The 57786-nt window shown below is 47.4% G+C and overlaps 3 protein-coding genes across 3 annotated transcripts; 2 read left to right on the top strand and 1 right to left on the bottom strand.

Annotated features, from left to right (window-relative positions):
• The first annotated feature begins 1100 nt into the window (after nucleotides 1-1100).
• On the top strand, nucleotides 1101-12215 carry SLC51B (solute carrier family 51 subunit beta). The gene is made up of 3 exons (XM_056865707.1): nucleotides 1101-1248; nucleotides 7714-7804; nucleotides 12005-12215. Exons 1-3 carry the CDS (start codon nucleotides 1101-1103, stop codon nucleotides 12213-12215), a joined length of 450 nt encoding a protein of 149 aa, XP_056721685.1.
• A 5146-nt stretch (nucleotides 12216-17361) lies between these two features.
• Nucleotides 17362-35040, bottom strand: RASL12 (RAS like family 12). The gene is made up of 5 exons (XM_056865706.1): nucleotides 34923-35040; nucleotides 31464-31520; nucleotides 24264-24337; nucleotides 18849-19039; nucleotides 17362-17746 (listed from the first exon to the last, which is right to left on the bottom strand). The coding sequence occupies exons 1-5, from the start codon at nucleotides 35038-35040 to the stop codon at nucleotides 17362-17364; spliced, it is 825 nt and encodes a 274-aa protein (XP_056721684.1).
• A 20778-nt stretch (nucleotides 35041-55818) lies between these two features.
• On the top strand, nucleotides 55819-57180 carry KBTBD13 (kelch repeat and BTB domain containing 13). The gene has a single exon (XM_056865701.1). It carries the CDS (start codon nucleotides 55819-55821, stop codon nucleotides 57178-57180), a length of 1362 nt encoding a protein of 453 aa, XP_056721679.1.
• The last annotated feature ends 606 nt before the right edge of the window (nucleotides 57181-57786 follow it).

The raw sequence follows: 57786 nt of genomic DNA, 5'->3' as shown, positions 1-57786 counted from the left end.
GTGGCTGGCCGCATTCCAGAAATGCATTCTGAAACAGAAACTCAGGCACGCTGGCAAAAGGCCTCCATCCAGATCGCTAGGACCGCCTGGGCGGGTGGCCATGAAATGTGAACTTTAAATTGTTAAGAGACTGAAAGCTGGGAAAGTGATTAAGAAGGTTGCTGACCGAGAGGGTGCAAGAGTCATGGCTTTCATCACAGAAGGCCCATCCCCCATGCCTGTTTGTCACAAATGATTACAGTTGTCAACTTCCACATGGTGACTGGAGATCTCCCACTATTACAACTGAACTCCAGGCAACAGAGATTGGTTCACCTGGAGAAAATGACTGCCCTTGTACAAATCTGTGGTGAGACCACACTTGGAATACTGTGTACAGTTCCAGTAACCACACTTAAAAAAGGGATATTGCAGAGCTTGAGAAGGTGCAGAAAAGAGTAACCAAAGTGATCAGGGGACTAGAGCAACTGCCCTATGAGGAGTGGTTAAAACATTTTGCTCTAGTCCTCTGATCACTTTGGTTGCTCTTTTCTGCACCTTCTCAAGTTTAGGTTGTTTATAAGCTTTTGTTTGCACTCCACTGTTATATCCACTGTATTGTAATACACTATTGATATTTTTGCATATAGAGCTGAGTACTGTTTCCTTTCCAACTGAGTACCTGGAGGTTGGCAACCCTACAGCCTCCAGGTGGTGGCTGGAGATCTCCCTCTGTTACAGCTGATCTCCAGGCGACAGAGATCAGTTCTCCTGGAGAAAATGGCCACTTTGGCAATTGGACTCTATGGCACTGAAGTCCTGCCCCTTTGCAAACCCCACCCCTCCACAGACTCCACCTCCAAAATCCCCAGGTATTTCCAAACCCAGAGCTGGCAATCCTAACTCTATGGCATTATACCCCATTGAAGTCCCTCCCCTCCCTAAAACCCACCCTCCTCAGGCTCCACCCCCAAAATCTCCAGGTATTTTCCAACCTGGAGCTGGCAACTCTAACTACCGGCCCCCGTCGATTTTATTTATTTGTTTCCTTTATCTATAGGCCACCTTTCTCACAGAAACTCTAGGCAGGCCTTGTCTCTGTGCTGCCTGCCAGTCCGACCATGGATGGAAACAAACATGAGCTTTCTGCCGTGGCCCTGACCACCTCGGGACCCCACGATATCTCAGCAGGGAGCTCTCACCCTGAAATGGACATGATAACGCCAGAGCAGCTGCAGGAGATGATATGGTTTTTCCGTACAGAAGACCGTAAGTTCTCATGCAACCGTGCTTGACATAGGGATGCCAGCGTCCAGGTGGGGCCTGGGGATCTCCTGGAATTACAAGCGACCTCTAGACCAGGGCTTCTTAAACTTTTTCCACTCGCGACCACTTTTTGGCCGAGAAATTTTTATGCAACCCCGGGCATATAGGTAGGGTTGCCAGGTCCCTCTTCTCCTCCGGTGGGAGGATTTTGTGTTTAAGCGCGCGTCTGCGCGCCAATGCACATGCAGCACTTCCAGTTTAGAACCGGAAGGGCCGCCTTGCAAAGGGCCTTTACCTCTTAGTTTGAGTGGTAAAGCGGCCTTCACCATTCAAACTAAGAGGTAAAGGCCCCTCATGAGGCGGAACTTCCGGTTCTAAACCGGAAGTGCCACGCGCGGTATGCATGCATGTTGGCCCACCGACCCTCAGGTGGTCAGTGGGCAGAGGGGGCAATTGCCGTGGGTTTGCCCACCACCAACGGGCACCTGGCAACCCTATATATAGGTATATAAAATAGGTATACAAATCAAACATTTACTGATAATAAATCAATTTTTTCGTGATCCCCACATTCAGTTACATGACCCCATATGGGGTCACGACTCACAGTTTAAGAAACTTTCCTCTAGACAACACAGATCTGTTCCCCTGGAGAAAATGGCCACTGTGGAGGGAGGAAGATACGGCATTACACTTTGCTGAGTACACCACTAACTTACACCACAGGCAGTGTTTTAAACTGATGGTGCAAAATGATGCCGACAAGCTAGCCTGCATGACTACTCCAAAACAGATGACACCCAGGCTGTCCCCATAGCAGGTACCAACATTTGGGATTGGGTGTTTAAATGTGAAGCTGCATCAGACAGGCAATCAATCTCCCAGTCCAAATTCTCACCATGGTTTAAACAGTTTAAAAGGGACCATGTCAGAGCTTCATACCTGGTCGGTATCCCCTTCCATAACCTCAGAATAGCTTTTACCTCCCTCCTGTTTCAAACCATGCCAACGGCTTGGACAGCTGGACGTTACTCCCGAACACCACGGGCCTCTCGCCTATGTATTTGTGGAGCTGCAGTTCCAGAGGACCTAACTCATTACACCTTATTCTGTCCTCTTTACACAGAGCCCAGATCTAAATTTCTCGGAGCATTCCTAAAGGGCCTAAATCATTTTGCAGATCCAGAGAAATTGCTCTTTCTCCTGTCAGACGCCAATCCTGATGTTTCCTACAAAGTTTCACTATTTGCTTTAGCAGCCAAGAAAATCCAAGCTAAAGCTATTTTTTAATCAGGGAACTTAACAAACTTAATTACTAGCTTCTTGGGGGTCAGACTGTTTTAAAGTTATTTCAATGTTATTTCAATGATTTGTATGATAAATTGTGATGGCCTTTGACCACAAACAATAAAGTTTATCACTGCTCTCACTAGACTTTGCTGAGGTCCCTAACCTCCCCAGGTTCCATCTCCAAATCTCCAGGGATTTCCTAACCTGGAGCTAGCAGCTGTGACCCCCGTCCCCCTTGGTGGCCAGAGAGGACCTGGCAACCCTAACGGGTCAAAATTCAGTGGCAGAGCTGGAAACAAGCATCCACTTGATTAAGTATTTCTTAAGTATTAAGTTTCCGAGTGAAATGAAATCAACCGTCAACAACCTTTTAGGAACGGTGGGCAGGCCCAAAGGTTGCTAGGTCCCTCTTCGCCACCAGTGGGAGGTTTTTGGGGCAGAGCCTGAGGAGGGCAGGGTTTGGGGAGGGGAGGGACTTCAATGCCATAGAGTCCAATTGCCAAAGGGGCCATTTTCTTCAGGTGAACTGTTCTGTATCGGCAGGAGATCAGTTGTAATAGTGTGCCTAGAAAAAACGTTACCCCAGGTAGATCTGATCAAGGATAACGCACTGAAGATCAGGAAGTACTTTTACAGCTTACTATTTAATGGTACCAAGTTTAAATATACAAGCTGGGATCAAAATCTCTCCAGCTGAAACCCAAAGAGTCAGACTGCAGAAAGAATCACCTTGCTGTTTAGAATTGCTCAGGCTTTATAGACTTCTAACAATAAGGATACTTTTCTGTTTTTCCCATGGCATCATTCTTGGCTATTAAAATCAACAAGCAGTTCTACAATAAGCAAGTTCTTTTGCTGCTGGGATGTGAAGGTCCCTTTCACTAGCTAACGCGCTAGCAAAGTACAGGAAACCGGCTGTGTTTGGCATGTTGCAAATTAAGGAATGTATGTGAGTGCTTTTGTGCAGACTGAGTGAAAAGCAAGAAAGAGAGAGGAAGGGGGGGCCATTGCTGACACACATTTATCTACACGGGTGTCATGTCTAAAAAGGGGGATTCCTGCACCTGTTTATGTACACAGGGGCAGTTTATAGTCCCACAGGTAAAATACCTTTATTTGGGGCACTTCAATAGCTGGAGATCTCCAGCTAGTACCTTGGAGGTTGGCAACTCTAGCTGGCCCCTGAAAGGGCAGTTCAGGCATAGATCATCCCATACAGCTCCTGGCTAGGGTTGCCAACCTCCCGGTGATAGCTGGAGATCTCCCACTCTTATGACTGATCAGTTCACCTGGAGAATATGGAGCAGATCAGATCAAGTTCATTGTATAAGGCCATAGGCCGTTACAATCGAAAGCAATATAACAGCAAGTTAAAACCTGGAGAATATGTAGGCTTTCCAGGTCCCCCCTCTCCTCCGGCAGGAGGTTTTCTGGGCAGAGGTGAGATCGTGGGCGTGGCCACACCAGCGAGTGGTAAATGGCCCCTTGCGATGCGGCACTTCCAGGTGTAAACCAGAAGTGATGTGGCTCCGTGTGCAGGCGTGTGTGTACACGTTGCCCGCTGACCCTCAGCTGGTCGGTGGGCAGCCAGGTGGATTGGCGGGGGTTTGCCCGCCACCACCTGGCACTTGGCAACCCTAAGAATATGGCTGCTCTGGAAGGTGGACTCTATGGCATTATACCCCCATTGAAGTCCTTCCCCTCCCCCAACCCCTGCCCTCCTCAGGCTCCACCCCCAAAATCTCCAGATATTTCCCAACCCGGAGCTGGCAACCCTATTCCTAGCCCATGAGACATAATACATCACTTCTAGCTAATGACACTTCTGGACCATACCTGTATCGTCCTCCTTGCGGCTGCTAGCTTGGATCAGGGTCAAAGAGCTGTGGCAGCTTTTTTCAAACCCCTCCCCCCCCATCATAGGCCACTTTCCTGATTGAAATTGTGTTCTCTTCCCAGATTTGCTATTAGTTGTGGGAGGGGAAAAAGTCAGGTATACCATGGGCATCTCTTTTTCCCTCCTACCACAAGGGCTCCACGCTTTAATGTGGCAGCAACCTCTTGTCCTTTAACTAGGTTTGCCAACCTCCAGGTGGTGGCTGGAGATGTCCCGCTATTACAACTGATCTCCAGGTGATATAAATCAGTTCCCCTGGAGAAAAGGGCCGCTTTGTCAATTGGACTCTAGGGCATGGAAGTCCCTCCCCTCCCTAAACTCCACCCTCCTCAGGCTCCGCCCCCAAAATCTCCAGGTATTTTCCAACCCAGAGCTGGCAACCCAACCTTTAACAGACCTTGTCCTTTAATCATGAGGTGAAACTTTCCTCCATCGCAGATCCCAGGTGGTGGCTGGCGATTTCCTGCTATTACAACTGATAAAGAGTGCAAAGCATCTAAGAAAAATTCGTTTCCCTAATGAGGCAGGTGAGGCGTAGTTCAGATGGGACATTGATGCCTTGTCTTTTAAAACTCAGGACCCAGTATAAAAATCTAATCAAGCAAAAGAAAACAGAACGTGCTAAATCCTTGTGGAAGGAGTTGGAGCAAGCAGTCAAAGAAAAAAATGATCAGCATTTTTGGGAACTGGTCTCAAATAGTACAAGGAATTTTCCCAGTCAGATCGATTCGCATATTTCAGGGAGAGAATGGTTTCTATATTTTAGCAAGGTCTTTGGCGCTCAAATACTGCCCTCCGCTGCGGACAGTCACCACCAACAAAATATCCTTTTAGGCCTTTCGGGCCTCCCGGAATGGGCTCCGGTTTCGGAGTCTGAAATTAGGGGCTTAATTGCCTCATTAGCTTCCAGAAGATCCCCTGGGGAAGACCTAATACCCCCAGACTTATATAAAGCTTTCTCCAACTGGTGGTCCCCAGTCTTGGCTAGAGTCTTTTCACAGATTAACAAAACAGGATCTATCCCCTCTGGGTGGAAAGCAAGCATTGTTGTCCCTATATACAAAAAAGGTGATAAAAGGGCTCCACAAAATTATAGGCCAATAAGCTTACTCAATATAGCGGCCAAGTTATATAGTAAATACCTTTTGCGAAAACTAGAAGACTGGGTGGCAGAGAAACATATAATATATCCTGTACAGGCGGGATTTAGAAAAGGTTCCAGAACTATTGATCAAAGCCAAATTCTTTATCAACTGGCCCATTCTGGAGTAAACGGTCCTACGAAAGCCCTATATGCTGCCTTTGTTGATTTGGCCGCCGCCTTTGACTCCATTAACAGATCCCGTCTTTGGTTAAAGCTAGAGGACATGAACATTGATAAGCGGCTGCTATTTTTGATAAGGGAGCTACTCACTGATACATTTGCCCAAATCAGGGTGGGAATCTCTGGTTCCCTAACCAATAAAATCCAACTTGTAAGGGTGTGAAACAGGGGTGTGTGTTGTCCCCTTTACTGTTTAACTTGTATATAAACAACGTTGTGCAGAGTCTATCAGGCCCTCAATTTGTTCCACCCACATTGGGACACAAAAAATTTCAGTGTTGTTATATGCAGACAATATGGTCCTAATCTCCTTGACCAAAATAGGTCTGAGAAGGTCATTACACCAATTGGGATTGTTCTGTAAGGAAGAGGACCTTAACATCAATTTTGGGAAAACAAAAGTAATGGTTTTTAGGAAAAGACCCAAAACATCTTCTTGGAACATTCTGGGCAATCCAATAGCTCAATGTAGCAAATTTAAATATCTTGGTGTGACATTTAAATTGGAAGGACCATTTGGCCACAGTGAAATCCTCAGCATTAAGGATAGTGGGGTCTATTCTGAGCTTTTATTACTCAAAAGGAGGGCATCTAATCGATCCAGCTTTGAAACTGTTCGAAGGTAAGGTCATCCCTCATCTCCTTTATGGAATGGAAGTGTGGGGGTGGAATGAGGATAACTTATCAAGCCTTGAAGTAATCCAAAACCAATTTCTAAGGCGCATTTTAGTTCTTCCTAGAAGGTCTCCAGCAGCCCCGATGAGAGCGGAAGTGGGACTGCCTTCTCTTAGGGCCCGGGCTCATTTAGCTGTTTTAAAATCTTGGAAGAGAACAAATTTACTTGGACCTAATTCATTATGTCATCAATCCTTTAGGTTATTGCTGTCCAAAGATTCAAAGCACCAAGTATTTTTGAATAGTATTCTCTCAAGATATACCATCCCGGATGATCTTCTAGAAGTCTCAACTGATAACCACCAGCTTAGAGATTGGGTATACAAGGCTGATGCATTGATAGATCGTTTGACAATCTAAAAATCTAAAGCAGCGCCATGGTATAAACTAATTAAAACGATCACTTTAGATCCCTCTACCTAGTTAATATCGTAAATGATAATATTAGAGCATCTTTTACTTCATTGCGCTTCCAATCCATGCCAATGGCATTACTGGCTGGTAGATATTCTCGACTACCAAGGGAACAATGTGTCTGCATTTGTGGATCCTCAAAACTGGAAGACCTAGCTCAATATAACCTATTTTGCCCCCTATATGATAGTCCTAGGGCCAAATTTTTAGCAGGAATATTATCTGTTATCATGGCACATTCAGATGAGGATAAAATCAAATTTCTGCTGTCTGATATTGATGCCCATGTAACACACATGGTTTCTTTGTTTGCCTTAGTAGCAAAGAAAATAAGATCTAAGGTATCTGAAGAAGTTACTAAGTTTAATACAGCGAGGGAGTACAATCTGGTATTTGTTATAATATTTTAATTGTTGATCTGTTTTATTTATATTGCTATTTTACCATGTTTTAGCCAATTGTTTGTATGTTCTTATTATTGTTTGTTGTATTACTACGTTTTAGTTATTTGTGACAACCAACGACCATATACAATAAATTCTCTTGGGATCTCCAGGAGACAGAGATCAGTTCACCTGGAGAAAATGGCCGCTTTGGAAGGCGGACTGTATGGCGTTATACCCCATTGAAGCCCCTCCCCTCCCCAAACCCCGCCCTCCTCAGGCTCCATCCCCAAAATCTCCGGGTATTTCCCAACGGGGAGTTGGCAACCCTACCCCCACTGCATTCTGGGAAGACAAAAAGGTAGCAACCCTGGGCGAGGGGGGCGGAAGAGAATGCTGTTAGCGGGAAAGGAAGCCCTGATTGAGCTTATAACTCATCTTGCTGTTCAAACTGCCCTCTCTCTTTCTCTTTCTCTCTCTCCTAGCTTCCATGTGGAATTACTGCATTCTAGCCCTGTCGTTTGCGGTTCTTCTCCTAGGCATTGTACTCGTGGCAATCAATACCATGGCAAACAGGTAAAAGGGAAGTTCGGACTTTATCGCCACGGTGGAGGATCTGCCCAGCAAGAGGATGTTTGGCAGGATGCTCAAATACATTCACAAAGCTTTTTTTTCTTTTTAAAAAGGTGCTAAACAGAGCACCCGACTCCCCTTCAGGCATGCTCAGGGTGTCTGCAGCACATCTATTCTATGCAGTGGCGGACCTACATTTTTGGGGCCCTGAAGCTTGAACTGTTATTCAACTGATATACAGCCCTTCGCAATCAACAACAATAGGGCAACATCCAACAAGGTCCAAAGGGCCTTGCTGCCCATGCAAGGACCTCAAGGCCCAAATGGCAGAGAGCAGGGTGGTGTAGGGTTGCCAACCTCCAGGTGGCGGCTGGAGATCTCCTACTATTACAACTGATGTACAACCGATAGAGATCAGTTCACCTGGAGAAAAAGGCAGCTTTGGCCATTGTACTCTATGGCATTGAAGTCCCTGCCCTCCCCAAACACCGCCTTCCTCAGGCTCCACCCTGAAAACCTCCTGCCGGTGGTAAAAAGAGACCTGGCAACCCTAGGGTAGTGGGGTGGAGTCCTTGAAAATGGCCCATACAGTGAGCCCCTTCCCACCAGCAATGAGGTAACCGCTGTTATCTTCTTCAATGGGGTTCTATGGCAGATCACCACAATTTTTAAAAAAATTAACTACTACATCTCAGATTTTGATTAAAATTGCTGTACGGGGTTATCTCACATGTCTGTCACTGGTGTGAATGTGGACAAAGTATTCCCTTTAAAAAATGCAATATTGGCGAGCAACTCGCATTTGATTTTATGAACTACATTACCAAAATTACTATTGCAGTAAACAATAACATACTGTACATACAGTAATATTAACAACAACAACAACAATAATAAAATAATAATATGGTAATAATATACATACATACATACAAACACACACATATAAATTCAGGGTAATATTGTAATGATTGATCAATGAAATATAAAATATACTCAAAGGCCAAAGCATTGACTAATACATAAAAAAGGAATACAATTACAGCCATAAAGTTGTTGTTTTTTGGCCCTGGCCTCAGCCTGATGGAATGCTCTTCCAAGTAACATCAGGGCCCTGCGGGACCTTCAGAAGTTCTGCAGGGTCTATAAAACAGAGCTATTCCACCAGGCCTACAACTGAGGACAACCACAGGTTGTTACTGGCCTCCCTTCCCTCCCCCTCGGGGCTTCTGATATGAGGATTTGGCAGCTTGGCCAGGCCTCCAATGGCCCTTTAATTATATGAGTACTATCTTGTTAATTGTATTAATTGTATTGATAGGATTACCTGGAGAAAATGCCAGCTTTGGCAATTGGACTCTATGGCATTGAAGTCCCTCCCTCCCCAAACCCTGCCCTTCTCAGTCTCCGCCCCCAAAACCTCTCGCTGGTCATGAAGAGGGACCTATGAATAAATCAACTTAATCAAAATGATAATCCTACTAAAATAAATGACTATAATAAATAAAATCCTACCAAAGAAAATGACTGAAGAATGGCAGAAGATCTGTAATAGATTTATTTGGCAGAATTAAAAAAACAGATTTAGAAATATCAATCTATATGAACCTAAAAGCAAAGGAGGGATAGGAATGCCAAATTTACTAGTATATTATCAGGTAGCTAGGGTAAAGTGGTTAAAATCATGGGTAGTAAACGATGGAAACGAATCTTATATTAAAATTGAACAAGAGTTTGTTAAATTTCCGCTAAATAGATGGCCATGGGTAAAAAAAAATTGATAGGAATTTTTTTTATAACAAAGACAATAACTGTATTAATACCATTCTAAAACAGTGGGATGTATTAAGAGAGAAACTAGCCCCAGATATTTTCCCACTGTCGTCCTTCCTTTGGAACATCTTAGCCGAGAATCCAGAATTCCAACTTCCTTGTAGAATAAAGACAGATAAACAGAATGATTATCATTATTGGATTAAAAATAATAATAATTTAGAACCTCTAGAAAAAATTTTGGAGAAAAAAGAAGTTAATATTACATTTATAGAATATTTACAAATGAAAAAGTATTGGAATAATTTAAAAGAAAAAGAATTAACTGAAATTAGAGAAAAATCAGAGTTTGGGAAACTAATGCTCCAAGATAAATTTTCAACTTAAAAAATATATGCAATTTTATTAAAAGATAATTTAAATTTAACATTGGGTTATAGCAGGGGTGGGGAACGTCAGGCCCGGGGGGCGTATAAGTCCCACGAAATCATTTGGTCTGGCCCTATATGGGTCCTGGCAGATCTCTAGCTCAGAAGGATGCTGCCCTGTCTGAATCTCTTGGGCGCACTGGGGACGGCAGAGCTCAAAAACGAGTCACTCTACGTGGCAGACACTCGGAGCTATCTCCAGTCATGCCTCTTAGCTAAATGTTTGACCAAATGTAGCAGTCTAATTTTTAAGTCGATAATTTTGTATGGCCTGCAAATGATGTTAGAAATATCCAAATGGCCCTTGGCAGAAAAAAGGTTCCCCACCCCTGGGTTATCGGGACAAATGGAACATTTACTTAAATAAACCACTGAGTGATCAAGAATGGGAATATATTTTTTCAAAGGGATTAGATTCCTCTGTCAGCTTGCAAATAAGAGAAAATCTAATTAAGATGGTATATATGTGATATTTAACTCCAATTAAAATAAGTAAAATCTACAAATCAGTGAACAATAGTGGTTGGTACTGCGATAAAAAACAAGCAGACTTCATACATATGTGGTGGAAGTGTGAGATGTTTTGCAGCTATAACGTTCTGGACTGAAATAGTGAAATACTTATCTGTTGGAATGGAGATTGACATTCCGTGTAAACCTGAGATACTCTTGTTAAATTTAGTTCCAAACCTAACTAAAGATAAACGATGTATGGGGTTACACATAATAACTGCTGCTAGAATGACTTTTGCCAGACACTGGAAACAAAAAACGACTCCAAAGATAGAGGAATGGTTGGTTGAAGAAATATATGCTTTAATTAAGTTAAGAACGCATCAGAAAAATGGTGATACAATGAGTCTAGATGAGCTATGGTTACGAGTTGTAAATAAAATGGAAAATCTTATAATTAAGGGTGAGAAAGGACGATGTACAGTGATGACAGTCTAGTTAGGGGTCTAAATAAAATGGAAAATCTTATAATTAAGGGTGAGAAAGGACAATGTACAGTGATGATAGTCTAGTTAGAGGTCTATAAAATTATGCATGGTTTGGAGAGAGTGGACAGGGAGACGTTTTTCTCCCTCTCCCATAATACTAGAACACGGGGTCATCTGCTAAAGCCGGAGGGTGAGAGATTCAAAACAGATAAAAGGAAGTATTTTTTCACACAACGCATAGTTAAATTGTGGAACTCCCTGCCCCAGGATGTGGTGATGGCTGCCAGCTTGGAGTGTTTTAAGAGGGGAGTGGACATATTCATGGAGGAGAGTGGTATTCATGGCTGTTAGTTAGAATGGATGCTGGTCATGCTGCATACCTGTTCTCTCTAGTATCAGAGGAGCATGCCTATTATTTTGGGTGCGGTGGAACACATGCAGGATGGTGCTGCCGCAATCGTCTTGTTAGTGGCTTCCTAGAGGCACCTGGTTGGCCACTGTGTGAACAGACTGCTGGACTTGATGGGCCTTGGTCTGATCCAGCAGGGCCTTTCTTATGTTCTTATGTTCTTAGTTATTTTACAGAGGACTAAATTGTGTATTAAGTGTGGTAGTATGAATGAGGATATTCGAATAAATTGTAATATAGAAATTCTGTTAAATTTTTAAGTTTACACATATTTTAAATTATGAAAATTGTTGTATGTTTTTGTTGTCTATTTTATTGAATAAATATTTAAATAAATAAAATTTAAAAAACACAATTGATTTTGTTGAGAAATCCACTCATTAAAAAAAAAAAGTTGTTTCAGGGGGCCCCTCCGGGATTAGGAGCCCTGAAGCTTAAGCTTCATTAGTTTCACAGTAGACGACTGGGGAAGGCAATGGCAAACCACCCCATAAACATTGCCTAGGAAATGTCGGGATGTGACTTCACCCCATGGGTCAGTAATGACCTGGTGCTTGCACAAGGGGCTACCTGTATCTTTAACATGTAGAAGACATTCAGATAACCCAGTCCCAAACCATACTTATGCCGTTTGTTTATTCTTTCCCATCAGGAATCGGAAGGCCACACTGTCCCACAGTGAAGAGTACAAAGCCGCCCAGCCCGACGGGACAGAAATCAAGCAAGCGTTTGTGTCCCTGAAGGAAGACGCTGCCGCAGAGGGTTTGCTTCCAGGAGTCTACAATGCGGGGGAGGTGACAGTCCAGTGGAAGGACGGGAACGTCACAACTCTGTACCCAGGCGTGGCTGAAGAGGATGTATAACAACGGCCGGGATTTTGCTCCAAAAGAGTGAAACCCGCTCAGGGTTCCAGAAGACTTGTCTGCGTCTTTTGGCGAGGTGACCAAGCAGACCAAAGGTCATAGCCAGGAACTAAATCAGGAGAGGGAGGGTTGGGATTTGGCTTCTGAGTGGGGGGGTGGGGTGGGGGTGGCATACAAGTATCCCTCATGTTACATATGGTGCACAGCGCTGAATCCATTCCTTATGTTCCAACATGGTGTATATTGATCATTTATTTATTTTACTGACTTACTGTATGATTACTTTACTGACTTACTTTATTCTCCCCGATGGGGACCCAAACCGGCTTACATTGCTCTCCTCTGTTTTATCCTCACAACAATCCTGTGAGGTAGGGTTAGGCTTGTTGGCAGATAAATTACCACAGCAAAGATGCACAAACTGATTAAAGTCCTTCCCTTCTCCATACCCTGCCCTCCTCTGGCTCCACCCCCAAAATCTCTAGGTAATTCCCAACTCTGAGCTGGCAACCCTAGGTAGTTTAGTCCAAGAATTTGGGACTGGGCCAGGGTCACCCAGCCAGGGGGGATTCGGACGTGCCTTCCCTGGATCCTACTCCAATAGGGTTGCCAACCTCCAGTGGTGGCAGCTCGGAGGCTCATAAATAATAAAACATAACTTGCAAACTAGGTTTGTTAGACATTCATTTCATGCTAACACACCAAAAAAACAGTGCATGCGTACAATGGACAAATGACAAAGTGCAATGCTATATACAGTGAAGCACAACAACATCTATGAACAATACAACAGAGGCAGGAAGCCTCCGAATACAGAAATATCCCCCCACAATTGTGCCAATGGCAAAAATGCTATATTTGAAAAACCTCAATGAGGGGTGGGGGATAGAGTCCAAGCGCGCCCGAAGGCAGGGTCCAGTTAGTAGCAGCAGGAGTATGTGTGGCTAGTCATGGGTCCACGTTTCGAGTGAGTAGCTTCTTCAGCTCAATATGATATCCAGACGTCCTGGTACACTTAAAAACGAATTGTGAGCAGTGTTGCCGGTAAGGAGCGTCACGCTAGGAAACGCGTCAAGAGAGCGTATTGCAGGACCCATAGACTAGCCACACGTGGACCCATGACTAGCCACACGTACTCCTGCTGCTAATTGGACCCTGCCTTCGGGCGTGCTTGGACTCTATCCCTCACCCCTCATTGAGGTTTATCAAACATAGCATTTTTGCCATTGGCACAATTGTGGGGTGATATTTCTGTATGCGGAGGCTTCCTGCCTCTGTTGTAGTGTTCATAGATGTTGTTCTGCTTCACTGTATATTGCATTGCACTTTGTCATTTGTCTATTGTATGTATGCACTGTTTTTTTGGTGTGTTAGCATGAAATGAATGTCTAACAAACCTAGTTTGCAAGTTATGTTTTATTATTTATGAGCCTCCGTGCTGCCATTCTCTTAAGTTTCTTAATTCTGGCACAGGTTTTGTTCTTACTTGTAAGTAACCTCCAGGTGGTGGCTGGAGATGTCCCACCATTACAACAGATCTCCAGGTGGCAGAGATCAGTTCACCTGGAGAAAATGGCTGATTTGGAAGTGGACTGTATGGCACTGAAGTCCCTCCCCTCTCCAAACCCCACCCTCATCAGGCTCCACCCCCAAAAATCTCCAGGAATTTCCCAACCTGGAGCTGGCAACCCAATACGCCAACATTCTAACCACTGAGTCAAACGGCAGAAACAGGAATGGTTGGTGATGAATGCACACAGCTGCAATGCTGTGTGCTGAGTTTAGGATCCTACTAGAGTTGCCAGCTCCAGGTTGGGAAATACCTGGAGATATTTTGGGTGGAGCCTGAGGAGGGTGGGGTTTGGGGAGGGGAGGGACTTCAATGCCATAGAGTCCAATCGTCAAAGGGGCAATTTTCTCCAGGTGATCTCCAGGTAGTACCTGGAGGTTGGCAACCTAGATCCTACAGATGAATAAATGTTGCCCAAACCAGGGAAGGAAAATTGCTCTGGTGCCAATGAGCAAAACGAAACAGAAGATCCCACGCTTGGCTTTCCCCAAGTTTCCTTTATTAACATATTTTCCACAATAGTTGGCAGAAACTGTAAGGTGATATCTAAATGTCATTAAAAAAAATACAAGTAGCATATCTTGAGATAGAAATTAAAGCTTTTACCCTTCCCCCTTTGACACAAAAGAAGGGGGGAAACAATTCTGTGAGTTTGTTTTCTCTTAACTCTTTATAATCCGGAAAATAATCCGAGACGAGCACAGGACAAAATAAACCTGGAAACAGCATCAAAAGAAGAAAAAGTAAATGCCCTTGTGCTTTTCATCCTTCCATGAATGGACAGAATCTGGGGCCAGACAGTCTCCCTAGACACAACCTTATATGACCCCCCCCCAAATGAATCTTGGGAGTTGTAGTTTGTTGGGGCAGGTACTGACACTACAGCCTCTCAGAGAGGTTCCCTTATTATCTGTAAGTGGAGAGTCTCCCCCTGTCCCGTACCTTATAACTGCAAGGGGTAGACTGGCTTTTTTATAGGGTTGCCAACCTCCAGTTGGTAGCTGGAGATCTCCTGGGATTACAACTGATCTCCAGGCGAAAGAGATCAGTTTTAATCCTGATGCTTGCCCCCAATGAATTGTTCAACCATCATTCTAAAGGGCCCATTGACAGGGTTGCCAGATCCCCCTTTGCCACTGGTGGGAGGTTTCTGGGAGGTTTTTGGGGGTGGAGCCTGAAGAGGGTGGGATTTGAGGAGGGGAGGGACTTCAATTAGGGTTGCCAACCTCCAGGTACTAGCTGGAGATCTGCTATTACAACTGATCTTCAGCTGATAGAGATCAGTTCACCTGGAGAAAATGGCTGCTTTGGCAATTGGACTCTATGGCATTGAAGTCCCTCCCCTCCCCAAACCCCGCCCTCCTCAGGATCCGCCCCCAAAACCTCCTGCTGGTGGTGAAGAGGGACCTGGCAACCCTAACGTCAATGCCATAAAGTCCAATTGCCAAAGCAGCCATTTTCTCCAGGTGAACTGATCTCTATCGGCTGGATATCAGTTGTAATAGCAGGAGATCTCCAGCTAGTATCTGGAGGTTGGCAACCCTACACATCGAAGGCTAGATTGTGCTCAAAGAGCACAAAGTGGAAGTGCACAAAAACGGTCATGCATTCTTCATCCACCAGGAGGCTCTGTGTTCCTTCAGCACGGGAACGCTTGAGGTACCACAATTTCTTGTCTCTGTCGTTGTGGTCTCATCAAACCAAAAAGCAAGGAACTTTTGTTTCATTGGCATGCACCATGTGTCCATGCTCACTGGTACATTTGCTCATCCTCCACATTTTCCCTTCTGCTTCCTCTTTCCTTGCCAAAAGAAGACACATTCCTAATGATTAAAAAACATGAGTCGCTGACGTAGAAAAATTACACATTGCTTTTGCATAAAGTAATTCTTATGGTAGAATGTGGGTGTCTTGGGGGCAGAGTTGGGAATACAAATCGGCTCAGAGACAAGACTCGGGCCTGCCCAACCTTGTATCTTCTTGCGTCCTCTGTGGTGCAGCTGACGTTCTCAAGACGCAGGGACCCACATTTTCGCATCTCCCAGAAAGGATCATTGACAGTTTTTCCAAGCACGCACAAAACATTTAGGCAGACATCCTACTGAACAAGTTGGCATCTGATATAACATTTATCCCAAAAAGTAAATTTACATGTAGAACCCATACGTGGCTAGATCGTATGAAATAGTCAGCACCGAATACAGGATTTGGAGTAGGGTTGCCAACCTCCAGGTAATAGTTGGAGATCTGCTTTGACAACTGATCTCCAGCTGATAGAAATCAGTCCCGCTTGAGAAAATGGCCACTTTGGCAATTGGACTCTATGGCATTGAAGTCCCTCCCCTCCCCTCCTCAGGCTGGAGAACCAGTGTGGTGTAGTGGTTAAGAGCGGTGGCTTGGAGCGGTGAACTCATATCTGGAGGACTGGGTTCCTCACTCCTCCACATGAGCGGCGGAGGCTAATCTGGTGACCTGGGTTGGTTTCCCCTCTCCTACACATGAAGCCAGCTGGGTGACCTTGGGCTAGTCACAGTTCTCTCTGAACTCTCTCTGCTCCGCCTACCTCACAGGGTGTCTGTTGTGAGGAAGGGAAGGGAAGGTGATTGTAAGCCGGTTCGATTCTGCCTTAAGTGGTAGAGAAAGTCGGCATATAAAACCAACTCTTCTTCTTCTCCCCGCCAAAAATCTCCCACCAGTGGGGAAAAGGGACCTGGCAACCCTAAGATACCTGCAATAGCGGTGGAACAGAAGTTCCGCCCAAATCTCATTCTGCTGGCAAAGAGATGGTTCCAGCCTCCATCCCTTGTTGGACCCCCAACCTGCAGCAACACACACAGTCACAATGAACAAAAACAACCGGGTTTAGCTTTCCCCACATGCAGATGGCTCCAGGGTAAAAAATGTACCAATCCCAATGCCAGCTGAAATGCAGGAAAATACGGGTCGGCCCAGTGGTAAGGTGGCCTGAGTTCAATTCCCACCTCAGGTCACTGGGTGACCTTGGGCCAGCGACTGTCTCTTTCTCAGCCTCATCTACCTCACAGGGTGGTTCTGGGGGTTAAATTAGGGTTGCCATCCTCTGGGTTCTAGCTGGAGATCTCCTGCTATTACAACTGATCTCCAGTCGATAGAGGTAAGTTCACCTAGAGAAAATGGCTGCTTTGACAATTGGACTCTCTGGCATTAAAGTCCCTCCCCTCCCTAAACCCCGCCCTCCTCAGTCTCCACCCCGAAAAACCCCTGCCGATGGCGAAGAGGGTCCTGGCAACCCTAGGTTAAATGGAGGGCGAGGAGAGAACCATGAATGCTGCCCTGAATACTTTGGTGGATGGCCAGGATCAAAATGTGGCAGGTAGATAGAAATCACTGGTTTGGCCTGGAGGGTTTCTGGGGGCCTTTCATCGAAGGTTCGCCCACAGTCCAGACCACTGTTTCTCCCAGCGTGCTTTGCTGCAGGGCCAAGGCCGTGCGGCCTGCGGAATGTTGGTCCTCAAAATGGCGGCCCAATTGTTCCCAGGGTTCAGCGCAGTCCACTGGCAGGGGCTCGTTTCCTCTTTGCCGCTTTGTGGGCCCTCCTCAAAATATCTTAAAGCCCTTCAGCAAAGTCAACGTGGGCGCCTTCCTCTTGCTCTGAGCCCGCGAGGATTTCACCGTGACCAGCTTGGCTTGGGCCACCGAAGGGATTTCCTTGTAGTTGACCGTGGACAGCGTGTTGAAGGTGCAGCTGGCCAAGCCATGTTTGGAGGCCACGGCGGCCGGCGGGAGGAGGTGGAGGGGGGACTTCTCCTCGATGATGAACAGAGGGTGGATGGCCATGTGCCTCTCCATCTCCCGCCTCACTTCCCGAACGGCCTCGTGGAACACGTGCTGCACGGATTCGAAATCCAGGCAGGCCGAGACTTCGTAGAATAAGCAGCCATATTTGGCAGCGAGAGACACCCCCTCGGCCTTGGTGATCTGCCTGGAAAGGAGAGCCAGAAAGGTTGATTTCCCCCCTGTTACTACCTTCATCTATAAACAGGCCTCGCTCAATTGGGTTCCCAACATAGCCTCGGCAAATGACGGGAGGTTTGGGGAGGGCGGTGCCTGGAAAGTGAAGAGCTTAGGGAGGATGTGACATCACTTCTAGGAGATGCTTGAGGCTTAGGGTTGCCAACCTCCAGGTACTAGCTGGAGATCTCCCACTATTACAACTAATCTCCAGCTGATAGAGATCCATTCGCCTGGAGAAAATGGCCGCTTTGGCAACTGGACTCTATGGCATTGAAGTCCCTCCCCAAACCCCACCCTCCTCAGGCTCTGCCCAAAAAACCTTCTGCCAGAGGCGAAAAGGGACCTAGCAACCTTAACGAGGCTGCCTCCCCTAGTCTCTGTGATATTTATCATAGAGACTAGGGGGAATTCCTAGAGTGGTGCGAACTGGAGGCTATTTTTTTTTCTTCTGCTCCTCAATTCCCCAGGGGTGGGGAACTGGGGCTGGGGGCAGTTAATTCCCTATCCAAAGTGGGTAGATAGATCCATGGAGTGTTTGCATCCCCAATGTGATTCAACGTCCATTAGATAAGTGCAGGCTTGGCATTGGTACTTCTGAAAATGGTTTATTCGCATCCCACTCAAAAACCCTTCCTCTGGCTTCACTAGGGTTGCCAGGTCCCCACTGGCAAATGGTGGGGGATGGAGGGTTGGGGGGGATTTACCAGCTGCAGAGGGAGGCCAGTGCCAGCGTCACTTCTGGAAGTTAAATTATCACATTGCTGACATCTTGGGAGATGTTCAGGTGTTTGGGCAAAAACTCTATGGTAGAAGCCGTTTTTACCATGGAGTTTTTGTCCAAATACAAGAGTGTTTCCCACAACAGCAGTGACGTGATGAGATAGTGGAAGAGAAAGAGATCCGGCTTGCAAGACAGTTGCCAGGTATAGACCTCGGGCAGAGTCTTGTGCCCTGAAGAGCTGCCCAGGAGGGCGAATTCTGTGGCTTCTACCCTCACTAAGGATGCAGCGGGGGCTGAATTTCAGATTTGAACACGCTAGCCTATGCCTTGCCTGCAGCCTTCTCCTTACCTGTACTGTTCCATGTCCAGCTTGTTTCCCACGAGGAGAACAGGGGGTTCATGCTGGGTGTTCTTCGAGTGGAGCGTGAGGATATCCAGGTACTGCTGGCAGCCCTCGAAGCTCTTTCGGTTGTTGATGCTGTAGACCACCAGGTAGCCGTGGGCCCAGTTCAGGTATCGTTCGCAGCTGACTGGCACATCCTAGCAGGGAAGCGCATCATCACTAACGGTTACTGGAATCTCAATAGGCCAAGTTATAGGCAAATTGTCACCCTGAGCAAAGTTCATTCAACCCTTCCTGGGTCTGCACTTTCGGCTGGCCTGGACCAGCCAAGAGATAAAAAATAAAGCCAAGACTGATGGTTAGAAGAAGAAGAAGAAGAGAAGAAGAAGAAGAAGAGTTGGTTTTTATATGCCGACTTTCTCTACCACTTAAGGAAGAATCAAACCGGCTTACAATCACCTTCCCTTCCCCTCCCCACACACCCTGTGAGGTAGGTGGGGCTGAGAGAGTGTGACTAGCCCAAGGTCACCCAGTTGGCTTCATGCGTAGGAGTGGGGAAACAAATCCAGTTCACCAGATTAGCCTCCACCGCTCATGTGGAGGAATGGGGGATCAAACCCGGTTCTCCAGATCAAAGTCCACCTCTCCAAACCACCGTTCTTAACCACTACACCTCGCTGACTCTCTGGTTAGGGTTGCCAGGTCCTACCTGGCCATTGTTAGGAGCTTCTTACTGAAGCAGCACTGGATAATGTCACTAACAGGTTTACCAGGTTTACCCTGGAAGTGCTGGCATCATGCTGGTGCTCTAGCAATTGCTAGCAATGCAGGGTAAACCTGGATGTTACTGTGCTGCATGTGTGCGCGCAGATCGCTCCCCCTGTTCTTCCTTCCTCCCATCGACCAGCTGAGGGGCGGTGGGCAGCACGGTGGATTGGTGGGCAATTAGCCGCCATCACTGGGCTTTTGGCAACCCTACTGATGGTGCAGGCCAAACTGGCCTAGAAGAAAATTGCTTCCTAACCCCAAAGTCCCCCAGTAAGATGGCATTAAAGCAGAGGATGCACAAACTTGGGTTGTTGGCATGCTCTAGAGCAGTGGTTCCCAAACTTTTTGGGCCGCCACCCCCTTGGTTCCACAAACTCAACCCCAGTGCACCCTACCCTAGCCAACAACACAGTTGAAAGGGCCCACCTCTAGCGCCCCCCTGCTGCCCCCTTGCCTCTTAGTCCCCCCCTAGGTAATCCCACTGCCCCCCATGGGGTGGTACTGCCCACTTTGGGAACCACTGCTCTAGAGCGTGCCTCCCTCCACGGGAGGAAAATCCCCATTAGAAACCAACCCATGACACCCAAATGCAAGTATGCCAGTTAACTGGGAGTTAGTTTCCCTTCCACAATCCAGGATTCCACAGTCAAACAGCCAGCATGGTGTAGTGGTTAAGAGTGGTGGTTTGGAGCGGTGGACTCTGATCTGGAGAACCAGGTTTGATTCCCCACTCCTCCACATGAGCGGCGGTGGTTAATCTGGTTAACCGAGTTGATATCCCCACTCCTCCACATGCAGCCAGCTGGGTGACCCTGGGCTAGTCACAGCTCTCTTAGAGCTATCTCAGCCCCACCTACCTCACAAGGTGTCTGTTGTGGGGAGGGGAAGGGAAGGTGATTGTAAACCAGGTTGATTCTTCCTTAAGTGGTATAGAAAGTTAGCATATAGAAACCAACTTTTCTTCTTCTTCTTCTTCTTCTTCTTAACCTGGATTAAGCTCTGGTTTAGAATCTATGGGTGCTTTCACACATGCCAAATAATGCACTTTCAATCCAGTTTCAATGCACTTTTCAGCTGGATTTTACTGTGTGAAATGGCAAAGTCCACTTGCAAACGATCGTTAAAGTGCATTGAAAGTGGATTGAAAGTGCATTATTTAGGATGTGTGAAAGTGCCCTAGGGGTGCGTGGGTGGGGTGGGGAGGACTAACAGCTAGGGTAGCCAGCCTCCTGGTGGTGGCTGGAGATCTCCCACTTTTTCAACTAATCTCTAGGCGAAAGAGAATCAGTTCACCCGGAAAAAATAGCTGCTTTGGAAGGAGGACTCTATGGTCATTTATGCAGGGGAAATTTGCTTTTGGTTTGCTGCACAGTTTTCTGCTCCGAATTCTCAAACAATACATGCCTGAGGGATTCTCACTCCCCCTGTAATGCCTGTAATCATTATTATTATTTGAATGTATGCTTTTATGTTCGGTCTGCATTTTTGCACTTATAGAAATGCTAAGCCCAGAATATAAGGGCTGGTTTAGAACACTATGTATTCATATGCACATACATGGAGGCTTTGGGAAGGTGGCACCCGGGAGCCATGGGCCAGTAAATCAGACTGTCTGTGCTTGATACAGCCTTCCACTAATACACAGCTCAAAGTTACCTTCTGCTTAAGGAATGTGTTTTGTACTTCCAAGATCACAAGACCTAGCATCTGCTTAGAGACAGCTTCGACCAATCGCTATACACTATGTTAATGAAAGTAAAGTAAGCAACCAATATGTAGTTAGTCTACATAATTGGAACATCCCTAACCAGAAGTTATAATTGGGGTGGCAATCCTTTGTTTAGGGTGTGTGAGCTGTCCTGCACCTTAGGGCAGCCCTCACCCGGTATGTATTATTAAGCTTAATAAACAAACTGCCTTGAAATATCAACCTCTTCCTGTGTTATGGTCATTGGGACTTAATACTATAACGCAGGCTCTTCACCCCCTCCCAATTCCAGGAGAAACTTGTGACTAATTAGGCATCCCCAATGAATCAGGGAGCTTCTGAGTCCCTCCCTCTGAGAACGAAGCCTTGTTGCACTTGGAGGGGGCAGGTCAGCTCTCAAAGGGACTGCATGTGCTTTTGCTGGGTATTCCTCCCCACCTTTCTTCAACAGCTCCCTACCAGGAGCTGCCTTCCAACCTTTGCAGCCTTCTTCAGTGTCTTCCTGCACATTTCATGAAGGTTTAACTCCCTCTTTTGTGCTTTGCTTTGAGGGAAGGGGTTGGATGGGAGGGCGAAGCCAAAATGGGTGTGGGGACAGAAACCCAAAGTTAAAAGCTATGCATGGAAACAGGGGAAATTGCGTTGCTCTTGCCTCGAAGCAGTAGTTAAATTTGTCCTAAAACATGAACCTATAATTGTGGGGGAAGAACGAGGCCACAACGAAGTCTTGTCTGAAGGTCAGTAAAATCATGAATAATGCAAAGGAAGCCTCGAAGCAGTCCAGCAGGGACTGCAAAGTAAATACCCCTGCATAAATGCTTATGGCATTATACCCCATTGAAGCCCCTCCCCAAACCCTAGCCTTCTCAGGCTCCGCCCCCCAAATCCCCAGGTGTTTCCAGAACCAGAGCTGGCAACCTTAGGCAGTGAATCCACACATCTGCATCCACAGCTAAGTGGACTTAGTTTCTAACCAGGATTTTTTTGCATGAGAAGGGAGGGGGAAGAAGCAAGACTTGCACATGAACCCAGCGGGAGGATAGATTTGTGCACATTTTGGTTGCGTGTCAGTTAGTTGTGATGTCTGAGTGCACCCCCTGTTGTCAGGGAGGGCAAAAAATATCTGTCTCTTTCCCCAAACCACTCACAATGCTATAAACTTCCACGGATCCTTTTTCAAAAAGGAATCCTAACCTTGAGAGCCCCTCCTCGTAGGGAGGGGGCTGCAAAGCCTAGCTATTAGCAGCCTGCCCTCCCTCTGACATTCCCCTTTTGTCTATTGTTTCAACACCCCCACCTCCCCAGCCACTGGACGCATTTTGCACTTGGCAGCGCATGAACAGGTCATTGTTCCCGAGGATGCTCACAGTCAGGACTGCCCTGGGTAATGGAGCTCCAGGCTATGCCAGGCCAGCAAATTCGGCTCCTCGGGTCAGGTGGGTTTGCAGGCCGACTTCAGCATTTGCTCATTAGGTGTGTGACTCAGCTTTTCACAGAATAATTAAAAGCAGCTGTGCCCTTGGCTTTAAAAGAAACCCGACTCTGTTTACCTGCCGGTTGCCAGCAAAAAAAGTTCGAGGTATTTTAGTGCTGCAAACCAGCTACACATGAACACATGAAGCTGCCTTCTACTGAATCAGACCCTCGTTCCATCAAAATCAGTATTGTCTACTCAGACCGGCAGCAGCTCTCCAGGGTCTCAGGTAGAGGTCTTTCACATCACTTACTTGCCTAGTCCCTTTAACTGGAGATGCCGGAGATTGAACCTGGGACCTTCTGCATGCCAAGCAGTTGCTCTACCACTGAGCCCCTCTATGGTTGTCAGCTCTGGGCGGAGCCTGAGGAGGGCAGGGTTTGGGGAGTGGAGGGACTTCAATGCCATAGAGTCCAATTGTCAAAGCAGCCATTTTCTCCAGGGGAACTGATCTCTATCGCCTGGAGATCAGTTGTAATAGCAGGAGATCTCCAGATACCACCTGGAGGTTGGCATCCCTAAGCTACACCCATCCGAGCAATGCCAACTCTGGGTTCAAAATTCCTGGAGATATGGGGGTGAAGACTGGGGAGGGTGGGTTTTGGGAAGGGGAGGGATCTCAGTGGGGAATAATGCCATATTGTCCACCCTCCAAAGCAGCCATTTTCTCAAGGAAGACTCATCTGTGTAGTCTGGAGAGCAGTTGTAATTCTGGGAAGTCTCCAGACCCCACCTGAAGGCTGGCAACCCTAACCCATCCCCCTGGGCCTGCACCACCAACCACTTGGTTGAAATTTGGACCGAGTGGAAGGTACTGAGAGCTCAGGAGGGGATGCCTCACCTTCCTAGGGTTGCCAACTTCCAGATGGTGGCTGGAGGTCTCCTGCTATTACAACTGATCTCCAGGCAACAGAGATTGGTTCACCTGGAGAAAATGGCTGCTTTGAAAGGTGGACTCTATGGCATTATATCACACTTAAGTCCCCAAACCCTGCCCTTAGGTTCCCCCCCCCTCCAAATCCCCAGGTATTTCCCAACCCAGAGCTGGCAACCCTACTAGCAGATGATGGCAGGGAACCAGCTGAGCTCCTGCGGAGATTGAGTAGTATTTCAGGACAGCGCATAGGAAAACAGAAAGTGAATCATGCCCCCCCCCTGGTCTGAAACAGAAGTGGTTTCCTTTGTATTGTTCTGCAGTCTGCCCCTTCCCCAAGTGGCAAGACGTTCCAGAGGCAATGCTGGCTGACGTTGGTCTCCTTGGGAGAAGAAAGCCCGCTGGAGACTTAAAGTGTCTTTGTACTATCACCTTTATTATAAATACACAAGCAGAAATAAAGAGTAACATCTACAAGGAGAGCATACCCATTACCTCCACTCAGAACCCAGAGAGAGAGAGAGAGAGAGAGATTCTGGGAGAACTCCAGGCCCCACCTGGAGTGGGCTACCCTACCTGATGCTTAATTCTCCCTACCTGGTCAGCTGTATCCATCACCTTTAGCAGTACTGGCTGTTGGTCAACTACCTCTTCCGAAGCGTAAGTGTCCTCTGCAAGACAAAATAGACAAACACAAGCCTACCTGAAGAACAGCTTCTCATATCTCCAAAGTTGAGCTGTTACCCTCAGGAAAACCACCCATGCCAAAACATTCTGTTTGGCTCTGCAAACTACCTCTATGCAAACATAATAATGGTTAAATGGGCAATTTGTTACTAAAACATCTTGCCCTCCACACAGGGTGGCCAGGTCCCTCCTGGTCACCGGTGGGAGATGAAGGGGCAGGGTTGCCAGATCCAGGTTGGGAAACTCCTGGAGATTTGGGGACAGAGCCTGGGGACCTCAGTGGGATATAATGCCATTGAGTCCACTCTCCAAAGCATTTGTTTTCTCCAGGGGAACTGATCTCTGTAGTCTGGAGATGAGCTGTAATTCTGGTGGATCTCCAGGTTCCACCTGGAGGCTGGCATCCCTAGGTGGTTGGGCTGAAGTGTTTTGGCCTTTCCAGGAAGAACATGGTGCGGGACTGTTCTGCCGTTTGACCTGTGGACATATGAACATATGAAGCTGCCTTATACTGAATCAGACCCTTGGTCCATCAAAGTCAGTATTGTCTACTCAGACTGGCAGCAGCTCTCCAGGGTCTCAGGCAGCACATCACCTACTTGCCTAGTCCCTTTAACTGGAGATGCTGGGGATTGAACCTGGGACCTTCTGCATTCCAAGCGGATGCTCTACCACTGAGCCACAGCCTATGGTGACTCCCATGATGCTTAAAATCTGTATAGGACCACTGGGAGAAGTCACTCTGGGATGTAGAGAAACCTGGATCTGGCAACCCTACGCCCCCACCCCTCTGCTGGTGGTTGGGGAGGGGGGACCCGGCAACCCTATGACCACCACAAAGAACCCATGTCTGATCCAGAAGTGATGTCATTTTTGGACAAGTTGTAATAGCGGGAGATTTCCAGACACTGTCTGGAGGTTGGCAACCCTAGTAGGAAGCAAGTTGATGGCACTTAACACACACACACAGCCTTGCTCTGGGCAGACCCCCGCACTTGTTCTCTTCTGCTTTCTTATAAGCATCCCCCCAGCCTCCGGGCTTGACTTGAAGGTAGGGTTGCCAACCTCCAGGTGGTTAATGATGAAAAAGGGGGAGTCAGGTACTAAATGTACAAGACCAACGAACTATAAAAAGTACCCAACTATTGGTGTGAACTTATAATCAAGACTCACAATGTATTTGTATATAGGAATACAATAGTAGCCAAGGTCCATATTTCATTTGTTATGAAAGTCTTACAAAATGACACCTCATAATACAGACTTAATATAAAATAAGTATTTTATACTTCTTCATATATTATATGCTGCAAGTTGTCTCCTTCATGTACGGTAGCAGCCAAATTCTGTGCTGTTAACAAGCTCCTAGGTTTCACTTGTTTCATAGGGGTTAACTTCCTCAGAACATTTTCAAACTTCCAAACTTCTTTCTGAGCAGGATCTTAAGAGGATATATTAGTACATACATAAAGTTCTTCAGACCCTTATATTATGTTTTTATCTTAGGTTATGCTGTTTTGTTCTGAGTTACCAATGCATAATCACCTTCTATAGACTCATCATATACAATACATTGTGAGTCTTGATTATAAGTTCACACCAATAGTTGGGTACTTTTTATAGTTTGTTAACCTCCAGGTGGTGGCTGGAGATCTCCCGCTGTTACAACTGATCTCCAGGCGATAGAGATCAGTTCCCCTGGAGAAAATGGCCGCTTTGGCAACTGGACTCTATGGACTCTCCCCTCCCTGGACCCCACCCTCCTCAGGCTCCGCCCCCAAAATCTCCAGGTATTTCCCAACCCGGAGGTGGCAACCCTACTTGAAAGCCACCTGCCCAGAACCCTGCAGGTGTCCCTGAGACACCGGTGAAATCTTTGACGACTTCACAAATAGTTCTCCACAGAGGTACAAATAATTGGAGAGTGCGCACCATGGTCATGCCAAGAAAGGCCCTGTTCTAAATCCCCATTTTTTGGACCATGAACACATATGGCTTCCTTGGAGGAGTTTCTCAAATATCTGCACCTTTAAACTTTAATTGTAAGCAAAGCTAGCTATCACTAGCAGCCTCTTCAGCAGGTAAACATGTAGACCCCTTGTACATAGTTGCAGGTATGTTCCATGCTGCTCTCTTGGGATCTGTGGACTGGGGTACTAATCTGGCAACTGGCGTTAGAAGAGGCCTGGACATCTCAGTTTCCCTCACTAGGGTTGCCAGCCTGCAGGTGGGGCCTGGAGATCTCCAGGATTTACGAGCAATCTTCAGACTATAGAGATCTCCCTCTGGAGAAAAGGGCTGCTTTGGGAGGGTGGACTCCATAGCATTATACCCTGCTGAAGCCCTTTCAGGAATTTCCCAGTGCAGAGAGAGCCAGTGTGGTGTAGTGGTTAGAAGCAGCGGACTCTAATCTGAAGAACTGGGTTTGATTCCCCACTCCTCCACATGAGCGGCAGACTCTAATCCAGAGAACTGGGTTGGTTTCCCCACTCCTCCACATGCAGCCTGCTGGGTGACCTTGGGACAGTCACGGTTCTGTCCGAACTCTCTCAGCCCTACCTACCTCACAAGGTGTCTGTTGTGGGGAGAGGAAGGGAAGGAGATTGTAAACTGGTTTGAATCTCGTAAAAATGTAGAGAAAGTCAGCATATAAATAACTACTCTTCTTCAAAGTTGGCAACCCTACGTTCCCTGCATCTCTGCAACTTTCATACAGAGCAATGCAAGCCATCAGCTGCTGGGAGGAAAAGTCTTTGGCTCTATGTCTTGAAAGAGTCCCCCCCCCAGAACTCCCCCTTCCTCCCTCTTCAAGTCTCTTGTTTCTTCCAGATTGAGAGTCACTGTGCAGATATACAAGCAACTTTCCGCTGCCCTGGAAATTCCACTCCCACCTCTCCGTTCTGGACAGTCCGGGGAAAGCAAAACAACAGTGACCTTCAAATGGGGTGGGGGGGAGACTTTCTTGCTCCAATTAAAAGTGCCTCCGTGCCCTTTTCCTCTCTACTAAATTAATATCCAGTGATTCATCCAGTGAGACATTTTTCAGACTAACTGCAGGGACTTCAGAACTACAAAAACAACTCCATCCTCTTCCTCTTTTGAAAAACAAAACTCATCCCTAAGCTTTGGAGAGAGAATATTTGGGAACAGGACCCCTTTCAGGGTTCAACCCTCAGTGAAGGTTTTGGAGCGCGTTCATAAATCTTGCTGACTTTCGCCATGAATCATTCACAGCCCTCGGCAGTCCCGTCAGGTTGGCTGACCAAAATATGCCCAGAATGTTAACATCTGGCAGCACAAGATTTTAAAAGTGATCTGGCAGATCTCCGATCAGCCTGCCTGATTGGAGAAAAGAGCGCTGCTAAAGTTAACTTGCTGCACAGAATGGCAAGTTTCTTTAAGCATAGTTAAATTAAGCATAGTTAAAATAAGCATACGGTAGTTAAATTAAGCATAGTTAAATTGTGGAACTCCCTGCCCCAGGATGTGGTGATTGCTGCGAGCTTGGAAGGCTTTAAGAGGGGAGGGGACATGTTCATGGAGGAGAGGGGTAATCATGGTTACTAGTTAAAATGGATACTGGTCATGATGCATACCTATTCTCTCCTGGATCAGAGGAGCATGCTGGATATATACTGTGGAATATAGGCAGGATGGTACTGCTGCAATTGTCTTGTTTGGGGGCTTCCTAGAGGCACCTGGTTGGCCATTGTGTGAACAGACTGCTGAACTTGGTCTGATCCAGCAGGGTTTTTCTTATATTCTTATGGAGGAGAGGTCTATCCATGGCTACTAGTCAAAATGGTTACTAGTCATAATGCATACCGATTCTCTCCAGGATCAGAGGAGCATGCCTGTTATATTAGGTGCTGTGGAACATGGGCAGGACAATGCTGCTGCAGTCATCTTGTTTGTGAGCTTCCTAGAGGCACTGGTTGGCCACTGTGTGAACAGACGGCTGGACTTGATGGGCCTTGGTCTGATCCAGCAGGGCTAATTATCTTAACTGGAAGCAGAACAAAAGAAGGAAAATTGAATCCCGAGAAATTTCAGTGGTACTTGGACTCCCCACATGGGGCAACCTGGAACTGCCATTCCATTTTATTTTTTAAAAATCATCACAAACCAGGTCTGCTGAAAAAAGGATAGCAGGGAAAACTCTAGAATGCAACAGGGCACCAGTGACATTATGCGGGTCCTCTGTTAAAACTGAATGAACAAACCGAAGCAATTTGACTGAAAGGGTTAGTTGAAATCAACCTACTGCTTTAGAATGGGAATAAAACTTTGTAGTTTAAACCAACTTTAGGTGCTAGCGGAAAGATATCACGTTCTTCTCATTTGCTAGGCATCACTCAAATTGTGTTCATTGCCAGCCGTGGCTTTGCATGTAAGAAGAAACTTGGCAAAACAAATAAAGCGTTCGGAGAATTTTTAAGTCCCTGCAGCCTTTCTAAAAAATCAGCATTTTTTCCATTTCTGCTTTCCTTGGTACGTGGGCCTTAAAGTTGGCAGCTTGTTTCTGTCTGCAGCAAATCCACATCACACTCTGGCCACTTACAATATCCTGGGCCTTTTCTTGCCAACAACCCTCTCTCCAAGAGGCAAACATGAAATTTTCCAGTGTTTCCCAGGGACATAAGGACCTAAGGACCTTCATTTTCTGCTATGTTCTTTCGAAACACTTTTATGGCTGATAAAAACAAACTGCTTGAAAAATATTTTTGGGAGCCTTGGGCCTCGAGTGGGTCCCTGCTAGTGTGATGTGCACATGAGTAGGGTTGCCAACCTCCAGGTGGTGGCTAGAGATCTTCAGCTATTACAACTGATCTCCAGGCGACAGAGATCAGTTCCCCTGGAGATAGGATTGCCAGGTTCTACTTCACCACTAGCAGGAGGTTTTTGAGGTGGAGCCTGAGGAGTAGGGTTGCCAACCTCCAGGTACTAGCTGGCAATCTCCTGCTATTACAACTGATCTCCAGCTGATGATCAGTTCACCTGGAGAAAATGGCCACTTTGGCAATTGGACTCTATGTCACTGAAGTTCCTCCCCAAGCCCCACTCACATAAAACTACAGAATCATAGAATCATAGAGTTGAAAGGGACCACCAGGGTCATCTAGTCCAGCCCCCTGCACAATGCAGGAAACCCACAACCACCTCCTCCACCACACCCCCTGCGACCCCCACTCCATGTCCAGAAGATGGCCAAGATGCACTCCCTCTCATCATCTGCCTAAGATCACAGAATCAGCATTGCTGACAGATGGCCATCTAACCTCTTCTTAAAAACTTCCAGCGAAGGAGCGCTCACCACCTCCCAAGGAAGCTTGTTCCACTGAGGAACCGCTCTCCTCAGGCTCCGCCCCAAAAACCTCCCACCAGTTGCGAGAAGGGACCTGGCAACCCTACTGAGGAGGGCAGGATTTGGGGAGGGGAGGGACTTCAATGCCATAGAGTCCAATTGCCAAAGTGGCCATTTTCTCCAGTGGAATTGATCTCTATTGGCTGGAGATCAGTTGTAATACAGGAGATCTCCAGCTAGTACCTGGAGGTTGGCAACCCTACCTGGAGAAAATGGCCACTTTGGCAATAGGCCTCCAAGGCATTGAAGTCCCCCCACTCTCCAAACTCCGCCTTCCTCAGCGTCCACCCCCAAAATCTCCAGGTATTTCCCAACCCGGAGCTGACAACCCTATGCATGAGTGCTTGGCCAGAAGCAGAACAGTGAATTTTGCACGCCAATGATCAATCCCACCTTCGAGGACTCTGCGGTCAACATAGTCCTATTCAGACATTACATGCAGGCATAGTGGGAACCCAGAAACAACTGCATGTATTGGGAGCTCCTGATATTGATGAGCTCGATATGTGCTGTCACCAGGTGGTCCGAACAGAGGCAATGCACACATTTTGCATCTGTGCTTACGCACAAACCAGAACCATGAAAAATCCAGTGGTCGTTTTGCATGTACTGAAGCTGTACACGGGTGCAAAATACCTGCTTGGCACCTGTTCAGACTACACAGCAAGTGGGAAGGTTTATGCCTGGTGGACTCCAAAACACCTGGGAACTGGGTAAGAACTCTATCTTACGGCTAGGCTGGGTTTATGGATAGCAGATCAGGAGGGTACGTTCAACGACCAGGGAACCCCAAGGAAAGACACGTGTAGCTGCCTTAGACCAAAGCCTCTTAAACTGTCGGTCGCGACCCCATATGGGGTCACGTAACTGAATGTGGGGGGTTGCAAAAAATTTGGCAACAGTAAATGGTAAAATTATATGTATACCAAAGAATTGTTCTAAAATAAATTTCTTTATGATTTATTATCAGTAAATGTTTGATTTATATACCTATTTTATATACCTATATACCCGGGGTCGTGTCAAAATTTCTCGGGTGAAAAGGGGTTGCGAATAGAAAAAGTTTAAGAAGCCCTGCCTTAGCCTGAATCAGACTATCGGCCCATCAAGGCAAGTATTGTCTCCTCGGACTGGCAGCAGCTTTCCTAGCAGAGGTCTTTCCCATCACCTTTTTAACTGGAGATGCCAGAGATTGAACATGGGGCCTTCTGCATGCCAAGCAGAGGCTCTACCACAGCTCCTCCCCAGACTGGTTGCTGCTGGTGCCTGAAATGGAACAAGCAAGAAGGTTCGGTTCTACAGGCCAGTCTTTTAGCATTTATACAGGACCTCCTGGCCAATCTAAAGGCTTCATCCTGCCAGCCAATCACAGGGGCCCTGGAGCTTGCTGTGCCTGCCGGGGATTTGGACTCCTGAGCATATGTGACAGCTCGCTACATAGAGATGCCAACCTCCAGGTAATAGCTGGAGATCTCCTGCTATTACAACTGATCTCTAGCTGATAGAGATCAGTTCACCTGGAGAAAATGCCCGCTTTGGCAATTGGACTCTATGGCACTGAAGTCCCTCCCCTCTCCAAACCCTGCCCTCCTTAGGCTCTGCCCCCAAAATCTCCCGCTGGTGGTGAAGAGGGATCTGGCAACCCTATCACTACGCTAGGTTCAACCCCTGTTAAAGAAGCAATTCCAGAAAGCATAGAACAGGAAAACTCAGGGAGACCTGCAAACGTGGATGTAACACCTTACCCAGAGTAGGATCATATTCACTTATAAACCTCTTGGTCAGGAATTTCACTGTCAGTGCTGTAAGAAGGAAGAGAGAAGAACGGTTTAGTACACGCAAGTCACGTTGTTGAAGCAGCAAGACGAGGGGCTGGACCCAGATTAAATTTTCCACAGCCTTCCCTTGCTGAAACAGAGAACTTTCCTGCCTCCCCTCCCCTAGGGCTGCCAACCTCCAGGTACTAGCTGGAGATCTCCTACTATTACAATTGATCTCCAGCCGGTAGAGATCACCTGGAGAAAATGGCCACTTTGGCAATTGGACTCTATGGACAGTGTGGTGTAGTGGTTAAGAGCGCTGGTTTGAAGAGGTGAACTCTGATCTGGGTTTGATTCCCCACTCCTCCACATGAGCGGTGGATGCTAATCTGGTGAACCAGGTTGGTTTCCCCACTCCTACACATGAAGCCTGCTGGATGACTTTGGGTTACAGCTCTCAGCCCCAACTACAGGGTGTCTGTTGTGGGCAGGGGAAGGGAAGGCGACTGTAAGCCAGTTTGATTCTTCCTTAAGTGGTAGAGAAAGTCTTCTTCTTCTTCTTCTTTGAAGTCCCTTCCCTTCCCAAACCCTGCCCCCCCTCAGGCTCTGCCCCAAAAACCTCCCACTGGTGGCAAAGAGGGACCTGGCAACCCTCCCCTCCCCCCACTGCAGCACACTGGTCCCCCAAAAAATGCTGCTCCTGGAGGCAAAAGGGGACCCTGAGGAATGAAGGGCAAATGGGGGGGGGGTCTACAGGTGGAACAGGGAATTGGCAGAAATTGCACTAGTGGAAAATTTCGTTGGGATCCCACCCACGTCTTGCAGTTTTGCACACACAAAACAAATTCTCTCAGAGGGAACTGATCAGGAAAAGGTTGTGGTGGACTGGATTCTGCATCGTCGGGCGTGTCGCTGATGTCTCTGGCAAAGCACAGACCCTGCACAAGTGGCTGAGGGTTCCACCACACAACCACATGAAGAGAGTGGTGAACAGGGTTGCCAGGTGCCTGTTAATGGCGGGCAATTTCCCACCAATTAACAGGCCTGCCCCCCACCCCTCAGCTGGCTGATGGGGGACACAGGCCAGCTAAAGGGTGGCACAATAATGTCCCTTCCAAGGTAAACCCAGAAACGACAGGAACACTCTAGCCCATCCCTCAACAACAACAAAAAACTCTATGGAAACCATAGACTTTTTGGAGGAAAATGCTAGAGCATCCCAGTCACTTCTGGGTTTGACAAGGATGATCTAGCACATTCCTTCGGGTTGGCTAGAGCATCCCTGACCCTTACGCGTTTGCCACAGAAGGGACATTAATGCATACATGTGCTGCACGCTTGCAAATCCCCCACCACAACCACCAAAGCTCTCGCTGATGGCAAGGGAGGACCTGGCGACCCTAGTGGTGAACCTAGGGTTGCCAGCTCCGGGTTGGGAAATACCTGGAGATTTTTGGGGCGGAGCCTGAGGAGGGGGGGTTTGGGGAGGACTTCAATGCCATAGAGTCCAGTTGCCAAAGCGGCCATTTTCTCCAGGTGATCTGATCTCTATTGGCTGGAGATCAGTTGTAATAGCGGGAGATCTCCAGCTAGTACCTGGAGGTTGGCAACCCTAGGAGAACTCCTTCCTACCGATTGGAAGGATGAATCAAGAAGCTACCGATCCAACAACCTAGACTCCTCCTAGGTTAGTTTTATCGTCATCATCATCATCATCATTCCTTTATTGGCATAAAAACATAATACAGAAGGATGCAAAAGGAATGGAAATATTAAAAGGTGCCCTTTATAGAATAGTTAGAAGACAGTTACATCGAATAGTGCTGTTTGTTGATGTGTGTGTAAAGTGCCTTCAAGTCACAGCCGACTTATGGCGACCCTTTTTGGTGTTGATACTGCCATCTAATTAACTGTTTGGTGGGCTTTTAAAACAAAATTAAAAACTGTGCCACCGTCTCCAGTATTTGGGGTGAACAATTGTTTAATAAATAGAAAACGTTATTAACCAACAGGGGACTGAATAGTTTGTCACGAGATTCTGTGTAGAAACTACAATAAAATAAGACATGAGCAACCGTTTCAATACCATTGTTGCCACAAGGGCAGAGCCTGTCAGACAGAGGGATTTTCCGCAATCTGCCTTCGAGTAGAGCAGATGGCAAAACATTAAATCTGGCCAGAGAAATGGCTCTGTGCTGAGAAGGATCACTCAGACCCACTCAGTGTCACTCTGTGTTTGCTCTCTGCCTCACACTCACTAAAGATGTGACAACGTTTCAGTTAATATGCGGTCATAGTGGAAACCTCTTAAGGAAAATGTTGTTTATTTAAAGGACTTTATTAACATTTATTAAATACTGTTTTCTTCTATTTTAATACATGTGCTGTTCATATTCCTCCACGTAGTTTTTGGCTGTTTTGAGCTCTGCTGCTTTATACAGGTGGTATATCCTGCAACAAGTGAGTGCTGGGGTATTGCCCCATGTAAGGGACTGGATTAATTTCCATTTCACCCACACACACACACACATAAATTTGATGGGGAGCATGTTTTATTAGTAGTGCTATTTAGGTCTTGGAAGTCCTATATCGAAGAGTCTGCATTTTATCCTTTGAAAAGCTTCTGCCTCAGTAAGCATAAGCAAGGAGTCAAAGTGGGTTAAGTTTTATTGTCTTTGTGTGTTTTTCTCCTCAACAAATGCCTCAGTCCCTTTTTTAATATAATGGGACATTTATTTATTTATATTCTTTATAGCCTTCCTTCCTCACTTGTACACCATAGAGACTGCCCTTTTCTCCAAAGGCATTGATCTCTGTAGTATGGAGATCAGTTGTGATTCTGGGAGAACTCCAGGCTGCGGCTGTAGATTGGAAACCCTAGGTCAGTGGTGGCGAACCTATGGCACGCGTGCCAGAGGGGGGCACGCAGAGCCCTCTCTGTGGGCACGCGCACCGTTGCCCCAGCACAGAAAAGCAGCCCCAGCAGCAGCAGCAGCAGGAGAGGCGACGGGAGGGATCCCCCGAGCCGCCTCATGGTGGTGACCACTGCCCGCAGCCCCGGCTCTTGCACCGGGCAGCCTCTCTCCTCTCCTTCTTTTGGCAACCACCACTGCCCTAGGTCCTTGTGAGACCTCTTTTACTCCAAGGTGGGGCTAGGATAGCAGCAGTTAATAGGCCGAGTTATGGTAGGGTCGCAGCAAACGGTGGCAGGGTTGTGGATGGGGATATCAGGGGGACATGATGCCAGATGTGGTACTATGTCACTTCTGGTTCAAAACGTGACACGGGTAGCTCTAGGAATTGCCAGAAACTCTATGGTAAAACCACAGCATTTCCAACGATTCCTACAACAACCTATATCACTTCCCAAGTTACCCCTAAGTTACAATCTTCAGAGCAACAAGATAAGAGTTGGGCTCATCATCTCTCCCCGATCCCTCTAACCTGATTTTCCAGATCCTCGACATCCTAAAATGGCCACATTGCATTCTGGAAACAGGCTGTGGAGGTGGCGCTCAGTAGCACAGGGGGTGGCCCGAGGCTTGCCAAACATGGAAGACATCCTGTGTGTATGCAAACGTAATCAGAGAGGGAATGTTAATGCTTTGTAATTAACTCATGGCATCTATTTCCTGTTGAAGAGCTCTGGGGATGAATAGCCCTCAAATCCAGATTCTGTGAAACACGGATCCAAACACTAAAAATATCAGAATGAAAACAAAAAAACACAATTAGCATTTATTCTGCATGATAAGCATTCATGGGCCATTTATGCACGGCTGTTTCCTTGCAGCCACCCCACCGACTACTTCGGGGTTTTACTTTGATTATGCATGCATTTTCCGACCTTCAGAGGTCGTCTCACTCTCCCCACACATTTCCAAACATTTTCCTCTGCGTTTTCTGGATGCTAAACACAAATCCAGAAAATGCAGGAGAAACATGCGGGGAGAGCGAGGTGACCTCTAGGGTTGCCATCCTCCAGGTAGTAGCTGGAGATCTTCTGCTATCACAAATGATCACCAGCTGATAGAGATCAGTTCCCCTGGAGAAAATGGCCACTTTGGCAATTGGACTCGATGGCATTGAAGTCCCTCCCCTCCCCAAACCCCACCCTCCTCAGGCTCCGCCCCCAAAGGTGGCAAAGAGAGACCTGGCAACCCTACAGTGGGGCCATGGAAGGATGTGAGGATCTCAGGAAGAGAAGTCTCTCTCTCGTTCCAGTTTTTAAAAACTACTTTCAGTTTCCAGCTATGATAATTGTTTCTGCACCTAAGTGGAGAAGAGAAGGATTTGGGGAAGCAAGGCATTAAACCCCAAACTCTGAGTTATCCAAGGACTCTCTCCCTGATCCCTGAGAATTTGTTTTCTATCCTTGAAATAAATGAAAACTTTTCTTGACTATGTGGGTCAGTTAGCAAAGCTCGACTTGGGTACCAAATATTGACAAGCAACCAGCAAAGTTGGTCTGACGATTTGGGGTTGAAAAACTCAGCCTGGAAGCCACACACCTAGGGTTGCCAACTTCCAGGTAGGGCCTGGAGTTATCTTCAAATTATAGCTGATTGCCATACTCCAGAGATAAGTTCCCCTGGAGAAAATGGCTGCTCTAGAGCAGGGGTGGGGAACCTCAGACCCGGGGCCGTATGCGGCCCCCGAGGACATTTTTTGTGGCCCTCGGGAGCTCCAGGGCCCTGCTGCAGAGGCAGGGCGCAGGATGGCCCTCCCAGAGGGTGTTCCTGGCGCCACGGCTTACAGTGGTGCTGCGGCCCTTTGGACCTCCTCTCGCCGACTGTCGGCTGTTGAGCAGCGAGAGGGAGGGGGAAAGAGGCTGGTGGCTCCTGGCGGCAGAGCATGCATGCAGGGGCCGATCGGGCTTCAGGGGGGCCCTTTTGTGGGCATGGAGACTGGGGCCCAGTCGCGTGGGGCTCTGTGCGCCGCCGTGTGTGTGTGTGTGGGCAGGGGAGGCTGGGGCCCGGTCGCACGGGGCCAGCGGGGGTGTGTGGGGGGAAGGCTTTTCTCTCTTTTCTTCCTCTTTTTCTGTCACTCTTTCTCCCCCTCTCTCCCTCTTTTTCTCCCTCCGTCCTTTTCTTTGTCTCCCTTCGTCCTTTTCTTTGTCTCCCTTCGTCCTTTTCTTTCTTTCTCCCTCTCTCTCCATTTCTTTCTCCCTTTCTCCCTCCTTCCCTTTTCCTCTTTCTCTGTTTTCCTTCCTCCCTTGCCGATCGACTGTGGGCTGCGCCCCCCTGGCACCTCGTTTGCTCGACCCACTGCTGGCTGCCCTTCTGCCTGGGAGGGGGGAGTGGGACACCCTGCAGGCCTTCTCTGTTTGGCCTCCCCTGGGGTTGCCAACCTCCAGGTGGTGGCTGGAGACATGGCAACCCTAGCCTCTTCCCCCCCCCACCGGGAGATCTATACCTGAATGATGTCATAAATGTGCAAATGGCCCTTGGCAGGAAAAAGGTTCCCCACCCCTGCTCTAGAGGGTGGACTCTATGGCATTATACCCTACTGAAGTCCCTCCCCTCCCCAAACCCTATGTTCTCCCAGCTGCACCATGAAATCTCCAGTTATTTCCCAACCCAGAGTTGGCAGAGCTACACACGCCTTCTCCCAGTAAGAGGGGAGGGGCGGATTTGTGGTTACTTAGCACTAATGGAACAAAACTCTGCACATGCTCAGGGGAACTCTCGGCTCCATCACCACTTCACAGACACTGTTGCTAAGCCCTGCAAGGAGAGCCAGCGTGGTGTAGTGGTTAAGGGGTCAAACTAGGATCTGGGGTTCGAATCCCCACTCTGCCATGGAAAATTGCTGGGTAACCTTGAGCCAGTCACAAACTATCAGTCTCAACCTTGGCATGTATTTGGATGGGCGACCTCTAAGGAATACCAGGGGCATGACGTGGAGGCAGGCAATGGCAAACCACCTCTGAATGTCTCTTGCCTTGAAAATCCTATGGGGTTGCCACAAGTCAGATGTGACTTGATGGGGGGGGGGTAAAATGGGGGGGGGGAGAAATCCTGAAGAAATAAATCCCTGAAGTGGTATTTGACACCAAAAAAGTTAGCTAAAATGTATAGAACAATGTCACCAAATTGTTGGAAATGTCGGTTCTTTTCATCATGTATGGTGGCTATGTGAAAAAGCCAAGAACTTTTGGGATTTGATTTATAATGAATTAAGACTGATAATAGGAGCCCCGTGGCACAGAGTGTTAACCTGCAGTACTGCAGTCAAAAGATCTGCTCACGACCTGAGTTCGATCCCGACGGAAGTCGGTTTCAGGTAGTCGGCTCAAGGTTGACTCAGCCTTCCATCCTTCCGAGGTCGGTAAAATGAGGACCCAGCTTGCTGGGGGTAAAGGGAAGGTGACTGGGGAAGGCACTGGCAAACCACCCCTCAAACAAAGTCTGCCTTGGAAACGTTGGGATGTGGCGTCACTCCATGGGTCAGGAATGACCCGGTGCTTGCACAAGGGACCCTTACCTTTTTAAGACTGATAATACAACAAAACATCCCTAAAACTCCGGAAATGGTGTTGTTAAGTATCATACCGGAATGTATACTGACTCAGAGATTTTTTTTGATATATGCCACTACAGCTGCAAGATTGGTTTATGCAGTAAAATGAAAATTGTCTGAGACACCGGATAAGACGGACTGGATTAATAAAATGTTGGAACTAGCAGAAATGACTAAACTTACTGCATTAGTAAATCAAAAGGAGAATATGGAATTTGTGGGAGAATGGGAGGCATGGACAACATACTGTGTAAATGAATTTAACTTGGGAAATATAAAAGGTTATGTTTTGATCTAATTCAACTGATTAAACTAGAAATAATATTAATGTTAATATTCAGATTTTAAGTCGAAAAGATATGTAATTAAATTTATAAATGAAATGCTATAATGAATTAGAATTCAAATACAAAGGGGAGAACAGAGATATCAAATAGATAGAAGAGGGGAGAAGGGAAGTCAACAAGTTAGAATTTATATTGTTTAGATAAATATTGCTTATGTTGTACAATTATGTTAAATTGAATGATGGAACTGAATGTGATTTAAGTAGAAAATAAAAAATATATATTAATAAAGAAATAAATCCCTGATCAGCTGCAGATCTGTGGCCTTTCAACTTCAATGCTGCACCTGTGGATTTCAAAGTTTTTTTTCATTATTCATTTATATGCCTGAGGATCGAACAATCTACATCAGTGGTTCCCAACCTTTTTTTGACCAGGGACCACTAGGACTTTTTTGTTCGGTGCAGGGACCCCAAGGTTCAAAATAAAAATTCCGAGAATTTGAAAATAAACTTTCATCATAACTGTTAGTTAAACATTAAACTTAGAATAATATTTGAATATATATTTTTATAATAGAGAACTTTTAATTGAAAATATTAATTTATTATGGGTTTATAACTTTGTTTCGCGGACCTTAATTTCGTTCTCTGGGGGTCCACGGACCCCGGTTGGGAACCAGTGATCTACATGATAACCAGCTTGAGAAAAAAGATAGCAACAGGGGATTGGCAACCTGGGTTTGACAGGAAGATGGATCCAAAGGTCCTCAGAATCACCCTGCTGGATTGGGCCCAGGTAGGTCCCTCAAGTTCTGCTCTATGTTACCAACAGAGGACAGCCGCATTACAGGCCCACTGGGAAGCTTGAAATGTGGACACAAAAGCAACGTTTATCCCCTGCATTTAGTATTCACAGATAAACTGCCCTGAATATGGAGGCAGGGGCTTGGAAACATGCAGGCTACGGATTCATCCCTACCATTTAAGAGGGCCAGGTAATGGTGCTTTGTTGAACCAAGGAAGGACCCCTCCGGGACCCATGTGACCGCTAGCTGCATCTGTGCTGAGCCCCTGTGGGGGCACCATAGGGTTGCCAACCTCCAGGTGGTGGCTGGAGATCTCCTGCTATTACAACTGGACTCCAGGTAACAGATAGTCAGTTCCCCTGGAGACAGGGTTGCCAGGTCCCTCTTCGCCATCAGCGGGAGGTTTTGGGGGCAGAGCCTGAGGAGGGCAGGGTTTGGGGAGGGACTTCAATGCCATAGAGTCCAATTGCCAAAGCGGCCATTTTTCTCCAGGCGAACTGATCTCTGTCACCTGGAGAAGAACTCTTCTTCTTCTAAAAGCATTGTCTCCTGTCTCTGAGCAAATCCATCACAGATCGTTCTAGTTTGTTATACCACCCTATTAAACCTTGTTGTGGGCACATCCTGCGTTTCCCCTTTTTCTCAATACCTCCCTTTGGCACAGAAGCCAAACCAGACCTGCTCACCTTCAGTCCAGAGCTGGGTTTCTACGAGAGTCGGCCAAAGGACAGATGTTGTCATTCAGGTCCACAGATCCATGGCCATTCTCCTTGGGGGCTCTCCTTCTGGGCCAGCGGAGCGCAGAGGACTACCCCGCGCCCCCACCCACCAGTCACCCCCAGTGGGCAAAGAGGAGGCCAGCTTGGAGTCGCCGGGAAGGGGCAGGCTGCTCGTTCTCCCAGCTGCAGGCTGCTCCAAGCTGCCTTGAATGAATGAAGCAGAGACAGAGAACGCCCAGCCCTCTGCGCCTCATGCCAGCTGTGTCCCAGCCAAAGTCCTTGTAAGGAAAGTTGTTGCCTCGCTTGGCTTCTGACAGGCACCGTTTCCCATCAGCAGAGGGCAAAGGGAGAGGCGGAGGGAAAAAGCCCCCCCACCCAACAGAGGATGCCCAGAGGGGAAACAGTTCTTCCCAGGTCCATTCTCAAAGTCAAAGAAACACACCCAGTGTTTCCTGGGCTTCCTTAGGGTTGCCAACCTCCAGGTGGTGGCTGGAGCTCTCCTGGGATTACAACTGATCTCCAGGCGATAGAGATCAGTTCACCTGGGGGAAACGGCCACTTTGGAAGGTGGACTCTACGGCATTATACCCCACTGAAGTCCCCAAACCCCACCAACGTCCAGGTGGTGGCTAGAGATCTCCTGCTTTTTCAACTGATCTCCAGGTGACAGAGATCAGTTCCCCTGGAGAAAATGGCCGCTTTGGCAATTGGACTCTATGGCATTGAAATCCCTCCCCAAGCCCCGCCCTTCTCAGGCTCCACCCCCAAAATCTCCAGATATTTCCCAATCTGGAACTGACAACCCTAGGCATGGTGTAGTGGTGGACTCTAATCTGGAGAACTGGGTTTGATTCCCCACTCCTCCACATGAGCTGCGGATTCTAATCTGAAGAAATGGGTTCAATTCCTCACTCCTGCATATGAGTGGCAAACTCTAGCCTGGAGAACCAGGTTCAATTTCCCACTCCTCCACCTGGATCCTGCTGGGTGACCTTGGGCCAGTCTCAGTTCTCTTCAAACTCTCTCAGCCCCACCTGGATTGCAGTTGCATTACCCTGGCCTCACTGGCAAATCGCATTTCAGATCAAGTATTGGTTAATGCCACAACACAACTGGTCTGGAGTGAGGCGGGGAGCTGAAAACAGAGGCCGAGGTAGAGATAAGCGTGTCCGGTGTGGCCGATGCTGCACCCCAGGAATACCTGCCCAGCCTGGACAGTTGAAAACGAACACCCCATGCTAGCAATCAAACCGGCACTGCATTTGTTCTGAGGCCCGAATATATGAATCGGACCAGTAATCTATCAAGTCCCATAGTGCCTACTCAAACTGGCAGCAGCTTTCCAGGGTCTCAGGCAGAGATCTTACACATCCCTTACCACCTGATCCTTCGGGTTGCCAACCTCCAGGTACTAGCTGGAGATCTCCTGCTATTACAACTGATCTCCAGCCGACAGAGATCAGTTAATCTGGAGAAAATGGCCGCTTTGGCAATTGGACTCTATGGCACTGAAGTCCCTCCCCTCCCCAAACCCTGCCCTCCTCAGGCTCCACCCCCAAAACCTCCTGCTGGTGGCAAAGAGGGACCTGGCAACCCTACTGATCCTTCTAACTGGAGATGCAGCTGGGGTTTGAACCTGGGTCCTTCTGCAGGCCAAGCAGATGCTCTACCATGGCTGAGCCATGGATCCTCCCCTAAAAGAAGCTGCCTTATATCTAGTGGGACCCTTGGGCCTTTTATGCAGGGATGTTTTCATTTGGTCACCCCCACTGACCGCTATGGGGCTTCCTTTTGATTATACGTGCCTTTTCCACTCGTCAGGGGTCTTCTCGCTCTCCCTGCGTGTTTTGCCTGTGTTTTCCAGATTCTGGCTAAAACAGCATCTGCAAAATGCACGGGGAGAGCGAGGTGACCTCTGATTGGCGGAAAAGGCATGCATAATCAAAAGGAAGCCCCAAAGCAGTCGGTGGGGGTGAATGAATGAATGAATAAGTTTATTTACGGCAAAAGCCAGAATAAAACGACCAGATACAACCTTTAAGAGATTAGGATCTCTCTTGTTAAAAAGTATCACAATTTAAAACAGTTAAAACCAATAATTTACCGGATAAAAAATATAGCCAGTCCCAGTGTTAACCTTTCAGACAGACTTACTAATACGGCAAAGCCATTAAAATATTCATATCAGTTACAAAATAGAATTAAAGATGCAGTATCTAAAACTATGGGATATATAATTCTTAAATAAAATGAACAAGTTACTATTAGCTAAAAACCTCAAATAATAACATTTTACGTTAGCTAAAAACCTCAAATAATAACATTTTACGTTGATAATAACATTTTACATTTTAGGCTAGATTGCCAAACCCCAGCTTGTCTGGCAGATCTTGTATATTGCAGCCCAGAATTTCGCTACTTGTTTCATGGAAGTTGGTTTCAGGTAGCTGGCTCAAGGTCGACTCAGCCTTCCATCCTTCCAAGGTCAGTAAAATGAGTACCCAGCTTGCTGGGGGTACAGTGTTGATGACTGGGGAAGGCACTGGCAAACCACCCCGTAGACAAAGTCTGCCTAGTAAACGTCGGGATGTGATGTCACCCCATGGGTCAGGAATGACCCGGTGCTTGCACAGGGGACTACCTTTACCTTTTTCATTGTCTGAGCTGACCCTTCCCATAGGACAGTGGTGGCGAACCTATGGCACGCGTGCCAGAGGGGCACTCAGAGCCCTCTCTGTGGGCACAGCCACCGTCGCCCCAGCAGAGTTCGCCTGAGTTCGTTACTAGAAAGCCAGAGGGATGCGGGGCTGGGCTGCTCCTCTCCCCCTCTCCACTCGTGCCTGAGGGCATTTCTCACATCACCCACCCCTCTGCCCAGCAGCCCAATGGGAGCGCTTCCTCCCTCCCGTCACATACAGCAGGGCGGCTCACATGCGGATTGACGGTGCGGTGAAGGTGATTCCCGTGGTGGGGTTGGAGAGGAGCTAGGTTGGAGGGGAGCATAGCTCACAGCGTGGCATAGGTGGAGGGGAGCAGAGCGCTCGAGCCACAGCACAGGCTTTGCGGCGCCTCCCACCTTTCAGTGAAATCCCCTACTGAAAGAGGAACACCCGCTTACCCAGCATGTAATTAAGTTCGTCTGTAAAAGTTGTTTGTATCATTGAAAACTGTTATTGTGTTTTTCTTTTAAGACAAAAGATGTTAGTGTATGAGTTGTTTTTTCTAAACTAAAACCTCAGTATTCAGGTTAAATTGCCGTGTTGGCACTTTGCAATAAATAAGTGGGTTTTGGGTTGCAGTTTGGGCACTCGGTCTCTAAAAGGTTCGCCATCACTGCCATAGGAGATTCCTCAACCTCCCCTCCTCGGAGCTGTCCTTTGTTAGATTAAGAAGAGGGGAAATTAGCTTAAATCTTGCTTCCTCATAGAAAGAGCATCTGAAGAAAACATGTGCAATGGACTCAACTTCACCCGACTTACAGGGACACCCCCATTCTAATCTTGATAGCCTCTTGAATCTGGCTTCTGGAATCGCCAACGGGGGTGACCATGGGGAAACGTCCCTGCATAAAAGGCCTTGGTCTTTCGAGGCCAGCATTCTCACATCAGACTGGGTGTGACTCTCCAGGGTCCCAGATCTTTCTCATCACTCCCCACCAGATCCATTGAACTAGAGGTGCCGGGGATTCAACCTGGGATCTTCCAGCATGCCTAACAGAGGCTCTTCCACTGAGCCACAGCCCCTCTTGTGACATGAGCACACATGAGCTGCCTTATACTGAACTGGACCTCTGGTCTATCAAGGCCAGTATTCTCTGCTCAGACTGGCAGGGGCCCCCCCTCCACATTCTCAGGCAGAGCTTTTTCACATCACTGCAATAATACTGCATCTTTTAAAGTGAAAATGCCAGGGATCGAACCTGGAGCCTTTGGCATGCCAAGCAGATGCTCTACCCCTGAGCCATAGCATTAGGGTTGCCAGGTCCCTCTTTGTCACCGGCGGGAGATTTTTGGGGCGGAGTCTGAGGAGGGCGGGGTTTGGGGAAGGGAGGGACTTCAATGCCATAGAGTCCAATTGCCAAAGCGGCCATTTTCTCCAGGGGAACTGATCTCTGTCAGCTGGAGATCAGTTCTAATAGCGGGAGATCTCATTAGTACCTTGAGGTTGGCAACCCTACATGGCATCCCTTCAACACTCCCCGCCAATACTAATTATTATTGCTTATTTTTATTTATATACCACTTGTTCTTCCTCCCAGGGGCCCACAGTGGCTTCTCACATCATTCTCCCCTCCTCTACTGTATCCTCACAACAACAACCCTGCAAGGCAGGTTAACCTGAGAGATTGGTACTTGCCCATGGTCTCTCAATGAGCTTCCAGGGCAGAGCAGGAATCCAAACTCGATTATCCCATGTCCTAGGGACGCTCTCACCATGACCCCATGCAATTTCTGGTTTTTTTCTTTCCTCTATCCCTTAGAAGCTCTTTGATCCATTTATCTTTTTTTTTTAATTTTTTTATTGATTTTTATAATAAAAATAAATCCAAATAAATCCATTTATCTTGAGCAGCATAATTTTAAATGTATTGTTTGGGGTTGCTAATTTCCTCTCCTGCTTAAGCATCTGTCCGATTCCAGGCATGTGGATAGGAATCCATTAATAGGCCTTTTGTTTAGAACCTTTCAAGATTAGCACCACTTTTGTCTTTTTTTCTCTCAAAGCAAGCCTCTGCCAGCTTGTTTTGTTTGGATAGGCGAGTCGGAGTCAGAACAACGCCGACGACCATCCCAAGAGGCAGCTACACTCAGCCATCACCCTAACAGCCCTCGTCTCCAAGGCAGAATTGACTTTGCAAAACAACAGCGCATAAATGTTTGAGTTAGGTGAAGCAGAGCAATCTTTTCATCGTTTAAGTATGTATTTTTTGCTCCAGCGCGCCTGTTTGGTTTTCTATTCCTGGACACGGCGCAGGGGTCCTGGCTTGGGTTTTTGGGAAGGGGCCATCGGCTGTACAGGAAGACTTCTGTCCTGCATGCAGAAGGTCCTGGGTTCAAGCTCGGCCATTTCCAGTTTTAAAGGATCTTGGGTAACATATAGGGTTCCCATATGCCTGGCTATGACAGACAATTGTCTGCCAATTAACCAGTCTGCTCGCCGCCCCTCAGCTGACTGGTGGGTGGAAGCATGCCAGCTGGGGGGGGGGGTGATCCACACATGCAGTGTGATGACATCACTTCCGGGTTTACCCTGGAAGCGCTGGCATTGCGACAGGGGCATTCTAGCACTCCCCCTCCCAAACTCTATGGTTTGGAGTCTGTATGAGCTATTAGGAGTCTGTGTGAACCTGGGGGGAAGCCGTGTGGTGTAGTGGTTAGACGAGGATCTGGGAGATCCAACTTCAGATCTGTGCTCAGTCCAGATCTGTCATTATTCCTTTTACTTATTTATTTATACTCCACCTTCCTTCCCAGTGGGGACTTTCAAGCAGCTTATGACACTCTCCTCCCCTTCATTTTATCCTCACGACAACCCTGTGAGGTAGGTTAGGCTGCGAATGTGCAACAAGCCTAAGGTCACCCAGTGAGCTTCTACAGCAGAGAGGGAATGAAAATCTGGCTCTTCTAGATCCTAGCCTAACACTCTAACCGCTACACCATGTGGCTCTCATTAAGGAGCTGGGGGAATCAATTTCCCATTAACAGCAGATTTGGATCAGGACCACGGTGATGAGGAAGGGGGCTTAATACACTTACCACCCATAACACGGTCGTGTTTGGGCAACTATCACATGAACACATGAAGCTGCCTTATACTGATTCAGACCCTTGATCCATCAAAGTCAGTATTGTCTACTCAGACCAACAGCAGCTCTCCTGGGTCTCAGGCAGAGGTCTTTCACTTCACCTACCTGCCTAGTCCCTTTAACTGGAGATGCTGGGGATTGAACTTGGGACCTTCTGCATGCCAAGCAGATGTTCTACCACTGAGCCACAGCCCCTCTCCCCAAAAAATTATGAAGCTGCCTTATACTCAATCAGACCCTTGGTCCATCAAAGTCAGTATTGTCTACTCAGACTGGCAGCGGCTCTCTGGGTTCTCAGGCAGGGGTCTTGCATATCAGCTGCAGGGGGCAGGACTTTAATCAGAGAATTGCCTCAGCTCCCTTGCCTTGTTCCAACTTTGTGGGTGTGGTGAGGCTGATATTAATGGGAATGTAAAGACATGTGAGATTCAGCCACGGGTCTCTCCCAACCTCTTGTCTACTTACAAGCAAAGCACAAGAGGGGGGGAGTTGACTGCTTGTTCCTGAGTTCTTCAGTGCTGGCAAATGTCCACCTTCCCACACACAGCTGGCTAAATACTGGAAGATTCATGGGAGCACGTAACTTAATTGCAACCATAAAACTTCCTTAATACGAGAGAGGGGGTGTGGGAATACGTCCTCTTCTGCCTTGCAACGAAGCTGGGGAAATCTGTCCTCATGGAAGGGGGCACAACAAAGTAAATCCATTGCTGATTTATTACTTATCTACCAGTTCACTCTGGCCTGTGATGGAGGTGATAGATCAGGGGTCTCCAGCCTTTTTGAGCATGTGGTCACCTTTGAAATTCTGACACAGGTTGGTGTGAAATGCCTGAAATCATTATATGTTATTGAAAATGTATTATTTCACTGAAGAAATGTATTCATTCACTAAAAATGTATTGGAATTGTATTATCTGATTTAAAATATATTCTTTGTAATCAATAAAGTATACTCTGCACTTATGAATATGCCATACTCAGTGTATAAGAGTTGGCATATATGATTAAAGTCACACCAAGCACATATATATCTTAAAGGCCTTGAGTATAAGAGGCCCAGCTTTGCTCGTTAGAAGCTAATTAGAGAATCCATAGAAGGCCCGAGTATGTTTTCATAAGCTGGCTCCCCACTCGTAAAGGCCAGCTAGGAAAACTCCCTTAGTTAGCCTTGGCAGCTGCCAGGGTCCAAGATAAGAAGAACTGCAGTAATTTAGGATCAAATAGAAAAGCACCTGACCATGAGGGTCTTCACTGCTCATTAGTGAGAATGAAACCACTTCTGTGTAACGCCTCCGAATCTCTAATAGGGTACTGTCAGGCCTGTATCTCAGTTGATGTTTACTTTCGCTTTCCCACCGACCAGACTCAAGGACTGTTGTGCCTACTGAACTCCGTTTGAAGCTCTGGGAACTCAGCTTTGTTTGTGATTTGTAATCTCTTGCCTTTTCTGTGCTTTTATATTACCAAGTTCAAGCCAGCAGGCTTCATTGCTGTCACCCTTTTCTTTATGCTCTATTAACCTATTTTGACCAGTAAAAACCAACTTCTTTGGACCTGACTGTCTCTGATGTGGTTTTTGGTTCAATTGGGCCAAGGGCTTACAGGTATTCAAATCCTTAAATATCTATTATTGGTTGTATGTATTGACGCCATGTATTACAACTTTGCACCTTACCAAAGATTATATCCGTGCTTGCACTCCTTTGATGTTTGTGTGAATTGTCCTGCGCATTTGGGGCAATTCTCACCCGGTGTGTATATTGGGCCTAATAAACAAACTGCTTTGAACTATCAACCTCCTACTGTGTTATTGTCATTGGGAATTGATACAATAATACAGGCATATCAGGTGGGCTCCACGCCTGTGGCAGCCATTTTGTGAATCGCTCTGCCTTCTGTGTCAGCCATTTTGTAATTGGCTCTGCCTTCTGTGGCAGTCGTTTTGTGGTTACTTATCGAACGGTTCACTCTGGCCTGTGATGGAGGTGGTAGATGAAAACAACCACAAAATGACCGCCACAGAAGGCGTAGCCAGCCACAAAATGGCTGCCACAGGGGTAGAGCCAACCACAAAATGGCTGCCTTGGGGGTGGAGCCAATCACAAAATGTCAGGGAGTGAGGTTGTGCATAACTCTTAACAGTAACTCTTCAGCCTTTCAGAACAAATCTCTGCTTAACATGATTACTTTTTACATGAACATATTGTGGTTAGACAGCATGGTGCAGTACTAGAGCGGTGGACTCTAATCTGGAGGTTTGATTCCCTGCCCCTCCACATGAAGCCAGCTGCGTGGCCTTGGGCTAGTCACAGTTCTCTCTGAATTCTCTCAGCCCCACTTGTCTGTTGTGGGGAGAGGAAGGGCAGGAGATTTTAAGCTGGTTTTGATTCTCATTAAAAGGTAGAGGAAGTTGGCATATGAAAACCAACTCTTCTACTTAATATTTTCTTGCTTATGCATAGCTTACCTTCTGTCATGTAGTGAACATCCTTGGCTGTGGTGGCTGCAGTTGCCGAAGCAATTTTTAAGAAATGAAATCTCCAATGGCTCAACAGGAGCACTTCGGGGCAAAATCCCTAACTGGCACCACCCACTTTCTAAAAACACTTGGTGAGTGCAAGGAAAGGTGTGCATGGGCACCATGTTAGGGACCCCTGAGGTAGAGCATCTCCTTGGCATGCTGAAGTCCCAGGTTCAATACCCAGCATATCCAGTTTAACAGACCAGGTAGGAGGTGATGTGAAAGACCTCAAAGCTTGAAGAAGAAAAAGAATTGGTTTTTATACCATGCTGAGTATAAAACGGCTTACAATCGCCTTCCCTTCCTCTCCCCACAACAGACACCTTGTGAGGCAGGTGGGACTGAGAGAGTTCAGGGAGAACTGTGACTGGCCCAAGGTCACCCAGCAGGCTTCATGTGGAAGAGGAGGAGGAAGGAGAAGAAGAAGAAGAGTTGGTTTTTATATGCTGACTTTCTTTACCACAAGGGAGACTCAAACTGGCTTACAGTCACCTTCCCCTCCCCATAACAGACACCCTGTGAGTTGGGTGGGCTGAGAGAGTGTGACTAGCCCACGGTCACCCAGCTGGCTTCATGTGTTGCGATGGGGAAACAAATCCAGTTCATCAGATTAGCCTCGGCCACTCATGTGGAGGAGTGGTGAATCAAACCCGGTTCTCCAGATCAGAGTCCACCGCTGCAAACCACCGCTTTTAACCACTACACCACACTGGCTCTGGAGACCCTGGAGAGCCACTGCCAATCAGAGGAGATGTTTGACCTCGACAGACGTGCTGCTTCTTGTGTAGCCTCCATGGCCTTCCTGCGTGCTTTCCTGAAAATGTTGTCCTTCTTCTGAAGCTTACTTTGAAATAAGCTCCATCTTATCCTCCCTTGGAAAATGCAATTGCTTGGGATTGCCTATTCCCATATGAACCTATGCCTATGGTGCCGAGTTGTTTTCTGTTGCTCCAGAAGGTCGGACAAGAACCAACGGGTTGAAATTAAATCAAAAGAGTTTCCGTCTAGACATTAGGAAGCATTTTCTAACAGTTCCTCAGTGGAACAGGCTTCCTCGAGAGGTGGTAAGCACTCCTTCCCTGGAGGTTTTTAAGCAGAGGCTAGATGGCCATCTGTCAGCAGTGTTGATTCTATGACCTTAGGCAGATCATGAGATGGAGGGCATCTTAGCCATCTTCTGTGCATGGAGTAGGGGTCACTCAGGGTGTGGAGGGGGGAGGTAGTTGTGCAATTCCTGCATTCTGCAGAGGGTTGGACTAGATGATCCTGGTGGTCCCTTCCAACTCTATGATTCTATTATTCAGTCTCAATGCGAAAGGTCGACTATAAATAACATAAATATCCAACCAGTACAGTCATCTTCAGGAGCCCGGGTTTCAGTGCTCCTGTCATCTGAGTTGAGACAGGTGGCTACCTGAGAAAGGCCTTCTTGGTGGTGGCTCCAAAACTTGAATTCCCTCCCGAGTAGGGTTGCCAGGTTGCTGTGACTGGCAGGCAATTGTCTGCCAATCCACCAGGCTCCTTGGAGTGGCAGTCGCATGCGACGCAGTTATGTCACTTCTGGGTTTACCCCCAGAAGCGCTGCATGGCAAGGGGGCGCTTTAGCACTCAAACCCACAAAATACCATAAACCCAGAAGTGACGTAATCGCGTTGCACATGGGATGGCCACCTCACCTCCGCCCCAAAAACCTCCTGCCAGTGGAGAGGGGGGACCTGGCAACCCTAATCCTGAGGGAGATTTAGCTATTTCCCACGATCATTGTCTTCCACCAGCAGGATAACAGCTCTTTTGTTAGTTAGTTAGTTTGATGTTCCTTTCCTTTTATTTCCAGTTCATCTGACCAAAGATCTTGAGCGCAATATACATAAGATAAAAACAAAATTTACACCATTGTAGAATGTTAAAATATTATAGACTTTAAAATCCTAGGGTTCATAAATTGTTTCAAAATTTCAAGTATAACAGTAAAACGAGTAACTTTAAAAACATAGCAGCATAAGCAGTACGTTAATAATATCTCTATTTAACACATAATTTAACTTTATCGTGTCTTTAAGGACATTACTATTGACAAATATTTGGTGACACACCTAGTTATCTCTGGATCCGAGTCTCCCATCAGCAACGAAACCACCCAGGGGTCAACAGGAAGATGACCTCTTGATAGAATAGGAGCAATCCAGAGGGCCCTGGGTGCAGACCATTGGTTGCAAAATGAAAGGAGGTGATCTATCTTTTCGACTACACAAGCACATAGCCTATCTGAGAATGGAGTTCAATCAAACCATCCCCTCAGTTCAGCCGCCGGCAGGACATTCAACCTGGCAAGCATAAAAGCTGACCTATGGCTAGGAATAGTGAGAAATCTCAAATATGAAGGGAGAGTACTTGGTGGAGAAATTCCTAGTGCGAAAGTGGAGCAATTCCTAGCGCGAAAGTGGAAGAAGAAGAAGAGTTGGGTTTTTTTATATGCCGACTTTCTCTACCACTTAAGGGAGAATCAAACCGGCTTACAATCTCCTTCCCTTCCCCTCCCCACAACAGACACCCTGTGAGATAGGGGAGGCTGAGAGAGCTCTAGGAGAGCTGTGACTACCCTAAGGTCACCCAGCTGGCTTCGTGTGGAGGAGTGGGGAAACAAATCCAGTTCACCAGATTAGCCTCCGCCGCTCATGTGGAGGAGTGGGGAATCAAACCCGGTTCTCCAGATCAGACTCCACCGCTCCAAACCACCACTCTTAACCACTTCTAGTTTGCTTAATTCTGTTCATATACGTGTACTTTAAGTCGATTTTAACATTCATTTTTCGTCCTCCAGTTGGAGGGCCCTAATTGAGTGGAAAGATGGGGCACAAACGTTTTAAATAAATAGATCAAAACTGGTGAGGGAGCAATTCCTGCGTTCCAGAGCACACTCTCGATTAATGTGAAGCAGTGCACCTTTTCATGCATGCAAGAATTTGAACCTGTCATGGTTACTTAGGGTGGCCAGCTCTGGGTTGGGAAATGCCTGGAGATTTTGGGGGTGGAGCTTGAGGAAGATAAAATTTGTACTAGCGGGAGATCTCCAGTCACCACCTGGAGGGTGGCAACCTTATGGTTACTCGTGAAAAGGTGGAGGGAGGGCACCAGAAAGGGAGGACTGTGCTCCCCCAGCCTACCCAAAGCAGGTTGGCTATTTCTTGCCCCTGAAACAATAGCCGCTCCCCCCCATCTCTCAGCAGGGGGCTGCAACCAGCTGTCACTTTTGAGTTCTGAGGCCATGTTTGGCAGGGTAAATTCTGCATCTCTCTCTCACATATCCTTCATCCAGCCAAACACACAGCCTTGCTCCCTTGGGAGATGGCCTGCAAATAACCCAATTCTTTGGCACCCAAGTGGTTGGGGGACGCCGCCGTAGGCTTTCTTAAACAACGCTTTCTAAAATAATCAGAATAAGAAGGGACAGTGGCCACAATTACTTGCAAGTAGGGTTGCCAGCTCTGGGTTGAGAAATTCTTGGCGATTTGGAGGTAGAGCTAGGGATGCCATCCTGAGGGTTGCCATCTCCAAGTTGGGAAATACCTGGCGATTTTTGGAGTGGAGCCTGAGGAGGGCAGGGACTTCAATGCCATAGAGTCCAATTGCCAAAGTGGCCATTTTCTCCAGGGGAACTGATCTCTGGAGATCAGTTGTTATAGCGGGAGATCCCCAGCTGCCACCTGGAGGATGGCAAACCAAGCAATGAATCCACTGGGACAATGGTTAGAGCAACTGTGGAAGACAACTAATGTTGAAGGTGATCAACCACAGGCCAGAGAACTGATTTGGGGGACTTCTCTGTGAGCATGGTAGTAGTGTCAAAGAAATAGGAGGGATCCATCACCATTGCTAGGGTTGCCAACCTCCAGGTGGTGGCTGGAGATCTCCTGGGATTACAGCTGATTTCCAGGCGACAGAGATCAGTTCACTTGGAGAAAATGTCCACTTAGGAAGGTGGATTCTGTGGCATTACACCCCACTGAAGTCCCTCCCCTCCTCAAACCCCTGCCCTCCTCAGGTTCCATCCCCCAAATCTCCAGGTATTTCCCAACTTGGAGGTGACAACCCTAGCCCCGAAACATCCAAGAATTTCCTAACCCAGAGTTGACAACCCCAAGTGCATCATCCTGAGTTGCAAAAGGTCTTTTAAACCGCCTGGTTCCAGAGAAGAAAGGCTGGGCCCCTCCACAAAGAGCCCTGCACTTTGCCATCATATTCAAGCTGCTTTAGGCTCCAAGCACATGCCCCAGACCTCCGATGGCCACCTTTCAGCTGGTGAAGCCTGAAGACTTGGAGCCTGGGAGAAATGGGGCTCACTCCTTCCCATCAGATCCGTGGTTAGGGTTGCCAGGTCCCTCTTCGCTACCGGTGGGAGGTTTTTTGGGCAGAGCCTGAGGAGGGCGGGGTTTGGGGAGGGGAGGGACTCCAATGCCATAGAGTCCAATTGCCAAAGCGGCCATTTTCTCCAGGGGACCTGATCTCTATCGGCTGAAGAGCAGTTGTAATAGCAGGAGATCTCCAGCTTTTGTGTGTGTGTGTAAAGTGCCGTCAAGTCGCAGCCGACTTATGGCGACCCCTTTTGGGGTTTTCATGGCAAGAGACTAGCAGAGGTGGTTTGCCAGTGCCTTCCTCTGCACAGCAACCCTGGTCTTCCTTGGTGGTCTCCCATCCAAATACTAACCAGGGCCGACCCTGCTTAGCTTCTGAGATCTGACGAGATCAGCCTGATCTCGTCAGATCTCAGAAGCTAAGCAGGGTCGGCCCTGGTTAGTATTTGGATGGGAGACCACCAAGGAAGACCAGGGTTGCTGTGTAGAGGAAGGCACTGGCAAACCACCTCTGCTAGTCTCTTGCCATGAAAACCCCAAAAGGGGTCGCCATAAGTCAGCTGCGACTTGACGGCACTTCACACACTCCAGCTATTACCTGAAGGTTAATTATTTGGAGACCATAGACGACATCAAGTATTTGAGCTTTTGTAGTCTGTTGAATCTGAGGTCTGATAAATATACGCAATATCGGCTGAAGAAGCCAATATTGATTGGCGAAAACGCTGCTCATCCGGAAAGTGTTCCCGCTTCATTCTGGCACCCTTTGCTATGTTCGAGCACCTTTGCACGCCTCAGCGTCAGTCATTGAACTGATTTTGTATATCATTGCACGTGAAAAGTTGCCATTGGGGGCTAGTTAGCCCTGCGTGCTTGGACTCTTTTTCCCCTCCCCGCCCCCATTTTGTCCTTGGGAGTTTTTTGTACATAGATTTTGCCCATTTTGGTTGTTTGCGATTTGTATACACTATTACACTGTTTGTGAAGTATTTAATGATTGTTTGTTACAAATGAAACATTGTTTAATTATTTAGTGATAATTGGCTGCGTACCGATTTTTCATAGCATTACCTGAAGGTTGGCAACCCTATCCATGCTCATCATTACCAGTTACATCTGCTAGAAGAAGGCAGGACCCCTGGATGGTAAACCCCACTGTTGAAAAAAAGTAATCATTGAATGAAGCAGATTTCAATAATTAACCAGCTGTGTGTCTTAGTGGCTATCTGAAAACATTTTTGAAAGGCTTCACAACTTCAGCTATTTTTGGATATCAATTATCTAAATCAGGGGTGTCAAACATATGGCCCGGGGTCTAGATCTGGCCCCTTGAGAGCTCTTATCTAGCCAGTGAGCCAGCTGAGGCAGCCACCCCACCCCGCCACCCCAAGTCCCAATCTGGGCTGGCGAGGCATGGCCCGGACCGACCAAGTGACATTTATGTCATATCTGGCCTTCGTAACAAATGAGTTCAACACCCCTGATCTAAACATTTTTCATAGAATCATAGAGCTGGAAGGGACCACCAGAGTCATCTAGTCTAACCCCCTGCCCAATGCAGGAAATTAACAACTACCTCCCCCCCACATCCCCAGTGACCTCAACCCTCCCCCCACCATGCAGGAACCCACAATCAAAGCACTCCCGAAAGATGGCCATCCAGCCTCTGCTTAAAGACCTCCAAAGACTGGGACTCCACCACCCTCCGAGGCAGTGCATTCCACCATCGAACAGCCCTCACTGTCAGGAAGTTCTTCCTAATGTTTAGGTGGAATCACTTTTCTCTTAGTTTAAATCCAACAGAGAACAAGCTAGTTCCCTCATCAACATGACATCCCTTCAAATATTTAAACATGGCTATCATGTCTCCCCTCAACCTTCTCTTCTCCAAACTAAACAAACCCAACTCCCTAAGTCTCTCCTCATAGGGCATGGATTCCAGACCTTTGACCATTCTGGTCGCCCTCCTCTGGACACGCTCCAACTTGTCAACATCCTTCTTAAAATGTGGAGCCCAAAACTGGACACAGTATTCCAAGTGAGGTCTGACCAATGCAGAATACAGTGGTAGTATTACTTCCCTTGGACACAATACTCCTATTGATGCAGCCCAGAATTGCATTGGCCTTCTTAGCCGCCATGTCACACTGTTGACTCATGTTCAGTTTGTGGTCCACTAAGACTCCCAGATCTCTTTCACATGTACTGTTGTCAAGCCAACTCTCTCCCATCCTGTACCTGTGCCTTATGTTGTTTCTGCCTAGGTGAAGTACCTTATACTTCTCCCTATTGAAATCCATTTTATTACTTATGGCCCAGCTCTCCAGTCTATCAAGGTCATTCTGAACTCTGACCCTATCCTCTGAGGTATTAACTACCCCTCCTAACTTGGTGTCATCTGCAAATTTGATTAGCATGCTCTCTATCCCATCATCCAAGTCATTTATAAAAATATTAAATAGTACCGGTCCCAGGACAGACTCCTGTGGCACCCCACTGGTCACTCCTCTCCAGGATGAAGTTGTGCCGTTAATGAGCACCCTTTAGGTTCGGTTGGTCAACCAATTCATGCTGGGTCCCAACCAGCCATTGCAAGCAGTCACAGAAACTGAAATGGGAAACCCATCACTGGAAAGATCTGAGAACATTCCTGCATCCTAACCCATAGGGTTGGAAATTCCTGGAGATGTGGGGGTTGGGGCCTGGGGAGGGCAGGTTTGGGGAGCAACCTTAGTGGAGTGTAATGCCGTAGTGTCTACCCTCCAAAGCAGTTCTTTGCTCCAGCGAAGCTGATCTCTGTCACCTGGGGATCATTTGTAATTCCAGGAGATCTCCAGGACCCACCTGGTAGGTTGACAACCCTACATCCTGCAGCCACCTCCTCTTGTATCTCTTGATACTTTGAAGGGTATTTTCCACCCAGCACATTTCCCTTTAATTTAGAGGTCTCCAGCGATGCCAGTGTGATGTAGTGGTGGTGGACTCTAATTTGGAGAACCAGGTTTGATTCCCCACTTCTTCTTCTTCTTCTTCTTCTTCTTCTTCTTCATTCTGAGACCTTTTCTGCACTGCAGCCAAACGCCGCAGATATCAGTTTGCAAGTTGCCTTTGGAAAGAGCCGCACGCTGCTCATGTTGTCGGCCACCCAGGTCACATGGACCACAGCTATCTTTAGATGAAGGAATTTATATTACAAACTTCACAGCTTCTTAGCGGCCGGAGCATATACAAAAAGAAAGACGTGGCCCTGACATCCCTGAAGGGTGCTCCAGTCTAAGGCAGAAAAAGAGGTCCCAGCAACCAGTCCGGCTTCAGCTCCACCATGCAGTCGCCCCTTGCAGACCGGGTGCAGGTCCACGTAGAAGACAAGGCCTTCTTTGTGGACAAAGATCTTCTGATAGAACACAGCGAATACTTCCGTGCTCTCTTCCAGTCTGGGATGAAAGAGAGCACGCAGAGAGAGATCCGGATCCAGGATCTGAGTGCCACGGGTTTCCTTATCATGTTGAAAATCCTAGAAGGAAGTTACCCTATGCTCAGCTGCGAGGAGAACCTTCGGGCTGTGGAATGTGCCTCCTTCCTGCAGGTCAAAGCCATGGCCCAGTACCTGATCAACTCCATCAATTCTGATAACTGCATCCTCCTGTACCAAGCTGCGGCCATGTTTGGACTTCTGGATCTCTTCCATAGCGCTGCACTGTACATAAGGGACAGTTACGCTGACCTAGAAGAGTATCTGGATTGCCTCTCTCCAGAACATCTGGATTACATCGAGTCCCTTATCCCCAGCACCTTTGTGGCCGTGGGAGCTCACACGCCCACTTTTGAGTTCTTGGAGGACCTCTCGCGGACCATCTGCTACCTGGACGAGGAGAAGAACGTCTGGAGGACGCTTTCCTGCCTACCACTGACAGCTAGCACCTTCCTCGCTGGCATGACCATGACGGATAACAAGATTTACATTGTGGGCGGAGTCTATGGTTATAACAAGCAGATTGTGGACCAAAGCTTTTGCTACGATGCCACTTCTGACACATGGAGTGAGTTCTCTAGCCCTCAGCAACTCCGCTACGATATCACGCTGACAGCGCATGGAGATTACCTGTATGCCATCGGAGGGGAATTTGAGAAGACCCCGCTGCAGTCGGTAGAGAAGTTCAGCATATCCACCAACTCTTGGAGTTTCATCTCTGACCTACCCCAGCCAGCGGCAGCGGCCCCCTGCGCCCAAGCTATGGGGCGCATATTTGTTTGCTTATGGAAGCCCCTAGACATGACCATCATCTACGAATATGAGCCTCAGAAGGATGAATGGCTTCCTGTCTCAACGCTCAACAGGCCTCAAAGCTACGGCCATTGTATGGTGGCCCATAGGGACAATCTCTACATCATGCGGAACGGGCCCTTTGACGACTTCTTGCGCTGTGTGATGGATTGTTTCAACCTCACCACTAAGCAGTGGACATCTTTGCCTGGACAGTACATGAACAGCAAAGGGGCCCTTTTCACGGCTGTCATAAAGGGGGACATGGTTTATACTGTCAACAAGATGCTAACCCTGTTGTACACCATAGACGAGAATACGTGGAAATTCAAAAAGGAGAAGGCCGGATTTCCAAGGAGCGGTTCTCTACAGACCTTCCTTCTCCGGCTTCCGAGAACGGATCACAGCATCTCAACTTAAGATATCCAGATTTCTACCAGGTGGAGCATTCAGAGACTTACGACTTCTCACCCATGGTTTCTCTTTCGTTTTCTAGCTTTACAGAGGTACAGCCAAAAATTAACTCTGGTTCAAAAAAATTCTCTTTGCGCATTCTGAGACAATGGAATCTCAAAAGGGCTAGCTTTAGGGGTTACACCAAATGCAGGGGTTATGCCTAGGGTTGCCAACCTCCAGGTGGTGGCTGGAGATCTCCCGCTATTACAACTGATCTCCAAGCAACAGAGATCTGTTCATCTGGAGAAAATGGCCACTTTGGCAATTGGACTCTATGGCATTTAAGTCCCCCCCCCTCTCCAAACCTCGCCCTCCTCCCATTCCATGCCCCAAATCTCCAGGTATTTCCCAATCTGGCGCTGGTAACCCTAGTCATATCAAATGCATAGGGTTGCCACCTCCAAGTTGGGAAATACCTGGAGATGTTGGGGGTGGAACCTGAGGAGGGCGGGGTTTGGGGAGGGGAGGGACTTCAATGCCATAGAGTGCAATTGCCAAAGTGGCCATTTTCTCCAGGTGAACTGATCGCTATTGGCTGGAGATCAGTTGTAATAGCGGGAGATCTCCAGC

Source organism: Euleptes europaea, chromosome 20 (genome assembly GCF_029931775.1).
Source record: "Euleptes europaea isolate rEulEur1 chromosome 20, rEulEur1.hap1, whole genome shotgun sequence".
NCBI classification, from domain to species: domain Eukaryota; kingdom Metazoa; phylum Chordata; class Lepidosauria; order Squamata; family Sphaerodactylidae; genus Euleptes; species Euleptes europaea.
Note: the sequence above shows the minus strand (reverse complement) of the source record. Positions and strands in the feature narration are given on the sequence as shown.

Bases quoted from the DNA above. Each gene is read 5' to 3' on its own strand.
- KBTBD13 (XM_056865701.1), top strand. From the start codon at position 55,819: ATGCAGTCGCCCCTTGCAGACCGGGTGCAGGTCCACGTAGAAGACAAG.
- SLC51B (XM_056865707.1), top strand. From the start codon at position 1,101: ATGGATGGAAACAAACATGAGCTTTCTGCCGTGGCCCTGACCACCTCG. The intron at 1,249-7,713 runs GTAAGTTCTCAT...TCTCTCTCCTAG, and splicing joins GTTTTTCCGTACAGAAGACC to CTTCCATGTGGAATTACTGC. The intron at 7,805-12,004 runs GTAAAAGGGAAG...CTTTCCCATCAG, and splicing joins ATCAATACCATGGCAAACAG to GAATCGGAAGGCCACACTGT.
- RASL12 (XM_056865706.1), bottom strand. From the start codon at position 35,040: ATGTCTTCCATGTTTGGCAAGCCTCGGGCCACCCCCTGTGCTACTGAG. The intron at 24,338-31,463 runs GTAAGGTGTTAC...TTTGTCTTGCAG, and splicing joins TGAATATGATCCTACTCTGG to AGGACACTTACGCTTCGGAA. The intron at 17,747-18,848 runs GTAAGGAGAAGG...TCTCCTTTCCAG, and splicing joins CTGGACATGGAACAGTACAG to GCAGATCACCAAGGCCGAGG.